Source organism: Clytia hemisphaerica, unplaced genomic scaffold, assembly GCF_902728285.1.
Source record: "Clytia hemisphaerica strain Z4C2 unplaced genomic scaffold, Clytia hemisphaerica genome assembly, whole genome shotgun sequence".
NCBI lineage: Eukaryota > Metazoa > Cnidaria > Hydrozoa > Leptothecata > Clytiidae > Clytia > Clytia hemisphaerica.
The window spans coordinates 58,487-130,575 of NW_027104443.1; the positions used below are offsets into that span (position 1 = coordinate 58,487).

The window sequence follows — 72,089 nt, forward strand, 5'->3', positions numbered from 1 at the left end:
TCAGATTCGGAAGCCAGCGCTCTATCCGTTGAGCCATCGCCGCACAGCAAAACCACGCAATTTATAACATATTATACCGAACTGGCAAAAGACGGGGGTAATATTATTATAATATGGGTAACAGTACCCCTTTTTTAAACCTGACTGAAATTCGAGCCGTTACTAGTAACCCTGCGGGGCCCAAGGCGCCGAGTATGCACCCGGCACAGTGACAAGCCGTTACTAGCAACCCTGACCCTACCTAACCCCCGGAAAAGTGACTATCAGCGATCCGTGGATAAAAAAATAAAATTAAAAAATGAAAGTGACTATTGGCCATCCGATATAAGAGCATCCTTCAAAATTGTACGTCTTATATTTATTATTTTTCTTTTTGAAAAAAAAAACGACCACAATATTTATGCATGGTGAGTGTGACCGAGGAAAGGTAGAAAAACAAATTAAATTTAGCGAGTTTGTCCACCGTATCATTTTTTTTCCGATGACACCAACACCGCCACCGCCGCCGCGAAAGGCTATCGTAATACTTTCGCTAGGCGAAATTAACAAAAGGAAAATTTTAACAAGTTTAAGGTCTATCTACACTGTTATAAAATATTGAATTATTCGAGTCTTATTAGCAGAGGGTCTTAATAAGAGAAGAGCAGTGGGTGGATTTTTTTCTCTTAACACTTAGCGGGGGGGGGCGTTTATTCGGGAGACAAGAGTACAGGTCTTAACCACAGATATCTGTAACAGACCAAAATGATGACTTGGACTACTTCTTTATACCAGAAATGAGACATGTAAATGCGTTCTAGCTCAACCAAAGTTGTGTATAAGATTATATTCTATAGCAAAGAAGACAAAAAAGTGATTTTTGATAAAGTTATCTACAAAATATTACGAGACCTGATAATAACAATATTGAAAATTAGAAAAATGAAATAAAAAAGTCTAGATGCTAGTTACCAATCTGGTACCCAGAGCCTCTTGTACCACTTTGATTTTACTGATGGACGTGATACAATCAATGAAGTGGGATGAGCTGGAGTTTTTACAGGATACTTCACTAATTGGTCATTTGAAGTGATAGAGATGACGCGTTCTTTAAAAAAGTAATAAGATTCTTTTATTACATCTTAACGACCAACCAAATCAAATAAGAGCTTGTAAAAACTCCAGCTTGTCCCTTTGATTTTACTGATGAACGTGATACAATCAATGAAGTATAAGCCCGAAGGGCTAAAATCGAATCTTCTTGGTAGGATTTTAAGCTTACCAAATCCTACCAAAGTTGTGCGGCCTAGTGCGGTTAGAATCATAAAAAAAGTAAGCTAAGGGACTGGTTACAAGTTTGAGAAGGGTTCTAAGATACAGAAATTAATAGAATCAATGACAGTACGTTTTTAAACATTATACATACATAATTCTTGATTTTACCCAGCCGGCACACAACGTCAAAACAACGTCCATTTGACATTCATAACGTCCAAATAACGTTATTTGAACGTTAAAGCAACGTTGTGTGCCAGCTGGGTAAAAGAGTAGAGTTGCAAACTAACATGTATGAAGAACTAGGCTAGCTATTTATGAATTCTGGAGAAAGAAATGCTTCCTCATGCTTCTTTTAAACTCCAGCAGAAGGAAATCCGTCCAAAAGAAGAAAGAGTTTCGAATAACGTTACGGCAGGCTGATAGATACAATACACAGGTTTCGAATTAAATTTTTGCTTAGCTTTAGCTTTGATCCCATGTAAATTTGCACGAAAAATATCAAGTAAACAGAACGAAAATTGGCCGTGTATCAAGCAATTTTAGCTCATTTTTCCATTTTGACAGACTTCATGGGTCATTATGAAAACAAAAAACATTAAAATAAAAAGTCAATCGTTTAATCATATTTCTTTTATTGAATTTAAAATAGAAAAACATATTTTGAATGAACACCTGGCTTTCAAAAGAGAAGAAAGGAAAGCTATCAACCTTTTATAAGGCATTTCCCCTTATCGCTCCTTTTATTTACTTGATTTTTTCTCTCGCGCCAGATTTAATTCGAAACCCGTGTATTCAAAATGTCTCTGTGAGCGCAAGTTTGTCGAAAAGTGAATGTGCATAAAAAAAGATAAATTACCAAAAACAAAAAGAGACTTATTAAAAAATATAACAAAAACGATTAAAGTTTATTCTGAAATTCTATGAAAAAACGGTCACAGCTAAAATTGCACCTCTTGAAGAATTGCAAAGGTTAGAAAGCGAAAAAAGGCGACAATGGAGTTGACTAAATGAAAAATTCTTCTCCGTTTGGCGTGACATGGAGTTTAGTAAAGTCTAATCAGTCTGATCCGAGCTATATGATAGGCAGGAATTAGAAAGGAATATTTGACTATACTCATTGCATTAAATTCGTAACATTGCAAATTATGATTGGCAAGGATTATAAGTACCCTAGCTAGATGATAGACAGGACAAAATTCAAATTCAAATTTTAGTGGGGGTATAGCGGACAAAAAAATGCCCGCGCGACTACGGTCGTAAAGGTCTATTGCGGAGGATTGTCAACACGCTTGGCTTACAACAGATGATTGTCATCTCTTCAATACACTTGAGACAGTTCAGAGAAAAAATAAAATAAATAAAAGTTTAAATTGGATGAAAAAAAGTACAATTAAAGACCATTCCTTTTAATTGTAAATCCCTTGAGTGTGGTAGCAAAAAAAAAATGAGGACACATCTTTGACTTTTGTTTTGATTTTGACCTATCACACATCTTGGTGATTAAAATTAGGGCCGACTAAAATTAGGGCCGACTAAAATTAGGGCCGACTAAAAATTTAGAAATGGCCAAAATTTAATCATTAGTCGGCCCTTAGTGACTAAATTTTGACGAGGTGACTAAAATTAGGGCCAACTAATAATTAAGGCCGACTAATAGTTAAGGCCGAGAAGGTATATATTTTTCGACCAGAAAGCATTTTGTATTTGAAATGATGATAGTTCTGCTTTAAGAAGCATCGATGTCTTGAGATTCGCTTCCTCTCTTGAACTGATGAACTCGTTGTTTCTGAAAAAATGAACGAAATAAAAATGATATAACCATACCATAGAGTTATAAAAGCCAAAAGGGCTAGATGTCGTGCTTTAAGCCAGCACATGCAAACAAAATTGAATATCGGAAAAAAATATTGTTGCTATTGTTTTCGAAAACCCGCGAAGCTTCTGATTGGTCAAGCGCTGAAATTCTGTTGTAATGTCGCGTGACTAACCACGGCACACTTTTCAGCAAAAGTATGCCATCTAGCCCCCCTTCGGGCTTTATAAATCTATGAACCATACTCCCGAATTTCCCTAAAGTCCCGAACAGTAGGGGGACGTCTGAATGAAATTATAAGCTAAAAACAGGCAATTTAGAGCAGTTCAGCTTGTGATAGCTGAAAATATTTGCAAAAATAAAAAAAGGGTGGGGGTCCGAAAATGTTTCAAAATTAATAACCGGTTAAGGACGTTTATTCGGGACCTTAAAGTAAATCTAATAAGGCTACATACACATGATGGGCTTTTCCAGAAATAGTCCGTGCACCCTCTGATATCGGACATCCAGGGGGTAGGTCCTTATAAGAGGGAGAGAAAATGACTGGATATCCAAGAGGTACAGGACAAAATGTCTGGATATCCTTAACCCTTCTATTCACTTGGACATCCAGGATATTAAGGAGGTCTTTATTTTTAAGCCTGGCACCAATGGGGCTGTGGAAATCGAAAATAGTTATCCTCAACAGGGAAGGGTACGGAAAACTTCTGGAAAAGCCCGTTCGGTGATCGTTCCTTTTTAACACATTGGGCTCTTCCAGAAAATGTCCGTAGATCGGGGTTGGAAGATATATTGTCCGGGGGTAGCGAAAAATCATCAAAATTTGCCTTGTCCGGGGGGTAAATTTGCTCCGTCCTGAGGTTATTTGGGTTGTCCGGGAGGTAAAACCCGCTGTCCGGGGGGCAAAAAGTCACTTTGTCCGGGGGGTAAATCACTGAAAATTGTTATATCCTCCACCCCCCATATTCAAATTTCTTATGTAAAAGCCCATTACATATACCTTATAGACATGGTTGTAAGCTTCTCTGATGAGCGGATAAGGGAAATAAATATCCAATTCTTGTTGAGTCATGTACGAAGATTCTTTCACGATCTACGAATAGAAAAAGAACTTTAAAATTATTTACAATCCAATAATAACGGTTGAATCAAGTCGAAATTTTTCACTAAGCGTCGTAAAAAAATGATTAAAGCCAGATGTTCAGCCAGAAGTAGACTCGTAAAGCCAATCTATACATGTATTGTGTGCTTATCTTGCTGGATCTTGTAAAAATAGTGTAAAAATATTTTTTCCCGCCAGAATTTTGTGCTGATATAAGCATGAAATGTCTTTATTTTCCTCGTTCTGACCGATCTTGCTCCACATCCGTATAAATTCAATATCAAAAAGCTTGTAAATAAAAATTGATGAGTAAGCAAACAATATCACTCTTATTTAAAAATAAAACCTTTAAATTCAAAGCATTCTTGATGAACTGAATTATGCAATTTTAGAAAGTACTTTCTTTAAACGGATTAAATTTCGCGAGTTTAAATTTCGCGATTTGGCGGTTACAGTGCTATTCGCGAAATCAAATCCATGCGAAATTTTCCGAAATCCTGAATCGCGAAAATAAATCCCAAAAAAATTTCGCGAATTAATGACCTTGCGAAAGTCAATCCGATTAAAGTAGACAATCTAAATGAAGTCTAAAACTTACCAAATCAAGCAGGATGTAAGCAGAGCCTCTCTGTTTGGGAATCATATCTTTGCTGACATTTGATTGGTCAGTACTCAATTTCAACAATCCGGTTGCTGCGATCTGTTGATAGGTAAGAAGGGTGATCAACTATTAGGTGGTCTTTATTGGGCCATTCTGTTTTATATCTACATGGGATCGTACGAATTTTCCCAAAGGGGTCTAAAGGCCGGTCTCCACTTGCGCGCGCTGCGATCGCACCTTTTGGCTTCAATCCTTTTTCCTTGGAAAAAAGATTACGTCATTAAAATGCAGCGCGCGCTCGAAAAAAAAGTTAAACACATTTCAACTTTTTTCAACCGTTACGTCATATCGCGCCAATGGAGTTGCTTCATTTTTCTTTTGACCAATAGCTTGGGCGCTCTGCTCGAAAAAGTGCGATTGAAGCGCGCGCAAGTGGAGACCGGCCTTAAGGAAAGTTTTTTATTTTCCCTTCCAGATAGAATATTGATTCGAGCTCGTCCGACCACACTTTAATGTATGAAGAAGAATTTTTCCTTTTTTTTGCGAATTTTTTCTATTTTCCAAGAATTTCTTTTGGCGTGCGACCCCTGTATGGATATTAAATGGAGCAGTCCATTGTTTTTTTTTGTTGTTTTTTTGTCGATAGTTACGTTGAGTCTTTTTTTTACTCTTTTTATTTGGAATATTGAAATATTGTTACTCTGATAGTTATATCAACCCCACAGAACAAAAAATCTGCGTCCAGGTAGCCATTCCATATGATTAGACGGAAACGTCTATTGGATGGATTCCTGGCCTGCATCCCCTCCCCTAATTTATACAAACTTAAATATGTAAATTTTTAATGATATGCAGGCGAATAAATAAGTTTTGAATTGAATTGAATTTGAATTGAGTTTTATTAAGGGTTTTTGTTCCTAGCTTAATGATGAAATGTACTTTAAAGCAGAAGGATAAGGATACCCAGCTAGCACACAACGTTGTTTCAACGTTTATTTAACGTTCACAACGTCCATTTAACGTTAGATGAACGGTGAAACAACGTTGTGTGCCAGCTGGGTATTTTAACCAAAATTTGGAAACAATTTTAAGGCAAGTTGCATGCGCCAAAGTTTTCTCCGAAGAAAAGTTTGCCGGACTAAGTTTTGCCTGACTAAGATTCTACATTCAGGTAGTTTAAAAAAAAGTAAATTAAATCTAATTAAAGGTTTTATTTTTACATAAGTGTTCCCGTTTTATATCAGACACACATTTGATATCAGGACTGTCTTTTGTTATATTATGCTGATAAGCGAAAAATGTTTTTCTTTTCCTTTTTTAGCTTAATCTTGCTCCACATCTGTGTCAATTCAATGTGAAAAAGCTTGGAAATTAAAATTGACGAGTAAGCAAACGATATCACTCTTATTTAAAAACAAAACCTTTAAGGTGGCATACAAAACGATTACGTCCTCATGAATAAACTTACCTGAAGAAAGATTTGAATCTTCTCTTGAACGCTCTCTCCTGTGATCGTGAACAGTGCTTGCGGTAACAAGTTCAGAGTGTAGGCTAGACAATGAATGTTGTTCTCATGGGCTGTAGCGAAAAAAAATTGATGTTTTATTGACAGTAGATAGATATGATATGAGCCCTCCAAATACATTCAGGATGGGTCCTACCCACGAAGGAGTAGGAATCACGGCGCTGACAGACACTGCGACTTGACAAACGCGAGCTGCTAAGCCATGTCGTATACCATGACACTCGAACGACACTGGGAGAGCGATGCTCATGCGAGGCCGAACCTTATGAGTGCCACGGCACGTTACAATGTCTGTCTAATCTACCCACACTCTTGTATCAGAGTAATTCCCCTAACATGGCATGGGTTGACCCGGGTGAAGGTATATTCAATTGCCAAGTGAATTGTAGAGATACGGTGGGTATCGAACTCGGGCCTCCCAGGCGGGAGTCAAGGCTGATAACCAATACACCACTACACCACTACGCCTTATTGGCAGTTGCGATAAAAAAGATTCAGCTGACCCTCTCTAATTCGATTCTCAAGGGGAACTAGAATTATTTCGTATGCAAGAAATTCCAATTACAGAAAGAATTTATACAAATTTAAAGAGGGTAACAATATTCTAATTCGAATTAGGCAAAGTTTGGAATGATAATGAGATAGCTACGAGGTGCCTACAAATGGAGGGATTTTTATAGAGCGCCTACAACATCTAAGATAGTGGGCAGATTATAAAGTAACATTCGAGCTCAGAGTCATAATCTTTAAAAGTAATGGCGGAAATCGAGAGCACCCAAAACGCACAATATAGTAGGTGGATTATAAACTCAGGGCACAGAGTTGTATTTGGAGGAGTCTTTAAACGCGATAGCGAAGATTAAAAGCGCCCAAAACGCCCAAGATAGTGGGCGGACGGTAAACTTACCTTCGAGTACAGAGTTATATTCGGAGGAGTCTTTAAACGCAATAGCGAAGATTAAAAGCGCCAAAAACGCCCAAGATAGTGGGCGGACGGTAAACTTACCTTCGAGTACAGAGTTATATTCGGAGGAGTCTTTAAAAGCGATGGCGGAAATCGAGAGCGCCCAAAACGACAACAACAAAGTCCAGATCATGCCGTCTTCTTCATTCTTCTCACGACTGTTCCGTAATGCGTGGTAGAGTTCCGCATCGAATTCACATTCTATTCCGGCTGCTTGTGCCATCTCGTGTGTTAGCTACGGAAAGAGAAATGTGGAAAAATGAAGGTAATTTCATGGTTGAACTTGATATGATAGAAAATCCTCTCTTGGCTTGTTATGTGAAGAAACCACCGATCTCTAACTACTTGACTGGATCTTCCCAATTAAAGGAAACGTGTCCAGTGTTGGACTGTCCCGTAGTCTTGTTTGCAATTCCAGGTTGTCAGCAACGCGATCCGAATGTTTTGAAATTTAAACGTAAATATAAGGTAAATTAGACAACAATATGGCGGACTAGTTGACCATAAAACTGGGCACAAGTCCACGAAAATCTGTGGGTAGTTGTCAAGTGAATATGATAGATATCTGTCAAGTGTAGATAGCAACTAGGTATCCGTTGCGTAAATTAACTGACGAACGAACGAACGAACGAACGAACGAACGAACGAACGAACGAACGAACGAACGAACGAACGAACGAACGAACGAACGAACGAACGAACGAACGAACGAACGAACGAACGAACACAAAGCGAACGAGGGAGCGAATATAAGAACGAACGGACGGATGGACGAACGAATGAACGAACGAACGAACGAACGAACGAGAACAATATAAAATACCGTTGATTCATTCCTTGTATTGTTTCCTTTGAAATCCTTCAAGACGTGCATCAAGTATGGAACTCGCTTTGGAAGTGTCTGATAAATTAAAACAAAAATATTCGATAGAATAGTTCCATTTATACTGAGACGGAAAAATCGTCTGAGACGAGTAGTTTGTAAAATTGGATCTGTGGAGGAGATCCTATTTATTGAAAAATGAATGGAAAGTACATTTTTTAAATTGCTTCTCACAGACAAATTTATCGTCTCAGTATAAATAGAACTAATGAATATAGCGAGAGTTACGAGAGTTACGAGTGTTAGTTGATAGAGGATTGTTAATGAAAGGGTTAAAATTGATTTACTGAAATCGGAGAAATCTTCGATCTGATTTCACATTTTCATGAACTTTTGTCCTTTTCGGGAATATAAAACTCGCCCCCGATATTTCGTATTTACATGACAACTTGGCGCGAAATATCAAATCTCGCAAAAATTTACCCGATCAAAGCATAATGGTCTTCTATACTTGAAAGTCCAAACTGCAAATTTTAGGGTTTTCTTATATAAAATTCTGATAAACTATGTAGCACCAAATAACAAAATTCAAAATGTGCACTTTGATGGACATATCACCATTTTAAAGCGAGAACAGATACGAGAGGAGTCGGAAAAAATTATACAAGGAATTGGAAAATAAGGAAAAATGGTCTCTTCGGAAACTTGGGATGAGCTGGAGTTTTTACAAGATACTTCGCTAATTGGTCATTTGAAGTGATAGAGATGACGCGTTCTTTAGAAAAAGTAACAAAATTGTTTTATTACTGGTTAAAGACCAACCAAATCAAAAAAGAGCTTGTAAAAACTCCAGGAAACTTACATCTTTCAAACCAGTGGATATGAGCATCCGGAAAAGCAAGAGAATTCCGATGTTCGTCGACCGTGTGATTAACTCATCAAATGCTTTGAACGAAGAAAAAAAATATGAAAAGAAATATGAAGATGAAAGAGAGAACTATTCAAGGCGTTCATTAGCCGTTACCGAATTTATGTATTCGAGATAAATCGAGGGGGACGGTATAAAGCAAAGTTGACATGGGGCCGAAATCACCGTCCACTTTGCTCGACGACGGTAAAAACAACACCTTTCTTTTTTCCAGTGAAAGATATTTGATTGTTTGTAAATTGATAGATCTTGAGGATAGGTAAAAACACCTAAATATCGTCGTCTTTTTAGGTGAGCAAAGGTGATATAGAGCCGTACATCGACTATCAACTTTGTTTTGTATCATCTCACTTACCGTAGCCCTCGATATCCTCCATGTTATGTTTTCTACGGCAAGATTGAGGTTTCTGCCGGTAGTGGCAAACCTTAAAGAATTTCTCTTTTAGTAATAGGCCAACCTTCAGGATCAGTAGCATCTTTCGCAGAAGGTCACCACATATGATTGGTTCGAAAGTAGATAGGATTTTGAGTTAAGGGGGGGGGGGGCTGCGAATTAGGCCTGGCAAAGTCTTTATGGCCAAAAAAACTGACGTTGTAGGCAAAACATCTAACCCCAAAAATACACGCAAGATTTACGATGTTTTAAACAATTTTCTTTAGCTTAAAGTTAATAAGTACTGAAAAAACCGGGGTGTTTCAATACATAACATCATGGATACCATGAATTTAGAGTGGTTAATTGCTTCACCATGGTTGCTCACAATACCCCCTCCTCACTTTTTAATCGTTCAAATCTGCAAAACCTACCCAGACGGCACACAACGTCAAAACAACGTCCATTTGACATTCATAACGTACAAATAACGTTATTTGAACGTTAAAACAACGTTGTGTGCCAGCTGGATACCCAGTCCTTTTATAAGACCTAAACTCTTGCAAATTTCGGCTACATGTTTTTTTCTTTATTAAGCATTGCACTTATAAGCTTAACTAGGCTCAGATATGGCAAAAATTAAAGCATATGCTAAACATTACCTTGAGATTTCTCTTTCAGAACTTGTTTCTTTTTTGCTGAAATTTTACGGATTTTCGAAATTTCCCTTAAAATTTTGCTTAGGATATAAGCATCCCTAACAATCCCTAAAAGTATTTTTCAGCTTTGTAAATCTCTCGATCTAAGCATTTCCGAGCCAGCTGTTGGATTTTTGTATGCTTGTTAAAAAAACATGTATCTATGAACTGAACGAAAAACTATTTGGGGATTTGAGCTGGAAAGTTTCTGGCGCCTTCACAACTCAGTCATCGCTCCTTATTGCGAAAAGGATCAAATTTTACTTACTTTTGATTCTCTTGAGAACATCAAATACATCGAAATTCAGGGGGTGCTCGCAAACGTACCCTAAAACGTCTTTATTGACCAAAATCATTTTCTATAAGGAGAATAGATAGTGATGTAATCTTTTTCCGTTTTTCCATCGGACAGCGACGACGTTCGAGTAAACGAGGGTCGACTGCAAACAACGTTCCATAGAATGTGAGAGTGTAAAGGCTCGGGGAAACGAGAAGTTCTTTTCGAGTTGGTGCAATGCAACATGCTCCATCCCATCAACGCAAGAAAAAAAGTGCGGACAAAAAGTGAGGGAAATACCCAAAAGATTTTATGCCTGAGACTAGGGTTGTCACAGGTTTGCCAAGTTCAAAATTCCAGACTTTTAGTCTAAAAAGCCATGTTTTTCAGATTTTTTACTTGAAAATATCAGAGAATTTCCAGATATTTTGACAAAAAACCCAATATTTTCCAGACATTTTATCCATTATTAGGAAGGTTTTCAGTCTTTCCTTAACGTCATTTGAAAGGCCAGATTGAGGAATACAACGCAATGAAAAATTCAAGAATGAACACGATTTAAAGATTTGGTTGCGAGCGTAAAGGGCTACATACACTACACAATATATTGTCGGGCAATATATTGATGATATATTGCTGAATGTCGACAATATATTGAAAAGGTGTCCGCAATATATTGTCAGCTCAATTTGCAATATTCCAACAATAAAGGGGGATTGTTTACAGAAAGAAAATTCCTTTTTATAATAGAGTACCAGTTGTTTACTTCGTACATTACGGTCCGCAAACCATATTGTTGAATATTGTTCGTCAATATATTGTGTAGTCTAAGTAGCCCTTAACGAGCAGAAATTTTTAGGAATTTCAAATGCCAGGGTAAAAGTTTCCTATTACCGGAAAGTTTACATTCAGGACTATTTCCTTCAAATACTATTATTTTCCAGACATGTCTGCCAATAGCGCTCCGCAAAACATACGTCATAATTATTACTTTTCACTTTTTTTGACATTTGTACGAGTTGCAATCCCACAATTCAACGCGGCTCAATTATAGATACGTGCAAGCTGTTATATATCTTTTGTCAAACGATGCAATTGACGTGCAAAAGAGATTAGCACAAAGGTTGACGGGATTGGAACTCGTACAAACACATCGAGAGTAATGATTATGTCAAAAATAAAATCTATTTTTAGATTCAGCGCGGTGCGCTATTCCAGACTTTTCTAGACGGGTATGCCAATTCCAGACGTTTTCCAGACTTTCCAGACTTTCCAGACTTTCCAGACATTTCTGGAGGACGCGGCAACCCTGGGGACAATGGAGCAAAATTGATTCGAGAAAGCGTTTCAGGTTGGTGGGATGGAGCATGTTGCATTGCACCAACGCGAAAAAAAACTTCTCGAGTCCCCGAGCCTTAAGCTTTTTTCACATGTACGTAAAATTTCTCTTAAAGACCTAGAAGAGTGGGGAATTTCCCTAAGCTTACATAGTGTTTTAAGGCCTTATGTAGAGTTGCTTACGTTCAAAAAGTTTTGAACTGAAGGAAAAGTCACGTAAGACCCTCTTAATCAACAAAAACTGTACATAATGTCGGGGAAATTCTCAAAAGACACCCTTACGAACGATTTTCCTGAAGTAAAATTTTACGTGCATTTGAAAAAAGCTTAAAGGCTTTAATATAATTTTTTTACTGAAAACTAATTTGCGGGAGACAAAGAAAAACCCACTGGTCGTGTAAACCCACCTTTAATTCTTCGACTTCACCGATGATCCTTGATACGAGCTTCCTTGAGAAATGTCGAACGCCATACGCCCCGAGTAATTCCGCCAACGCCCTCATTTCTAAGGGGGAAAAGAATGGCGATAGAAAGGATGTGAATTCTAGAAAAAATGGCTTATCGACTCTCCCGATTTTATCGATTATCGCAGTCAATCGATAAAATATCAATCTATATTGGACGATGAAAAGGATCTGAGGCCGTCTATGTATAAGGTGTTGTTTTTGTATATTTCTTAAACATCTAGTTGCTTGTATAAGTTTGTTGTTTGTGACGTTGTATTGTTTCCAAGGATAAACCAATGGGCGTGGTAAGCGTTTTTACGGCAGTAAAATAATATCAATCGATTGGTTATCGATTTGCCAATAATCGATTGGTCATCGATTAATAAATATCATCGATTGTGTCGAGTGGGAGAGTCTGGACAGTTAAAAGCGGTCGTTTGATGATAAAACATTTTCAAATTCCCATTGGGAATTAAATTTCGCGGTTCACAACCCAAGGTATTATATAGATTTGATCCTCGCGAAATTTTATTCCATTAAAGTAAACTTTAAACGTGATGTATACTGACCTACAAGATCTGTGTATTCTTCGACGCGCGGATATCCTGCCTTGGAACGCGTGATCAATGAAAGCCGCGCGGGCGAATAAACGGCACCGCCATTCAGGAACAAGCGTTTGAGGAGAATGTCGTTGTACCTGCATGGAAAGAAAGCATATTTTGTTAGACTTTTTTGCGCACTGCTCTTGTTTTGAATATTGAATTTTTCCAAATTACACACCTGTGTCACAGACCCACTGGGAGCCGTACCCCCCCCCCACTGGAAAATTTGGGAGAAATTTCGTCCCAGGTGTGACGATTTTTTAAACTAGGAACAATAGAATTTCTATCCCCATCGGGAATTAGATAGAAATGTTTATCCCAACTGAGGAAAAAAGTTCCAGTGGGGCTGTGAGACAGGGGTGTCAAATAACGTCGCATGCGAAATGAGTTTTCAATGAAACTATGGAAAGTTTTGAAACCTAAGCCAACCAGCTGTGTTTTGAACATTCCTTTTTTAAATCCCCATTGATAAACTTCTCTTGTTTTAAATTTCTATTATGTTTAATCCTATTAAAAAGCAGATTCCCGGTGGGGGTCATTGGTGACTGTGTCTATAGACAAAGGATAAGACCTAAAAGCCTGGATCTGTCAATTGGCGATACTCCACTTACCAGAAAGTATAGGTGCTTGTGAGAGTCGGTCCACCAGAGTTGTCACAGTTTTGCGTTTGTTGCAGTAGTGTTGCATTGAAAATACGACCCATATCAAGGTTGACGAACTCCTCCAAACGATGTAAAGAGGTGATGTATGATTTGATGTCTTTGATCAACGCTGATGGTTTGGCAATCTCGTGCGTCGCTTCGTAATTGGAGTTCACGGAAGTCTGTCGAATCACGGACGCCTTTGCCATTGGAGCCAGTTTTGAATTCATAATCAATTAAGTTTTCATTTGGAGTCGTGGGACCTTTAATACAATGGAGTTTCTATAACTCGAACACGCACCGGGAATGTAACTTTGTTTCAGTTATGGAAATTTATAGATATGGAGTAAGGTTTAAAAGGAATTGTCGATAAAGGGGGGGGGGGTGCCGCCCTTTAAGCCATTGTTACACTGATCAATGTATTTAGAATAACCCATTTAACTATGGTTACGAAAATCTTCACCCATTGAGAAGGAGGATTTACTTTATAAAAATATGTAGTCACCTGTTTTCAGAACCCTGTATAAATTGAGGCTTTTATCCAGAACAAACTTTACCCCCAAACTGTTTTGAGATAAAAATTAATTTTTTCGAAGTAATCGATCACCCCTGATAACCTACTTTATTAGTAAAGACCCCCTGAATAGCCACTCCTTAAAAGATGCTCAAAGCCCTGGATAGCTTCTCTTATAAAGATGCTAATCCCATGGATATAGTATTTTTTACTTGAAACGACACTTTACCCCCTGGACATCCGAATCCCTTGTAGATGTTTAACCCCTGGATAGCCATTGGGAACAAAATCGTAAACCTCCCTGGATATCACATATCCCTCAACAGGGGGCCAACGGAACTATTTCTGGAAAAAGCCAATATTGGTACATACCTGTTGATGGTCTTGCTGAAGAATTCTTCCAGATGTGAAACGAGATATTCACGTGGCGAAAAGACATGCTCCCAAACCACCAGGTCTTTGCAATGTGTAATGGCCGTCAATAAATCGATCTAAAGGTTACGAAGGAAAATTTTGTTTATCTGGCATTTGTCGTAGAAATTTTTATCCGACACGCTAAAGCTCAGAAGTTCGAGAAAACTTTAAACATCTGGAAATTTGAGATAGCGGAAATTCGCCAGACTGCGTCCAGGATTTTGCAGCGGTAGACCTGGACCCCAGCCCTCGTTTTCGGATTTTCGGGTCCAACTACAATATTGCGGTACATGAAAAGCCGACTCAACTCATAACAAGCTTTAGCGACTTCGCGAATGATCAGAAGACTTCATTACACTTTTCCGTAAATTGGCCTTCCAGGGTAGTCCCCTAGTGAGAGAGGTTGACGTCCAGGGCCTAGTCTAGATATAGAATAGGAAATTGGGTGGTCTGGTTTTTTGGATGAAAAATCAGGGTTGGTCAAAAAAAATCGGTTGAAAAATCAGGGTCAATAAATTCAGGTGGAAAAATCTAGGGTGGCAAAGTAAAATTGGGAAAGGGGTAAAATCCAAGGGGGGTCTTGAAAAATAATTGGGGAAAAAATCCAGGGGGGTCATCTTTTAAAAAACGATTCTCTCCAACATAGGGGTACACATTTTTTTTCTGGAATAGCCCATTGAGTTTCAAGCCGAAGGCTATAGCCGAATATCTTCAATTTTTCTCAAGTAAGAAAAAGAGAAACCTTGAAACCCTTGAAAACTTTCTTTGTTTTCGCAGTTTGACACTTTTTTAAACTGTAACTGTAAATGTTTACTTTCAATGTACCCCTGTTTCTTAATTTTTCTTTTTTAAGAATTTTGGAAATTTTTTTTTCGTCCGATTGCTCAAATCTAAAGTTTTAGTCTATAAAAGCCTTATTTGGGGGTATTAATGGGTGCAATTTCCAACCCTTGGCAATTAGGTGCTCCTCGTTCATTAAAATTTGACGATTTTTCCACCCCCCCCCATTCATTTATTAGGCCCCTGAGAGTAGGCTTCTAAACACCCTCAAACGAAGTATGTTCGCTTCACGTGTATCTGACGTTTATGATTTCGTGGTACACTCTGTGCGCATTGTCTGTTTGATAAAAAGATTCCCGTACGGAGATCTCTGCGATGAAGTATGATTTATCAATAGCAAAACTCTTCTCGTCGTCTCCTCTCTCTCATCCACACTCTATCACAGCAGTCGATTTGAAATATCAGAAGATACAATGCCAACAGACCCTCTACATAGATATTGGGCCTGTGTACAGACTAGTAACAGCGATATTTAAATAATTAAGTCTGCCACCGCAGTCGGAGGCGACCCGAAGGCTCCTCTTTCGATAGCTATCTACCCGAAGGTAGGGGAGGGCGCCACTCTTTTTCTCTAGATTGCTCCACTTACCCTTGATCCTCTCAATTGTTGGGCATCAAGCAGAGAGGCATCAAGTACCATTTTGAGAATCTTTTGTATAACCCAGCTGGGGCTTTAACCCACAACCTTGTGAACCGTAGCCCGATGCTCTACCACTGCACTACGGTCGCTTATTTGAATAACTTTTACCTGTCCATGGTATTTGGTATCAATAGGTTTTTGCGCTTCCACTGTTTTTCGCCTCGATTCTTCACCAGGCTTGGGCGGAACAGGGCGTGGGCGGTCCTTTTTTGATTTCGATTCTTCAAGAATTTTGTGGAAATTGACAGCGGTACCTGGATCCAGCTGAAGTAAAAGAAAATATCAATTTGTGAGCTGGGTCTCGCAATGGTTTGCATTTTTACTCGGAAGAGACTACAATTGTAATTTAGGCCTTTTTAAGGCAGATTTCCATCTCAGTTTCAAGGTTTTGTGTTCATGATACGGTTGACTCTCTCTAATTCGATCTTAAAGGGACACAAAATTTTCTTCCAATCAGAGAAAAATTCGAATTATAGAGAGTATCCCAGTTGGCACACAACGTTGTTTCAACGTTCATCTAATGTTATATGGACGTTGTGAACGTTAGATAAACGTTGAAACAACGTTGTGTGCCAGCTGGGATTTTAAACCACTTTGTAGCTTAGGGGACCATTATTTCAGTTCGAATACAGTACAGAAAGATTCGAATAAAAGAAGTTCGAGTAAAAGACACTGCACTGTATACACCCGTTGGTAAAGGTTACCTTATCAGCCCTTTTTACACCGGCCCTTATTGGCGTTATTCTTGGGCTCGTGGCGTAATAAGGGCCGGCGTAAAAGGGGCCGGCGTTAAATTAGTGTCATAAGATTAATTTCAAGGACCTCCACGTAGGTCCCAATTAACGTACTTGTCTAGTGAGCCTCAAATGTTCTTCGCAAAGTTGACTGATGTAATGCGTAGCCTTGAAAGCAATCGTCTCCAGAAACGAATTGACGGCCGACAAACTACGATCTCCTATCGGGTGTCGCTGAAAATGAAAGTGAAAGAGTCATATATCTACTAGACTAGAGCCTCCAGTCCTTTTGAGGCTATAATCTTAAAAGAGTATTTTACACCATATTCATATTCTCTCGCAAATAATTCACCTCAGAAACTTCGAAAATAAATAGCATTGGGCTCTTCCAGAAAATGTCCGTACATGGGGGTGGAGGATATATTATTGTCCGGGGGTAGCGAAAAATCATAAAAATTTACCTTGTCTGGGGGTAAATATGCTTTGTCCGGGGGAGGGGTTCAACTGATGCTTGTCCGGGGGTTAAAACCCGTTGTCCGGGGGGTGTAAATCACTGAAAATAGTTATATATCCTCCACCCCCCCATATTCAAATTTTTTTCTGGAAAAGCCAATTTAGGTAGTCAAGAACCGATTGATTGATTTTTCAAATTAAAATTTTGAATCTCAAATCATGGTTAAAAGGTTTATGATATTTTTAGAATTGAACTACATGTTTTCTTATAAAAACAAACTATATAAGAACATAAGGCTTCGATGACCAAAATATTAGGAACGAACTAAGAACATTTTAAGGCTTTGCAGACTCTAAAGCACCCAATTTCTTAGGGTCAAGATGAACATTTTACAAGAATTTTTGTCATTGGATTGGTCGTTTACTGTTCAAACAAAAACTTTTATTGTATTTTTCTAAAGAACGCGTCATCTCTATTGTTTTGAATAACGAATTATGTGAGCATCTTGTAAAAACTTCATCACAACTGATTTCTTAGGAACAAAATAAGAACATTTTAGGCTTAAAACTCGAAAAAGTCAAGAACACCGGCGGCTTCTAAAATTTTTTATGTTCTTATAAAAAGAAAGGAGTGTAAATATTTGTTACCTCTTCTGGACAAAGCTCGTGTGTACAATTCAAGAAATGGGTGCATGTCATTGGATAAGCAATGGCGTATCTGTGAAAACAAACATGACAATATCGATACTACTAAGTAAGTAAGTCTGCGAACGCAGTCGGAGGAGACCCGAAGGCTCCTTTTTCGATAGCTATCTACCCGAATGTAGGGGGGCGGGGCGCCAGTCTTTCTCCCTGGATTGCTCCACTTACCCTTGATCATTCTCTTAATTGGCGAGCATCAAGCAGAGAGGCATCAAGTACCATTTTGGAAATCTTTTGTATGACCCGGCTGGGGGTTGAACCCACAACCTTGCGCACAGTAGCTGGATGCTCTACCACTGCACTACGGCCTATACTACTAGCGACCGTAGTACAGTGGTAGAGCATCCGGCTACGGTTCGCAAGGTTGTGGGTTCAACCCCCAGCCGGGTCATACCAAAGATTCCCAAAATGGTACTTGATGCCTCTCTGCTTGATGCTCAGCAACTAAGCGAAGGATCAAGGGTAAGTGGAGAAATCCAGGGAGAAAGAGTGGCGCCCTCCCCTACCTTCGGGTAGATAGCTATCGAAAGAGGAGCCTTCGGGTCGCCTCCGACTGCGGTCGCAGACTTACTTACTTATACTACTACTACGTTTTTCTTGATCTCCATTCAAACAAAAGTGAGAACTTTAAAGGACATCGTTTAACTTATCTCCTAGCATTTGCTTACATAGACGATGCTATAGTCCGTGTAATATATTATTATGATATTACGATATAACATTGTTGTATATTTTATAAAACGTAATGTTGCGCGGCGGAAAATGGAGTCTGTGTTTGTACACATAAGACATTGAGCCCATCCGACTATTTTTCGCCCGCGCGGACAAAATTTCCGCCTGATTTGGGGTAGCTCTCGGACGGGAATTCGATAAATGAAGAGTATCTCCTTTTGAAAACATATCAGAGGGGAAGTGTGCAGCCTAATGGGCCATTCCATTTTATATCCATACAGAAGGTTGACGAACATTTCCAAGGGGTAATCGGAGAGGAATTTCCAGGAAGTATTTTTTCATTTTTCCAGGGGGGGGGGGTAAAAGGTTGTTCCGAAATTTCCAGGGGGTAAAATACTGATTTCAGTTCGTCCACCCTCAATTGGACATGAATTTTTCCAAGGTTTCTTTTAAAAGTTATGTCATTTTCCAAGGGGTATCCACACATTTTTAAGAATCTCTCTTTGCCTTGAATAGGTTCGTCCACCCCCCAGCCCAATATGAGATAATGTTAATAATAGTTCTTACTTCATCATCTGCGAGTTCTCTAAACAGCCCAAGAAATTTTGCTCGAAGAAACTTGGATAGAAGCTGAAAAAATGAAAGAGAAACATAAATAAACACTTAAAAGTCGCATACTTATCAAAGAAGATCTTTTCATACGACTTTCAAACTTGGATTTATGCTTTGAAATTTACGTCTTCAAGGAGCTTCCGAAAACTTAAAGTGACGTCAAGAAATATAACGTTCAGAGCCCTTTTGTGAAAAATATAAGATACGCTTGCATTAAGTTCCAGACGGCGAACTCCTTGAACAGTTTTAGATAAGGAAAAGATTGCTCCGTGTAAAGTTGTTGTCTGTCCCATCAAAAGCCGAATCACGCCGATAAGAGGGGATAGGTTTTAGCCAATGGTATGGTTTGTTTACTCGATATTTTGGTGACTTTTTATACGAAACGGCTAACCGGAAAGGTGTATTGAAATGTGTTACTACAGTGGGAGTCACACTCTGGCCTCCCAGACGAGAGTAGTCGCGCGGCTGAGGTCGAAAAACGTTTCATTTCGTGATACATCTTTTAGATTCCAAAAAAAAAAACGGAAACTCGCGAATTAGTATGTGTAGATTACAAAATCAAAAAGTTTCCACGATATTATCGTGCAAGTAACGAGTAATTGGCGATTTTTTGTGTTTCCAGGCAAAATTGCAAGGCCTGGAAATTCATGATTTTTGGGGGGTCTTCAAGTTAAAAAAAGACCTATATCACATGATAGAGCTCTTCAAACTGAGCAAAAAAGTGTATTACACCAAAGTCCCAACTTCTCTAGATCAAACTTTATTGGCCTATTTGTGGCAAAAAACTGATGGAAAACAGGGAATTTCCCCACAATCTGCATTAATTTATGCAAAATTAAACACCTTTTTGACCACAAATAGGGTGTATTGAAACATGGTACTACAGTGAGAATCGCACTCCCTCGCCTCCCAGACGAGAGTGAAGAGCAATGAACCACCCCACCACGCTAATCCACAACGTTTATTATACCCTACCATAAAATGGAAAGATCTGCGACATCATTGACGACTTCTTCTTGTTCATCCACAAGTTTGGTGTGCAAAATGATTGTATTCATCAACACTGCTAATTCCCGATTCTCTTTCAGCTCCGGTACTGATCCTCTGATACTTGTATAAGCCTGGAAAAACAAAAAGCAAATTGGTTATCTTAAAATGTTTTTTTTACAAGCACTGCACTTATCAAGCTTTACCTGAGCCTACGAAAAATGCATTTTGGCTTGGATTTTACGGATTTTTTGGAATTGTCTTTAAATTTTGCATCCTTTTTCAGCCTTGTCAAGCCCTCAAGTTTTTACCTAAGCATCCCCAAGCCTGTTTTCGAATTTTAGTACGCTTATAAAAAATCATATAACATATTAAATCATTGTTATGTTTAGTATCTGAAATCAAATCCATTCTAAGAGTTTGTTCCCCTGTGACTTAGCTACGTGGTCGATTTGCACGGGGCTCGAACCCCCAACCTTGCGGTCAGCAGGCAAGAACGTTACCACTCAACCACGCCCACAACTTACAGTGTAAAAAAAAAACTAAATTGAATTTTTCAGTAGTGTACCACCATTGTTCTCCTTTCCTTACCTGAAGTCGCATCCAATCTAAACGTACTCCACGGAGATCTGGAACTTCACCCGCTTCAACTAAAGATCGAACGAATTAGCATTATTAAGACTATGGTCACACGTAACGGTTCCGTTTCGCTACGAGGCAGAATTAAACCATTCATTCACCCGCTTCAACTAAAGATCGAACGAATGAACATTATTAAGACTATGGTCACACGTAACGGTTCCGTTTCGCTACGAGGCAGAATTAAACCATTCATTCACCCGCTTCACAACTAAAGATCGAACGAATGAACATTATTAAGACTATGGTCACACGTAATGGTTCCGTTTCGCTACGAGGCAGAATTAAACCATTCATTCACCCGCTTCAACTAAAGATCGAACGAATTAACATTATTAAGACTATGGTCACACGTAACGGTTCCGTTTCGCTACGAGGCAGAATTAAACCATTCATTCACCCGCTTCAACTAAAGATCGAACGAATTAACATTATTAAGACTATGGTCACACGTAATGGTTCCGTTTCGCTACGAGGCAGAATTAAACCATTCATTCACCCGCTTCAACTAAAGATCGAACGAATTAACATTATTAAGACTATGGTCACACGTAATGGTTCCGTTTCGCTACGAGGCAGAATTAAACCATTCATTCACCCGCTTCAACTAAAGATCGAACGAATTAACATTATTAAGACTATGGTCACACGTAACGGTTCCGTTTTGCTACGAGGCAGAATTAAACCATTCTATTGGTCAGAAGTGACGCAAAACTTGAATCTAACCAATAGAATGGCTTCATTTCATTTCGGAGCGAAATGAACCGTAGCGTGTGAACGCAGTCTAAGACTTTAATTAAGAACGAAATTTTTCGATCAAAACGCTTCAGGACTCAATTGAACCGGAGAGCATTAATGAGACTGAAACCTAGCCTATACTAGACGTCACGGCTTTAGCGCTCTCGATGCATTAGCCCCGCTATTGAGTAATCCTATCATTAATTAGGGTATCAACTTCAAAAAAAATCAAATTCCCATCAAAGATTTTGGTTGGCAGGGATTACGAAACTGCCTCCAGGGTTTATATGATGATGATGAAGCTTAGTGGGGTGGACGCTCGCCTAACATTAAATAAATGTTAGATGGACGTTGCCATCTTGTGCATCTTAAGCACTGACCTTTATATCGTCCCTCACATGACTAAAGGTTCAATCTCAAAAGAAGATGGAAAAATGGAAATCTTCCTGTTTTGCCTTTGAGATTGGCCTTTTTGTCATATGAAAACATTGACTATTCCTCTAAATGAAAAAAGGGCAATCTCAATCTCAAAGATGACCATCACAGTAAAACTTTAAATTTTGTAAGGTATCAATTTTGAAATTGAACCTTTAGTCATGCGAGGGACGATATATCCCTGGACCAAGCTACTCAATACCAGCCAACAAAAAATCTTTGATCGGATTTTTTTCGAAATTGGTACCCCAACGATGTAAAAATAATAGATAACCAACTTGCCTTGATTCTCAAAAAACATCCGTGTTACGGTTGTAAAAATATTAATGACATTTTGCATCGTAAAAAGTGCAATTAAATAAAAACTTGCTTCATTTGCAACCTTCTATTGGACAGAATCGATCACGTGATGTATATTTTTCCAAAATTTGGGTTAGAAAAAGTGTATTTTCCTATAGGCAGCCTCACAGAAGGAATTTTTTTAATTAGATATTATTGTTCTATAAACATTCATCTGTTTATTTTGTATCAGGCAATCTTCATGCACTTTTCATTCGTGAGATATCGCACTTCAAATCACACATATATTTTTCAGATAACATCATTTTATGAGCGTTTATTTATCCAGATGAAGATTAAGTGGTATCAGGCCGATCCGTAGTCAATTTGTCTAAAGATTGGTACCTTTATCTTTTGAAAACAATTCCAAAATTTGCAGTAAATAACAATTCAAATTTTCTATCAATTCAGTGGATGTCAAAAAGTGTGTCAAAATCTAGCTAAAAGCATAACACGCACTGCACACAGAGCTTTTTAAAGGAGTGCTCATTTCAATAGGAAAACAATGGTTGTTCTCTTGGGAGAAGTGCCTTCTAGAGGTAGTTGGTTATCTATTATTTTTACATCGTTGGGTACCCTAATGGCGGCACTACTCAATAGCGGTGAAAATACAACAAGAGCGCTAGATGTACTTTCCTGGAATACTTTAGATGATATAGCACCGTTAGACGTCAATTTCTGACATTGCAATGGCTTCCTCTCGGGTACCAATTTCAAAAAAACTCCGATCAAAGGTGGCGTATATAGCTTGGTCCAGGGATTTATAAAGGTCAATGATCTCATAGTATAAGAAAGCCGCGGCTGGAATGATGACGCTATTGTTTTTGTCGTAAACGGATGTTCTATCTGTGTCTCCGTGGTTTATAAGAACTAAGTCGAAGGTAACAAAATCCTTAACCTTAAAATTATTCATAATATTCAATTGAAGAACAATTACTTTTCAAGTCTCAACTTTTTCTAACTATCGTCTCTTATTACCTTATTTGAAGTATATTTTTATAAATTCCAAATAAATTTTTATAAATATAGGACCAAATAACACACATTTTATTAAAAGAACTAATTTTAAAATGTTAAACTTTGAGTTTACAAGTAATGATTTTTCAGAAGAATCAGGAAGGCATTTCGAGGCACTCAATTTTCTTCAAGTTCTTAAAGCACTGACATTCTGACGTTCTAGTACTTTTAAACCAAGAGTTTTTTCTTTTACTTTGATGTTATGAATGCGTGAATTATCAAGAGATTTGCGTTTATGAGCAAAATTACGTCTAACGAGGGAGTTTGTTAAAAGTCAAACTAAATTGACAATGGAAATTGTCACTGAACCATAAAAAAATTCGTTCTTACGAAATAGATAGAACAACAGAAATTCAGATGTACTCATTCCAGCCGCGGCTTTCTTTTACTATGGTGATCTTAAGGTGTCAAAAGAAAATATCACAAAAAATTGATAAGACATTATGAGAAAGGGCAACAACTCACTCTGTTTGACACTGCAAGCTGATAAATTTTCCACGAAATCTGTCATGATTAACGATTCATCTTCCGGACAAACCGAAATTCTCTGCAAAAAAAAAGAATTTAAAATACATATATAATAAAATACGCATGTCGAAAGAGTGGCTCTTTTTCGTAGTTTCTAGCCCCCTACATTTAGAGGGGGTCTCGGATTTTGATGAAACCAAGCAAGGGGGGGTTGTTTGAATTTCTCAAGGGGGTTTGCCAGTTAAAGGGGTATTGCTACGTAATAGGGGGTTCCCTCAAATATGGGTGAAACCAGGTGAAACTTAAAATTTTCATCTCAATGAAAAAAAGATTTCGCCTGCGGCGCTAAAGGTTAATTTACTTCTGTTTTTGAAAATGAAAATTGTAAAAATGTTTGCCTGCGCCGCCATTATACCATCTCCTTTACTTTAGATTTGTAAAATTTTCGTCTATCCCGACTGTTTTCAAAGTTAAGATCAAACCTGAAAATATTGCTTATAATGTACTCCAAACTTTATTGGTCCCAATGTATAAAACGACAGGGGGCTTGACCCCTCTAGAAACTATGCTTTCACTAAAAAAGAAATTTTTCTAAGAAGTCTTAAACCCTTTCCGTACTGATGTCGGCAAATACCGACATGGGTACTTTTGATCTCGATTTGCCGATGACGGCATTTCCCGACATGAGCACTTTCCATTTGTTTTTTTCCAATACTAAACCCTGTGGTAATTCATGTCGACATATTTCGACATTTGGCTAATAGAGGTCAAACCTTCATTTTTTTCCCCATCAAAAATATTTGCAGACTTTTGTCAGGACCGTGAAGGGAATCAAAATATCAAAAGATACGCCAAACCGTTATCCTATACTAGACGTCACCCGCATTTTTTCTACGCAATTAACGTCTATTCCACTTTGCGACTTTTACGAATGTTTCGAGCCTGGTTTTTCTAGCTTGTTAGACGAAAACCGCTTTTTTATCGCGATTTAAAACAAAGAAAAAATTTGGTTTGATGGAAGGCACTGGCTAGGTTTTTCGGGCTCTTAACATTCGATTTTTTGACGTCACTGAGAAACGAGATGAAAAATCCCAGTTTTTAGTGAGGCGCTCGCTACCAAACCGTCTGATTTTTTATTTACATAAAATGTTACCTGTATAATAGTTTTCAGTAAGGCGACGTCGAATCCGGACAAATATTGGATGAAATATCTTTGGATCACCTTGGAATACTTCTTAAACAACTCTTGCAATTCCAAAACACAATACAAAAGCTTCGGTAGACGCCTGAAAGAAACAAAGTGTGACAAAGTCGGTAATACAGAGTAAACTCTCTCTATTTCGAATCTTTATAATTCGATTCTTTCTGTAATCCGAACTACAGTTAACTCTCGCTAATTCGAAATTGACCAGGAAGTCTAACTTGTTCGAATTACAGAAAGATTCGAATTATAGAGAGCATTGGACCATTCCATTTTATATCCATACAGGGGGTGGACGAACATTTCCAGAGGGTAATCCGAGAAATATTTCCAGGCAGTGTTTTTTTATTTTTCCAAGGGGGTAAAAAATCATTCTAAAATTTTAAGTGAGTAAAAGACTGATTTTAATTTGTCCACCCTCACCTTAAGTTACGAAAAAAACTTTCCCCAAGGGTATTTTCACAAAATTTGGCATTTTCCAGGAGGTATCTACACATTTTCAATAATTTATTTTTGACTTGAAATGGTTTGTCCACCCCACCCCCCCCCCCCCTATTGTATGGTTTTTTTATGTAACAGCCTTCTTACGAGACCTTCCCGTTGACAGGGACTGAGAATTACTTTAAATTACGGGAAGATTCGAATAATAAAAGTTCGAATTAGCGACAGTTCACAGTAAAACATTGGTCCCCCACATGGAAGATAGTGTTAATTCTCGCTGGAATTCCAATTTTTCCCTAAATTGAAGAAACCTTTTGGTCCCTTGAAGGTCGAAATAGAGAGAGTCAACTGTCAACCTTTGATGGCTCACTTTTTATGTCCACTTTTGCAAAGACTGGTAACGAACTTAGAAAGGAATTCTGGGAAGGAAAAGTCAGCAGACGGGAAGTGGAATCTTATGCGAAAGGACGATACCAAAAGTTTCAATAAAAACACAATCATTATGCATTTAAAAAACAGTTTTCTTACTCATCTTCGTAGTCGTCTTGAGCAATTTTCTTTCCTTTGGGTGGTGGGTGGTATTTGTGGCGTAATAACCAATAGATTTCGTCACGGGCGTGGGACATACCGAGTAAAGCCACCAAGACCTGCAGAAAAGCACAATATAATTGAAATGCTTCCAATAAAATTTCCAGGGTTTTGAGCTGCTACCGTTTTTATTTCAAAGATTGAGTTTGAATTCAGTTCGAAGAACAAAATAATCAACCCAGGGTCTGTTTTTAATAAGTTGGGAACTATTAAAACACAAAGAATTAACCTCAAAATGGGCTTTTTCTGTTAATAAGGGGCCTATGATATCAAATTTTTGTCATGATTCTCATGGCTTATGTACAAAAATTAGGATTGAGTTTCAAAATTCAAGCAAAGATTGAGTATCTGCCATCGTTATCCGGTAGCAGAAAAGACCTTCCTTATTAGTGTGCGGCTTGCCTTCCCGCTATGGTGGCTCTTATGGTGGCCGATTTTACCTTTTTTGGCGAGTTATTGAAAGGGACGAGTTTTATATGGCGAGTCAGAAAATAATAAAAATAAAAAATAGACAAAGTCAAAAAAATATGTTCTGTCTTCACTTTGACTTATTATATAACAGTAAGAAAAGACCTGGAAATTTTCCGGGTTGAAATGCTTCCTCTTTAGGAAAAATATCAGAAAGTCCAATGCAACCCAAATATTTAAAACCGAATTTTTCTTAAAGTTACCTTATTATTAGTAGAAAATTTGTCAGAAAAACTTGCCAGAAAATTCGTCACTTTCTATTGACTCATTTTTTTCCAACGTCGGCTTTTTAGAGGAACTAATGCCTAAAACCACCAAAAAACTCAGCAATTATACCGTAGAAAGAAGCTAGAGAGACTATTGGCGTGTTTCGCGAAAAAGGAACCGGGCTCCTTTTGTAGTCGGAGAAGCTAGACATGATCATTAGTTCTGTACTTTCCATTCATGTTTCAATATAGGATCTCCTCCACAGATAACATTTTACAAACTACTCGTCTCATACGATTTTTCCGTCTCAGTATGAATGGAACTATAAACCTTACCTTGGGTCCAAGGAGTCCTGGTTGATCACTTAGAATCGCTATCATTTCATCCATTGCTGTGATCAAGTATTTCCTTCGTTCACGGTGAAAATTAGCACTGCAAAGAAAGAGAAAAGTTGAATCAATGAACCAATGTTTCGTTTTTTATGAACTCCCTTGGGGTCGTCCATATTGTACGTACGTAAAGATTTTTCCAATAGACCTTTTCAACCGTAGTCGCGCGGTCAGGCGCGTGCTACTTAATTATTATTTATCCCTCTAAACTCGATCCAATCCTTTTTTGACACATTTTTCTATTGTCTATAGGCGCGAAAAAAGGACTGGGACGGTTTTAGTCTGGTAAAACGAAGAAAAAAAATGCCCGCGCGGCAATTGACGGCTACGGTCGAAAAGGTGTATATTTGACCTCTCACACTTATCTTGAATAATATCTTATTTCACTAAAATTGAAGAGGAGCTAAAATCATAAAAATATTAATTTACGCAATTTTGGCAAGAGCTGTAATAAAATAATACTCACTCGAACCAGTTTCCTGAAGTTGTATCCTTTTCGTTAGAAAAAAAAGCGCAGATTATTATACCTGGTTTGTAATGAGTGAGCCAAGCAATCTTGAACTTCTTTCGTTCGTTTGTTCTGTCTGAAAACAATCAAGAAAAAATTGTCGTTCAAAATATTCAAATAAAATTAAAAACATGTAACAACCATTGACTTCTAAGCCCGAAAGTCTATACTCGAGACTCCTGGATAGGAAATGAAACCACTTGTTTCAAATCCAGAACACCCACGCGTGGTTTTTACACAAACGTCGGATTGAAAATAGACTAGTAAAATCTATCGCTAGATTTCAAAAAATATAATCCTCAAAAACAAAGGAATCGCTAGATACAATTCGTCGTCACGATTGCAGCGCATTCTAGGTGCGTTCTGGATGAGAAATAAGTTGCTTCACTTTTTCTTGGCTGGGAAAGGTTACAGATTCTTATCTAGTCCTTCGGGCTTTAAACTCAATGGCAACAGCGATATTAGCCTGTACTAAACTCTTCTTCGCTGACTGAAAAGATAACGCTAAGTTCGGTTTGTTACGGTTAGGCAACATTCTGTGTCTCGGAATTCTGTCTTTTTACGCAAATCTCTGAATGTCTCTGTGGTGGAGCGTAGCTATTTTTTGCATTCAAACTAGCTCAATTAAAGTGACGTTACATTCAACGAATCAATGCAATGCGGTATTTTTTTTTTTTTTAAAGAGCACTCCTACGCTTTTGTTTTCTCAGATTTTGTCTCAGAAAACTGAGACAAACTGAGACATTGAATTTCGCTAACCGAAGCAGACTGACACGCGGCAAGTTAATACAAAATCAAGCAAAATAAGGCAAACTTTACCCTTTGATAGACTCGAACAAAGTTTGTAATTCTTTATGTATGTACAGCACTTCATCACGAAAGAGGGTCATACAAAACCCGTCTTGCAAACACATCTTCCAAACTTCGCCAGCATTACTGACAGCTGTGATCTGACTTGGACATAAGGTATATGCAACTGAAAAGAAAAACGATTACTATTTGTGATGTCAAAGTATTTTTATTCTTAGAAGCATTTTGCTGTCGAACTTTTCAAGGGTAGGTATAGGTAGAACTTGTCTTTGCAAACCAAAATTGTTAGAATGAGAAACATTTTCAGAACGAAATGGGCTTTTCCAGAAATAGTCCGTGCCCCCCTGTAAAGGATATCGGATATCCAGGGGGTTAACGATTTCTGTTCAAAAGTGGATATCCAGGGGGTTAAATATCTCCCTTGGAGCGGACATCCAGGGGTAAAGTGTCTTTTCAAGTAAAAAAGATTCACGGGGTAAGCATCTTTATAAAAGAGGATATCTAGGGGGTTGAGCATATTTCTAAGAGTGGATATCCAGGGGATCTTTACTAATAAAGTAGGATATCCAGGAGGTTCGATATTTCGAAAAATCAATATCCTCAACAGTGGGGGTAAAAATCTTTTCTGGGAAATCTCAATGTCAAAGTTTTTTTATTCTTAGTAGAAGCATTTTTACCCTTTCAAGGGTAGAAGTAAGTAAGTATATTCATCTGGTGGCTGTCGGCGGAGCTGGGAGTGAGGGAGTCTTTCCCCTTTTCTATTTACGCTAGACCTGAGAAATCGAATGCTGAGGTGGAGCGCCGAATCTACTCTCAGCAACTTACCACCTAGATCAGATTACCCAATCTAAGCTACTCATTCACTGAGTTGGCGGTGACCGGGAATCGAACCCACAACCCTTAGATTGTAAGGCGAATACTCTACCGACTATTCATAATATAAAAGTATAATTACTATGTTATAAAAATCTGCTCTCCGATAAAAATTTTGCACCCCTATTTTCTACGCTACCGTTAGAAGACATGTACATCCGTAATGACAATGAATTTAACAGAACGTGTCAAGTTTGTTAGAATGAAACATTTTCAGAAATAAATAATGTATACCGGCCAAAACTTAGTCAGCCCTAAGTGACTAAATTTTGGCTTAGACAGGTGACTAAATTAGGGCCGACTAAAAATTAGGGCCGACTAAAATTTGGGCCGACTAAAATTTGGGCCGACTAAAAATTTGGGCCAAATTAAAACTTTATAATTTAAGGTTTCTTTAATCCACTTTTCATATCGGTATTACCTTATACCAAATTTAGAAATGGCTCAAATTTTTAGTCGGCTCTAGTGACGAAATTTTGACGAGGTGACTAAAATTAGGGCCGACTAATAATTAAGGCCGACTAAAATTAAGGCCGACTCAGTTTTGGCCGATAAGGTAAACGATACTAACATAAGATCCACTTGGTCATGGTTTCCATTGATAAATATTCGCAAGGCACCTGAAAGTATAAAAAAAAGTCGCCGGTTACAAAATTTGATAGAACTAAAAAAAAGATAATGGATAGGTCCGGATCAACACAAGCAAGGTGCAAAGGAGCTTAAAGCCAATTAGGATTTTTGACTGAGTAACTGGATGGCCCGATTAAATAGCCTTGTGGTGTATAATAGTGCTCAATCGTTGTTTGCAATTTTGATGTTTTTCATTCAAAAATGGTGACCTTGTCAAGTGCTCCTAGTCTACTTCAATGGACTCAGCATCATCAAAAAACCACCGAAAGCCAAGCCAAAGGTAGTAGGTGCAATAATAGCAAGAGGCCTTAATCAATCAAATAATTGTTCAGAATACATATTATTTTCTTACAGTTTCGCTGAGAGCTGGACTCAACATCTGTTGTGGCATACTGGTTAAACTAAGAATCTGTGCTTGTCGCATCTAGAGACAAAAAATAATAACGGTCATAAAGGAAGCAAAATACCTTCAAACCAAGCCAAGACTAAGCCTATCCAAAACGTCACAACTTATTCTACGCAGTGAAAGTCTCTTCCGCTTTGCGAATTTTTCTGATGTCTGGAGCCAAAGTTTTCGGGCTCCGAACAATCGATTTTCTATGTCACTTTAAACTTTCGAAATTCTTGCAGTAGGGGGGAAATTGAATTTGCTTCAGAATACTTGAAAGGTTTCTTTTTTTAAGAGTCAAGTGGAACTTATTAAAAACAAAATGAAAATTCTCGGTTTTTGGTGAGGTGCTCGCTAGCCAAGATTTATAGTCGCGCGGCTGAGGTCGAAAAACGTTTCATTTCGTGATACATCTTTTAGATTCCAAATAAAAACAACGGAAACTCGCAAATTAGTATGTGTAGATTACAAAATCAAAAAGTTTCCACGATATTATCGTGCAAGTAACGAGTAATTGGCGATTTTTTGCGTTTCCAGGCAAAATTGCAAGGCCTGGAAATTCATGATTTTTGGGGGGTCTTCAAATTAAAAAAAGACCTACTGTATATCACATGATAAAACTCTTCAAACTGAGCAAGAAAGTGTATTACACCAAAGGCCCAACTTCTCTAGATCAAAATTTATTGGCCTATTTGTGGTAAAAAACTGATGGAAAACAGGGAATTTCCCCACAATCTGCATTAATTTATGCAAAATTAAACACCTTTTTGACCACAAATAGGCCCATAACTTTTGATCTAGAGAAGTTGGGACTTTGGTTATATACACTTTTTTGCTCAGTTTGAAGAGCTCTATCACGTGATATAGGTTTTTTTTTAATTTGAAGACCCTCCAAAAATCATGAATTTCCAGGCCTTGCAATTTTGCCTGGGAACGCAAAAAATCGCCATTTACTCGTTACTTGCACGACAATATCGTGGAAACTTTTTGATTTTGGAATCTACATATATACTAATTCGAGAGTTTCCATCGAAAAAAGTGGAATCTAAGAGGTGTATCACGAAAATCATTTTCTAGCCACTTTTTTCGACCTCAGCCGCGCGACTATTACACAATACTGTACTTAGCACATATTCTTAAAGTTTTGGTCAAATTATGCAAAATTTTGAGACGGAAAAGTCTCTTTATTTATGCTTCATTTAAACGAGAATCTGTCTGAAACGAAAGGATTGTTAAGTGTTTAGTTTACAGTGGTCAAAGCAAGGTCTTCCGTTTAAGACGAAAAATATTTTTATACAGCAAGTTTTTAAAACTTTGGTGAATAATGTAGAAGTTTGAGATGGAAAAGTCTCTTTATTTATACTTCACTGAGACGAAAGAACTTTTAACAGTGAGTTTATTAAAGGAGCTAACAGGCCATATTTTAGAAAGACAAGGCAGCGTCCGTTGATGGCCGTTGGTGGCACTTTTTCCAGTGTTTTTCCAAAAAAAAGGCTTTTTTACCAATATTTAAGTAATTTCAAGAGGGGCAGCGTCCGATAAACGGCCGCTTTTAAAGGGCATGAAAAATGGTCTGTCTAACCTGTTCACCACCTAAGTGACGTCTTTTGTAAAGCAAATTCAAGGAGCTTAGCGCAATTCCAACCCGTTGTGCATGCGGCGTGAATTCCTCTGATAGTTTCTTGAAAGGTACTTCATAATCTATGATCAATTGACCAAGTCGAGGGAAGTTCGATTCTCTGTGAAAAGAAATTACAACAATATTTGATGACATACAGGCAGGCTTGCAACTTCTTTTTTAATTTATGAATTAGTTTCTGGAGGATTGTTTAGAAACAATGTATTTTAACAAGCAAATGGTAGAAGATACATTCAAAATGATGTTTTTGAACCAAAACCGTTGAAGTAGTATACAAAATAACTTCTCTGACAACCTTCTTTACAAATTAATAACCTTCTGAAGTGGATTTCTCACATTTGTGACTCTTTTTTTAAGGTCGGAGGGAATGTCTAAAACCTAATGGTAGATTGAGTCGATATTTTACATAGATGACTCAGTAATCTAGGACTAGTAGACAGTCTATCGTTTTCACAATGCACTGGATGGAATATTGGAAGGAGTGGAGATTCGAAACTGCGAACCTTTGGTTTAAGGCACTGACACCTTGGCCCATCGCTCCTTATTGTGCATGTACTATCTAGCTCGTAAAGCCAAAATATTGATAAAAAAAGGAGCAGATGGAAACCGTTTCTTCAATATTAATTAGGCCACCATGCCACCAATTTATTGAATTTAAAACAAAAAATTTTAAATTGTTTTCTCTTACTATGCCTGCAATTTATACATTAGACTTTATTGGTGATATAAACAGAGGTCAAAGAACTGTTTTTAGACAGAACTTGAAATATACACAGCAAATTTAGCCCTGTTCTTCCAAATTTTGCAGAATTTTACTGAGCTTCGAGACGGAAGAGGCTGTTTACGTACTTTAATGGGATGAATTTTTGCGGGGATTAAATTTTGTAGTTGACTTCACTATTAAAGCAATTTACTGAGATGGAAATCCATTAAAAAAACTTTTAACATTGGACAAAATAAAAAATTCAAATGTTTTCTTCTTACCCGTTTTCTCGACTTAGTATTAACAACAAATTTTGAGATTGGAATAGTATGTTTTTTATACTTTGCCGAAACGGAAATTAATCTGACACTCTAGAACTTTCAAAAACATTTTCTTACCCGTGACCTTTTTGCATTTCGTGAGCATGATTGAAAAGACTGAGTACGGCTTTCCGGTCATCAACTTTCGATATCAACACAAACAAGCAGGCATATGTTGTGATCAAGTCAAAATACGCTTTCGTCAATTCGAAGTTTAAACTCTGAAATATGAAAATCAAAAAAACGTGTTCATAAAAAATGTTTAATAAGATAGCTCTTACATAATTTATATTTTTATTTCAGTGATCAAAACAAGGTTTTCATGGGATCACCCCCCCCCCCAGATGTCTGAAGTCATTGTATTACTCATGGACCCAGAATATTCAATCTTTCTTTCTTAAGCAGCTCGCAAACCCACTCTACTCATGCTTTAATGGTCAACAAATGCAAAAAAAACCTGTTTAATTTAATCCTACACGTTTCCTAGGTAGAAGAAATTTCATTGGACGAATGGCTATCTCAAATTTTCATCAGATTTTAGTGCCAGGGGGGAAGTGAAATTTTCAGGCTTGATGGGGGGAGAAAGGCGAATAGGGGGTATATTCACTCCTCTACCTAGTGGGGAGAGTAATAGGATAAATACAGACCTTCCTGGTGTGTTTGGGCATTCAGGCTTATGAGCCTGTCTTTCTAGGGATTTTGAGAGTCTTTTCTTTTGCTATAGAAGCTTGCGAATTGAGGCGAGTCTGGATCATCACTTCGCAACCCTTATACAATACGGCTAGGGGGATTTCCCAATTGGGGGGGAGCACGAATCCGTCTGAGATGAAAAAGCTTTAAAGACTGATTTATTTAACTTAATTTGAAACACATAATGAAAGCATTATATCCCAACTACACTTCCAGCCTTGTCTACTTCTTGGGGGAAATGAAGGGGTAAAACAAAGACCAATTTTCCGGGTTAAAAGAGCACTTAAAAGCTGTCTTTCGAGTTGGATGTACTGTTAAGGCGAAAATGAAAATCAAAGATTTAACAGGTAAAATAGAATCTCCCTTAAAGGTTAGACTTACAATATCAAAGTGTACAAAACTTGCATCTATCGACGTTAATAATTCACTTGCATGATCCTACAGGAAAAAGAAGAATATTTTAATTTCATATACATAACAAAAAAAAATTTATCACAAGAACAGCTAAAAAAAAATTTTAGGAGGGGTCAAAACCTTCTTTTAATATTTTGAAACCTATCAGCTATGCCCCCAGTTCTATGACTCAACACTCAACCACCCCTAGCAATAAGCAAGCCTCGAGTATATTTAAAAAAATACAGCCCCCAATCAAGCAAAAATGTTTAACCCACGCTAAGCTCAGGGGGGATGCATTCTATGATAATAATAAGTTTAGAGTGGTCTACCTTGAAGATCATGACATCAACAAAAGTGAAATAATAATTTGAGAGTCCTTTCACTACATCCATGTGCATCTGCATAACGGGTTGCATATGTGAAGCCTATGAAGGAAAAACAGACAAGAATTAGCTGGAAGTAGTAGTTAGTATATTCATCTGGTGGCTGTTGGCAGGGTCTGAGGAGTGAGAAAGTCTATCCCCTTTTCTATTTGCTCTAGACTTGGAAGGTTGAATGCTGAGGTTGCCCCTAAACTTACTCTCAGCTCCGAGTATCTTACCGCTTGGATCTAATTACCGAACCCAAATTACTCATTTGCTGAATTAGCGGTGACCGGGGATCGATCATCCACAACCCTTGGATTAAAATTGCTGAGTGCTCAGGAGTGCTGGCAATATATTGAAAAGATGACAATCAATATATTGTTAGTTCCCTTGCTCCATTTGCAATATTCCTACAATATAGGGGGATGTTTGCAGAAAGAAAATTTATTTTAATAATATAATATTGTTTGTCAATATACGGTGTAGTCTAACCTTAATAGTAGCCCTTTAGACTATTTTTTCAAATCCTTTACCTTTGAGTTTTCCATTACAGGGAATTTCCTGACGATAATCTTGAGTGCTTGTTCCAGAGATTTGTCATTCAAAAAAGATGGTCTTGACTTTGGATCTTGACATGCCTAAAATGTGAGAATGATAATCATGATGATGAATTTTTTTTTATCTTAATTTAATACTATATTTTAACATGATCATGGTTGATTTGTTAGTTGTAAGTAATAAATATACGATTAGTTTTGTCTCAACAGATAAAAAAATAGCAAAATTTGATTATTATTCCTATCATTATTAGATGAGATTGCTCTCTCTCAATACAGATTGTCAGGCACTTAAATTGCAGCAGGGACGGGATGCTGGAGATGTAAATGCCTGGTAAATTTAGGACCCTGTAAGAAAGAGAAATCGAAATCCTATTTTCATCCTGTAAATTGGAAAAATAATGACTAAAAAAGTAGATAAAAATTTTCAAAAAATTCTGATCTCCACCTAGCCTAGAAATCTAAGCTAGTTTGATTCAGTCACTTGGATAAATCTGATGGTTAAGTTGTGACTGAATAACTAGCTTAGGGACAGTAAACTCGGTATCTTATCAACTGACAACAACGACAATTCAAATTTCGCGACGAGGGATAACGTAAACTCACATAATTTGCATAATTATTCGTCGTTGACTTAATTCCGTTTCATATCAAAAATACACACAGAACATAATATCAAAACATTATTTAGAATTTTTTTATTTTGTCTTTTTTCTATCTTCTGATTGGCTCTTATTGTAAGATTAGATAAACAAACTCTCCGTCTTACAGTTTATGCGCTCCTTTTGTAAAATATAAAATGAAATTCTATTGTAAAGTGTGCCGATGGAGAGTGAAGGAAAAATTTCGAAAACGAAAGATGTCATTGTCTGTAAAATCGAGCATAAAGTCTCAAATTCATAAAACAACAAGAAGCCACAACCAGTCAAAAACCAAGAACTGTCTATCATATATCCATTACAATATAATACAATATCATGTCATGCAATCCAATCAGAATACAGAACTACAGCCAACAGCATAGGATCTGTACAAGTACTCTCTCTTATATATTGCCACATACGATAGTCAATGTTCAATCACAAATCTTTACTTTATTATTTGCCATTCTGGAAACAAGCAACTTTTGCTGTCTTTACGACGAATAGCATTCTTTTTTCTTCATCAGTTCGATTCTTCCCAAAAACAAGAGAAGCACTATCAGGTCGGGATCAGGCATCAGGTCTTGAAAACTGATACAGTATTCCAAATATATCTCTCGGCTCTCTCGTGGTAATAGTCTCACATCATAATATAATCGAAGAAAGATCTTGCATTCAATGAGTCCCACCTCTTCTACTCGTTTTCTGATAAAATAATTATAAACTTCTATCGCTCACGAAAACTCCCGATTTTTTACCACGTGACCCACTCTGACCAATCAGAAGCTCACCGAATCCTGCGTTCATATTATGAACGCGCCCTTTCCCTAAGCCAGTATTCCAAGGCAAACTTAAAATCCGTAAATATAAAAAATGTAATAAATATAATAAAAACGCTATATTGCCATAAGCCGTGTGTCCTAGCCTTGTGAATACGGGCTTAGTTAACTAGGCTAATCTCCACCCTGAAAGTTGTCTAAAATAACCAAAAGTCGGCCCTATCAGATAAAGATTTTGTCAGATTGTCAAACTGTCAGATATCTTCAAAGCCTAGAAAGGAAACCATGATCAGTTTTAGCAGCACGTTCCCATACCCAATTTTGCTTAAAAGTCTCCCAGGAACTTTCCCAACTTAATTATCATTCATAGTAGAATCCATTCATTTATTAAAAAAACAGCAATGTTATGAGTCAAGAGTCATTGTGAAAAATTTTAAAATCAGAAACTTCAAGTGAATGAAATGTATGAAATATTAAGGTATATACACTGAATGCTAAGAGTTTTGCCTTACTTTTTTGATGTTATAAATTCTTGTAAGCATTCCCAAACCTCTGTTGTTGAGAATGACAAGTTTCTCAGCCAGTTTCTGTTCTGCAGCACTTCCTCCTCGATCCATCCTGTTAGCCAATTTTGATGATGTAACTCTATGTATTTCAGATTTATTATTTTTAGCTACATAATTTCTTTTTGGTCTGAAAAACATGACACAAGCACAAGGTTTAAAATATTAATACTAATGATGGAGTATCATACAATTTTTTAACAAAAATATATATCATTGTTTCATAATACAAATAGTTGAGTTTGTTAGCACAAGGAAACCTCAGAATAGCAATTTGTATTTCATCTTCTTCTTCGTTCCAAACCACAAAGTATACTATGACCTCTTATTATACTAAGATATTCAACTGATATTAGATTGTAGTATGCTGAGTAATTGGTGTCAAAGTACGGTAAGAGCGTGACGATTTTCTCAGCGACAAAGACCTTTGAAGAGCTAATTTACTGTAGTTGTTAACTTAATTTCGAATTACCTCTAACCAAACGTGCAGGTCCTTTTCACAAATAATTTTACTTCAGTTTAAGATATTTGTTGAATTGAAATATTTCATTTCACAGAGACAAGGGGGGCGACCATCAATAAGTTTTGTTTGCGTACTTACCCATAACAATCCAAAAGTTGCCTCAATAATCAAATGAAAACAGTTCCGCTAAAAGTTAAAATTTCTGAATAATTTAAGAGACTCACCTTCTTAATAAAACATAAATCCCAAGTCAGACAAGTTAGAAAAAAATTAGAATATTTTTTTTGATATAGCTAATTACCATAGATTTGTCATGACATGGCTCCTCTTATTTCGACATGGCTATAAGCTAATTTGAAACAAAAGCTCAAACATCAACATCAAACAAATACATATTATATACCAAAATAAATTACCATAATCAATCAATAAAATTGTACTCTGCCTAATAACGCTACAGATTCGTTGTTGATGTATAAGAAATGTGAAGCATCATTTTTTCTTGAAAAGAAAACTATCACAACGAGTACTTTACTTACTAGTAAAGCATGCTTTCCACGAAGATATATAAAAATCAAAACAACTATTGGCATGCAACACTTTTAGTAGGAAGTTTCACTACTAGGTCAAAAAACATTGATTAGGCCCATGTTCAATGAATTTCATTGACTGTCATCAAGTTTTATTGACTGTTAATTGTAAATTATAGACAACAAATTGTTTGCATTGACCATCAATATTTCCTTTCTTACAGTCAATGATTTGTATTGACTGTCAATTATTTTTTTGTCAGATGTCAATGTAAGTAATGAACAGTCAATGCAAAAAATTGACTGTCGATATTGATAGTCAATATATTCTTTTGGTTTTCAAGAAAATTGATTGACAGTCAGTGTTAAGTATTTGTTGTCGATAATTTGATGTTGACAGTCAATAAAACTTGCTGACAGTCAATGAAAAGCATTGAACATGGGCCTAATCAATGTTTTTTTGACCTAGTAGTGTTTTACCCTACTGTAAACCGGAAATGATAAAAAGAACCTGGTTTCATTTTGAATTTAACGTGACCACCACGACCCAACAAGCCCTGTCATCTTGACAGCAGAAATGAAAAAAAGGGAGTTTTATGCATGTACAGTCTCAAAATTAACCAACAGGGTAGGACCAATAATCTGGGGGCCAAATATTAGGGCCAATTTTTAAGTTTAAGAAAAGCAAGTACACATTTAGTTTGGCCAATCAAGGGTCAAACCTTCACAAAGTGAGATATTTCGATTGCATGGAAACATGAATCAAAACACCAGTTTTTTTTTAGTTTTGTTTCGTTTACCCAAGCATAACATAGGGCTCAAGACTAAAACCCCCGATATGATATATTTGGCAGACTGATTAGTTTTCTTGGATTTTCAGAACAAACAAAGGATCGGGGTTTTAGTATAAGACATTTAGAATGGTTTTGTTTACGATAATTCCAAGCGTCTCATAAAAAAGATTTTCAAATAGACCTCGTGGATGATATTGAATGTCTGGGAATGACTGTGAAAAAACATGCAAACTGAAAGCAGTAATTATGACGTCACACATTCTTTCATGTGCAAGAAAATATTAAAACCCCTGTTTTGATATGCAAGGTCAAGCCCAACACGTTAGCAAAATCTGCTGTAAATCAGGGGGTTCAGATAAATGTTTTATAATAATAAATAATAATAAATAATAAAGTTTTACAGGTTTGCAGGCCACCGTGAAGACACATGGGCCTCTATAAACCGCTCGTACTTTTTACAATGATCTTTTTTAAATAAAGTTTTTTTCGCGGGCTCCCCCGGACTTTCCATTTTGTGTTGTCTCCCTTGATTTTAGCATTCATTTTTTCGGCTTCCTTACACCATTCTTTGATTATTTGTCTTTCATTTTTGGTCAAATCCTCTGTCACTCGGTAAGGAAAGCCTTTTTCTTTCGTTATTGCTTGCAACACCGTGTTCTTGTCCTCTTCGTTCGTAAATGTGACTTTGATTGGTCGGTATCTCGCTTTATCTTCTCTTTCTTTCGTAAATTTCCCGATCCGCTGCGTCTCGGTAATCTTTATATTCCTCAGATGGAGCCGCTGACCAATAATTTTGTCATGGATAAATTCTTCGTCCTCGATTTTTGTTTCTTCTTCAGTTTCATCTGTCGATTCATCAATCCAATGAAAAATTAGGTTGCGTGCTGTCGATCGAATCAGCTGCTCCTCCTGCTTTTCTTTTCGAATCGCATCTCCAATGTTTTTCTCGATGTGTTTGGATGTGATTTTAGCGTAGCTCATTGGTGGTATTTCCTCTTCTTTCTTTTCGATGATGGTTTCAATCTTCTTTTCAAGCGTGGTTATTCTGGTGTCGATAGTTTCTTTCATTTTGTTGACCATAACATTGATGTCTTGTGCTTTCAAATGGTTTATTTCTTCGTCCTGCCTTTTCATTATATTCTCACAGGCTTTGATTTCGTTTTTGAATCCTTCAATTTTTGATGTTTCATTTGAATTATACCTTTCCATTACCTGTGGTGCGATTTTGGTACAGTTTTGACACTGGAAACTTCTTGATTTGTATGACAAGCATATCTGGATCTGGTAAAGTGGCAGTTCTGTACAAAGATAATGGACTAAACGGTGGCACTTCCTGCATTGTAGGGTATCTTTTAGTGCGTTTTCTTCATTTATGATGCACTTTGACGGGCTGCAAAAGTCGTTTATTGATGGTGATTTTTGATTATTTTCTTGGATTTTTTCCGCCATCTTTGTGCATTTTTCAAACGACAACCGTTCAGTTTTGTATTTGACGTCAACGTTAAAGTGGATGTTTTGATTTGATCATTTGTCGGTTATCTATTCCCAGGAGAATAATTTACCATCAGCCGAATAAGGATTAACTCTCGCACCTTCTTGGCTAATCTTTCGAGCTTGAGTTTATGTCTAATGTATGGTAGGTAGATGAGCGAATTTAAAAATCATTTTTAGTTTTCAAGAGAAGCAAATTTAATCTTTCTTCTAGAAAATTACACTTAAATATAATGCCAATTATGCATGTAAGTTTTATATAAATATACTTTCTGTTTGCATAGGTTTTGCATATTTTCAATGCAATCTCACCACGCCGATTTGGTCGCCATAATTTTTGCGTACAATTCAAATGGCAGATGGAAAGGTGACAAAAGTCTATACTCGGCAATTCTATTAATTGAAATTAAAAAAACAGACTTTCTGATGGAGCGAATTACAGAAGCCACTGAAAAGAAGAGACAACTTTCGTTTTTATTGCAGATTTCGATATAAACATTGCATGGGCAGTCTAAGCTTAAACTCCTATATCAGGATTAGAAGCTAGGCTAGTCTTACCTCTTTTTATCTTTCTCTTTACAACAATACAATGCTGACAAGTTCACGAAACGCATTGGCAAGGAAGTAATTCTTATGAGAAAAGTTTATACCAATTCTGCAACATAAACGAAATTGGTCTCTTGCTACTGATTGCTTCCCAGCGCTCCTTTGCAGCTGTTTATCAAATTACCACCAATGAGATTGCCGCATTTCACACAGCTCTTCTTTTTGGCAATCATGGCCTCTCAGTTAGCAACTCCAGAAGATTTAATTCAAATTCTTTTCAAAACCTATCCCATCTTGTACGTAGCTAGCTTTGAAAAAGAAAAAAAATGAAAGGTCATAGGCCTCCAGAGGATAATTGGTTGTAAAGATATTCAAATTTTAGTGTTTAATTTGACAAAATATCAAAAAAAAGGTTAGGAAAATAGCTTGGAAAAATTCGAAAAATGTGTTAAAACAGAAATATTATTATTTCTTCAGTCATGCTTCTTTAACTTTGCATATCTCATATATCTTTTTTGTAGCTAAAGACCTGAAATTTGGAGGGAGAATTCTTTAAATGGTGTTATAGAATATTATTATATAAAAATATTTGTAAAATGTTCCGTTAGAGGTCCTAAATCTGACGGCGCTGCCTAATTCTGATCCCCCAAATAACGGTTATTAAAAAAATTCTATGTTTACAAAAATTCCCTCTCCAAGTTGAATGATAAACTATTGCAAGGAACTCTCGAAACAAAACATCTAACAATAATAAGATGGCTATAATGTCAAGATATCAATTAATGTAATTTAAAAAGTGAGTTGTAAAAATAATTATATTTTTTTATTCTGGATCAGTGCATTACTTTTTATGACGCGTTTTTGTATAAGAAGCAATTATTGTTATTTGGCTCAATTGGTTCAGTGTATCAAATCCGACGGGTACATAATGCATAAAACATAATGCATATTGCATAATCCATAATAGTATTGTGTAATTTACAGAACGATTTTATATTTTCTAAAGCTCTCCTTTGTAGAGGCTAAAACCCCGAAAGCCTATTTAGCAGAGTTTCTTAAGTAAGCATTCCAATCAGAGGGACTTTCCCAGACATGATATTTACTTTTCGAATCCGAACGAAAGAGAAAACATTTGAATCATAAACAGGGTTTTCCGTCAGCATAAATAATAAAAAGATGCAACAGATCAGATTGATCAGAAAGCTTTCCCCCTTCTTCTTTCTCAAACAAAGGTAAACACATAAAGATTCGAAGTTTATTTTCTTTGATCTAGCTTTTGCATGAAGCTCTTTAATTTATATTGGCTTATCTAACAAAAAGCATTCACATGGTTAATGATTTGTAAGAGGGAAAACCCGTTGAGCTTTATTAGCAATATAGATCTTGCTATAAAATTTCATTTTCAAGTAAGAAAAGTAATATAAAGAGGAGATATTTTTGTGTTTTTTTCTACACTATACTACGTTCTGTCAGTTAGTCACACTAGCGTCCCGCCAAAATGTGTCTCAAAGATTAATGCTGCAAAAGCGCTATATCGTTTACTTGAATCTCAAGTAAAAAAATGCGCCGCGAACCTTCTAAAGGGATTCATGAAAAAATAACCCGGCGCTTTTTAATGAAATTAACATTTTCAAAAACTTTGAGAAATTGCCTAAAATTTGAGCCATAGATGAAAAAATTTGACCCAAGCCAACCTTGAAAACTAATTTGAAGATCAACTTCACAAGAAAAAGATCTACGGGGGAGGCGGAACCCACCTAGATCCGCGCACCACCGGATAGGCTGTTTCCCGGAAATTTTGCCGGACCTCAAACAATGACCCATTTACATGTGCGGAATTATTTTTACTTTAGGGGTCATTCACATATCGATTCTTCCCACGACTAACGTCAAATTGACGCTAATTTGAAAACCCCCCCACCCCCACCTCTTATAACGTCAAAGTTCAAAAATTATCAAAAATCGATGAAAATTTTCTCCTTCACTTTCATCGTTGTTTCGTCGTCAGCCATCTTTAATTTTGCTACAGTACAGCTTGCTCAGGCAGATAATTTCTAAACTGTTTTCAGAAAGTTGCCGGAATTAATTATCTCCATACATAATCATAATTAACAGAAAAGCTGCATTTCACAAAAAAAGACAGACCGTGGGCGAAATTCAAGGGCCGTGCGGACCGTCTGAACAAAAGGAACTCGAGACGTAAACATCGGGCCGTTTGATTTGGTTAAAATTTCTGTAAAATAGCGAAGTGAACGAATATTTAGGTATGTAAAAGGAGGAAAAGAAATATGGAAAGTAACATTTGTCACGGAATAAACGTATTAAAAATCGATATTTCTGGTGAAATTTCTTAGCGTCAAAGACTCTAACCCACCGACCCCTTCGCGTCAATTTGACGTTAGTCGTGGGCAGTTAGTCACACTAGGAAATCTAGCTTTCAGAAAAAACAACATCAGTCATCTACAGGATACATTTCAACAACAAGGATGAGAGTTACCTGAATCAAGTTCGCAAGACAATATTAATTAAAACTTGAAAGTTGGAAACAAAATAAAACGTGCAGCAGCCAAAATCAACCAACCAAAATTTGTCATTCAATTCCCGAGACAGCGCTTCGATTTTTAAGGCCTTGTTTATACGCTAAAGTAAAAACAATTACGCACACGTAGATCTTTTTCTTTGGGAAGTTGATCTTCAAATTAGTTTTCAAGGTTGGCTTGGCTCAAATTTTTTCATCTATGGCTCAAATTTTAGGCAATTTCTCAAAGTTTTTGAAAATGTTAATTTCATTAAAAAGCGCTGGGTTATTTTTTCATGAATCCCTTTAGAAGTTTTGCGGTGCATTTTTTTGCTTGAGAGTCAAGTAAACGATATAGCGCTTTCGCAGCATTAATCTTTGATACGCATTTTGGCGGGACGCTAGTGTGGCTAACTGGTGGGAAGAATCGATATGTGAGTAACCCCTTAGCGTGTAAACAAGGCCTTAAAAATCGAAGCGCTGTCTCAGGAATTGAATGACAAATTTTGGTTGGTTGATTTTTTGGCTGCTGCACGTTTTATTTTGTTTCAAACTTTCAAGTTTTAATTAATTGTCTTGCGAACTTGATTCAGGTAACTCTCATCCTTGTTGTGCAAATACATCCTGTAGATGACTGATGTTGTTTTTTCTGAAAGCTAGATTTCCTAGTGTGACTATTAAAACTGCTCGATTGGCAAAAATTCACACTGACTCAATCAGCAAAGTGAACCTGGGGTTAAAATATCTAAGCAGAGAATTTCCCAACATAGTACTTGTCACCCAATCCATTTCAGTTCAACATGTATGATAGATCTTCTAGCCACACACCACACACACACACACAACTGACAACAAGTAAAAAATGCACATTTAACAGACTGTAATTTTTTGCAACTCTAACACTGCGCCTTTAAAAAACCAAAACATTCGATAAATCCAAGCTGTCTCGTACACTCTTCACCAAATTTGTAACTAGCGATTGATCGCCCACTTTGGTTTTGTTATCCGGGTCTGGAAGAAAAAACGTTTTTAATAAAAGATGACGCCTTTAGTGTTACGGTCTGCGCATTTCATACCAACAGATTTTCATTTAAAAGAGACGTCGTCTTCCGACGTACTGACGTGTTACGCTTCAACTGCTTAACAGTCATATTATTTAGTAGTCGGGTTTAACCTGAGAATATTATCCTCCGAATGTTGACTTTAGTATGATACTACGAGAAAAAGATAGCATAGTATCTTGGCATTTCCTATACATTTTAGCTTCAACAGTGTAACATATAATGTCATGATGTAGCTTTCTCAAGTTGTAGATGACACGGATAGTGAGTTTTTGGAATTTTTTTGGGAATGGACATTTTCTACTTTTATTCCATATTTTGTTTGCACTGTCTTATCTCTTTGGTATGGCTAAACTTGGCAACCTTTAACCTGTAGTTTTAACAGGCAAGGGGATATTTTGTTACTTGTGTACCTAAAACTATTTATTGAATGGTGAGAGCATAGCAGCAAATTATCTGCTGAAATTTTTTTTAATTCTGGCCTCAATCAAGTCCAAGAATATGATTTTTTGGGGGAGTGGCAGCAAGCCTTTACAATTAATGTTTCAGCTTTTTCTTGTGATTTTTAAACACCATAATAAATAAAGGCCTTAGAAATTTTTTCTAGATGTCCTGGAAGCTTTTGACTTGAAGAATAATTACTGAAAATAAATTTATATAATAGGATTTGTTTTGTTGTTATACAATTGTCTGTCACTTCTAAGAGATTTTAACTTTAATCACAAAATGTAGGTTTAGGTTACAGGTTTCAGGTTAAATTTGTCTACAATGGTCAACGCAGACTCGCTTTCGTCAGGGTTGTTTGGAAAAATCAAACAAAAAAGCATGATGACCTCTTTGACATCTTTATTTGATAAAAGTGTTTACAGTTAGTGTTTTGCTTGCATTATAAAAGCTACCACATTGGGCTATTCCAAAAAAAATTGTACAGGGAGTAATTGACAAACTTTTTTCACAAACCCACAAACAACAAACTATCCCCTGGAAATTAGAGGTCAACACCCCTGGAAAGTGAAATTTTGAAAAAAAGGGCCTGGAAAATGACTATTGATGTCAGTTCATTAGGAGAGAACCCCCTGGAAACGGTTGGCAGACAATATCATCCACCAGGATGCAAGTGTGAATTTTTTCAATCTGCAGACCTAGACGGGGGTTCGGTTATTATCAGTTAGGGTTAGGGTTGGAGCTCGAGAGTCACAATAGACCTTTTCGCCTTTCCATCCGCCATCTTGAATTGTATGCAAAAATAGAGGAACGAAAAAGCTGTGGTTGGATTTAGTTGGAAAGTATGCAAACATAATGCAAGTCTACACAAAGATTAAAAAGACAAAAAAGCATCTTATAAAGAAATATTATAATCATTAGAACAATAAAAGATGGAATTTTTTGATCCAAAAAGAAATAAATATTCACAGAACAACAAATGCCTTTTAGAAATTTGTTCTTAAAGACATTGCATATTCTGTTTTCATGCCATTAAAGAATTCCACCAAGACGGAGTACACACATCAAACTTTCAAAACACGCGAACTGAAAGCAGTAATTATGACGTCACACATTCAGCGGGTTCAGACAGTCAGGCACATCCTGGCAAATGAACGGGGTATTTTTCACTTGCGACCATTGGCAAATGAACGGGGTCGAAAACGAAAGTGACGTAATAGCGCAGAATACCCAGTTTAATTGAACCGGGTTGGAAATATTTTGCTTCATTTCAAAGAACTGCATAGATGAAATTTTTTTTCCATGGGTCAATTTTGTCTTCGAAGATTGAAGAAACTTTTAACGAAAAAATAAAGTTCCCAGTTTTCTTCCTTTTTTCCCTTTTTCAGTTTGAAGTTCATTTTTATTCATTTTCAAGCTTTTAGTCTGAGACTTCCTATCTCATTTACACTGGGTGACGAATACCCCATGCAAATGCTCACCCCGTTCATTTGCCAGGATGTGCCTGACTGTCAGATCAATGTTTTGATTTGATCGTCTGACGGTATTATTCCCAGGAGAATAATTTACCGTCAGCCGAATAAGGAATATTTCTGTCCTTCGCGGATGATTTTTCAGCTTGAGTTTATGTCTAATGTTATGGTTTTTTGAAGTGCTTGTTCTAAGAGATGAGCGAATTTGATTATTTCTAGTTTTCAAAAGAAGCAAATTTAATCTTTCTTCTACAAGATTACACTTTAATATAATGCCAATTATGCATGTAAGTTTTACATTAATACTTTCTTTTTGCATATGTTTTGCATACTTTCTAAGGTAATTCCACCACGGCAATTCGGCCACCATAATTTTTGCATACAATTCAATATGGCGGATGGAAAGGCGAAAAGGTCTATATATGGCAAAGGCCTTCTTAGGGGCATCGGCAGCCTAAGACCTAACTTAGGATGCGTAGGGATCCTTGTAGTAGGGGCACCGGTAGGGTTGGGAGTTTTCTTAATAAAGGTCTGTAAATTACACGCTATAAGTATTTGTGAATGATAATTTTCTTCCGTGTCTCGTTGGCGCAAGCGGTTAGGCATTGGGTTTGTAAACCAACGTTGCTTGCATTTGGTGGTTTGAGCCGGGGTCGGAGACCCATTCCGGACCGGTACGAGAAAATTTCAGAAAAGTACTTAGATAACAGTTAGAAACACTTGAGAAAGTCAGAAAATCAGGATAGAAGATAGGAAAGTAGAAAATAGGGGGAAAATAAGAGAGGATGCATCCTGGTGGATGATATTGTTTGCTAACCCCTGGAAACCTTTAATATCAAAAATGAACAAAAACCCTTGGAAAATCATTCTTGACCCCCCCCCTAGAAAAGTTTGTCAATACCCCCTGAATGAAATTTTCCATATAAGAACACAAATTCCATAAATATTAAGTATTATCAATACCAGGTATTTCAGAAAAGAGAAAACAATTTTGTCGTCTTCTATTTCAGCTAATTTCATCATACCAAATAATATAAGTCTTTAAACACCAGTAAACACTACATCTTTTCAAAAAACGGTGAGGGATTATTTGATTTTTCTTTTTTTAAAAGGAAAAAATAACTCTTACAAAAAACAATAAATATTTTGCCGCATTTCTTTACTGGAGGAATAACAAAATTTAGTATTTTTTGTCATTATTCTTCTCATAATACATTTTTCAATATAATAGTTGTTTTTGGTCAATGCTTTTAAAAACTTAAAATTCTGCTTCTAGTAAAATATTTTAATTTCAAAACTCTTAATTATTGTTTATTCAACCAGTTTAAAATTGGTCAGGATTCAAGTTACAAAATTTGTAACAAAATGATCATTTCTACGCTAATTGAATTATGAAATATGTTCAAAGCAGTCAGGACTTCCTTTCACTTTATCAATATTACGCAAACAACAGTGTGCGCTAAATTATTTTGGTTTTGTTTTCGATTTCAAGCAAAGGTCTTAGCAACAGGGCGCGTGCACACAGCAACAAGGCTGGCTAGAAAAATCTAAACATAGAATTCAAAAAAAATACCGATCATCGTATAGAGTACTAAGAAATACCCCCTTTCTATGTTTAGTTTGTTTTACCTTGGATTATAACTGAAAATATCTTCAAATAACCTTTGTCCCCCATCAGCCTGCGCGGTAATCTTTGCCTGCTTCAAATCTTAGATTATGAATAAGAGAAGTGTGCTTAGCTAAGCCGTGCTCACGGGCAATAAAATTTATGTTTACTTATCTTGTATGTTTTACTTTAGTGGTATTTATCCATAAAAAAGATTTTGACAAAATATGTCAGTTTATTGTGTCAAACTCTGACTGACTGAACCTTCTGAAATCTGTACAATCTTCTGATCCGGTGGGCCGATTTTGACATGTGTAAATTAAGTTTTTTTATACAGGAGGAATATGGCAAGAGGGTCTTCAATTTTCACTTTAAAAGTTGCTCTCTAGTGTGTTTATAACATTTTGTAAATTTTTCGAAGTCTTTCAAAGTCTTCCTCAAATTTCATGCCACAATGTCAAGCCATGATGGCTAAAAGTATCTAAAATACAATACTTCTTCATGATTTACTTCATTGCGGTTGGAAAATACAATGCAAGGTTATCTTTTACTACTGCCGTACAGTAACGTGCAAAAAAAAGAAGAACAATTTACATATTTTCAGGCATTATTCCATAAACTGAGACTGATATCAATCCATAGTTATCTTTCTTTCTTTAGAGTTTTTTTATGAATAGTGATTCACTAGATTGGGACTCACAGCGTGCGATGCTGCGCATAGGGCTAGTGTTCATTACTTTGTCAACAAATCTCTAGAACAATCTAGTTTAAGCGATAAAACAATACCAATATCTATCGTTTAAAACCAATGTTGGGACTTGTATATCTTCAATTAGAAAAATATAAAACATGTGTTTGATTTGGAACGGGAACACTTTATATGTAAAAATAAAAGCTTTCGTGTTTGACTGGTTTGGTTTATTATTTTTCTTTAGATGTATAATCAATTAGTGAATGAAAAATGTGGGGCTTGGAAATGCGAAAGAGAGATGGGAAGTGGAGGTTTTGGATCTGTCACCGCTTGGATTAACCAGGTGAGAGATTACTTTAGCCAACAAACTTTTGTCGTTCACATGACTAAAGGTTAAATCTCAAAATTAGTACTTTACAAAATTTAAAATTTTACCATGGTCTTTGAGATCTGTTGAGATTGCCCTTTTTTCAAGCCGAGGAATAGTCAATGTTTTCATATAACAAAAAGGCCAATCTCAAAGGCAGAACAGAATTGCAAGATTCCCAATTTTCCAAGACATTTATTTTGAGATTGAATCTTTAGTCATGTGGACGACGACTTGTGCTGGCCATCTTCCTAAAGTTCATAGGATTGCTTCCAGACTGGGTGTATCCCTCCTGGTATGTTTTGATACAGGGAATGCTCTAATCGTGTATAAAATTCTTGTCTCTGAGTTACGCCAAGTTTGAGTAACCTGTTTCATTTTTCTTGAAATGGTTTAGAAATCCAATGATTGCATTTTAACCTCTCCTCTAGCTATTCAAATTTTTAATGAAATTTTGATGAAATTTAAAATTATCTTTCATATAAAACTTTCAATCAAGATTATCAAGTTTCTAAGACCCAAAAACACAAAGACCCAAAAACACAAAGACAGAGGTCAGGGGGGGTATAGGTGAGATTAAGTCAATTTCAATTTGAATAACATCGTTTGTGGTTTGATCATAATAAGAAATTCAAATAATACCAAACTACAGTCAACTCAACTAATTCGAACCTCCATTATTCAAATCTTTCTGTAGTTCGAACTTAAAATATTGGTCCCCTCAGCTCAAAAGTGGTTTAAATTTCTCTCTGTAATTACAATCTTTCTCTAATGCAAATCTTTCTCTCCCTTGAAGACGAAATTAGAGAGTATCAACGGTATATCTTTAAAAGTGAACATAAATCTTTGATTGTAATTTTGTAACATCTTTTAAATTTAAGAATATTGTTTTGCTTTAAATTTTTGTAAATCAGCACCTAAATCAGGTCTTTTTGCCCGAATCAGAATTTTGGAACCTTACTGAAATGGGCAAGCGAAAAATTGCAAAAGGCTAATCTCTGCGTAATTCAATCCACTTTAAAGGTACTCTCCGAAACAGATTTCGATACTCTGCACATAGTGTTTACTCTAAAGGCAATATCCCGTTAGAGTAGAGCCTGCTATGGGTAGAAAGGAGGATTTGTTACGAGATAACTTCGAGGGACCTCTCATGGGCAAGGGAAAAATTGCAAAAGGTTATAATATCTCACTATTATTTTCACTACAGACAAATGGAGACAAGATGGTTATCAAGCAATGTAAGAGTGCTTTGAATGAACGAAATAGAGAACGGTGGTTGGAGGAGATTCACCTCATGAATACAATCAAACATAAGAATGTGGTCAGTGGTCGTAAAGTACCTGAAGAAATTGACAAGTTCATCAGAGGACCAGAAAAACTGTTGGGTTTGGAGTTCTGTGAAAGCGACTTAAGAAAGGTTCGTGTATTGGACTTTTCCAGAAAAAATTTGTAAATGGGGGGCAGGAGGATATAACAATTTTTAGTGATTTACCCCCGGACAAAGTGACTTTTGCCCCCCCCCCCCCCTGACAACGGGTTTTAAACCCCGACAGAGCAAATTTACCCCCTGGACAAGGCAAATGTTGATGATTTTTCGCTACTCCCCGGACAATATATCCTCCACCATCCATGAACGGACATTTTCTGGAAGAGCCCATTTGTGTTTTTTTTGCTATGATAATTTGTTTTTTGTGTTTTTGAGGATTTTTGTGCGAATTTAATTATTTTTGTAGAAGAAATTGACAAAAATATCGTTCTTGATGGAAAAAAATTATACTCTAATTTTTGCTCCTGCTGAAAATAATCAAATAAACAAATCCTCATTGCAAAATACTGTGCTAGTTTTTTTATCCCTGGTTGATTTTATGACTTGAAAACGATGAAATTCAAATCCCAAGCCATAAAAAACATTGGAATGTCAATCTCCATCGAGTTTCAGTCCGATATCTTTACTCCCACTACCGGGTCTGTGGATCAGTCACAGGTTAGGTCCATAAAAATCACTTGTTAAATCCCATTTCTTCCTGGTAAACTTTATCCGTGTCTCCCCAGGCTTCAAAATGGTCCATAAGGTGTATTGGCCATATATTCATTAAGCCCGAAGGACTAGATGTCGTGCTTTGGCTGAAGAGTGTGCCGAGGTTAGATAGGAAATCCTACCTAGGTCACGTGACATTACAATAGAATTTTAACGTTTGACCAATAAGAAGCTTCGCAGGTTGTCGAAAACAATAGCAGCAATATTTTTTGCGAAATTCACTTTTTTTTTGCCTGGAAGAGCTTACAGCACGACGATCTAGCTCTTCGGACTTTACAGAAATCTTTAGGTATTGACAACTAAAAATTTCTTTCATTTTCAGTTGCTCGGCAGACGTATACATTGCTGTGGGTTACGAGAACAATCCGTATTAGACGTTCTACGGGATGTGTCATGCGGTCTGCAATTTCTCCACAAACAACCTATCATCCACCGAGATTTGAAACCTGAAAACATTCTCCTTTCCCAACAAACCAATAAAACGGTATTCAAAATCACAGACCTTGGTTACGCCAAAGTGATGGATGCCAACAGTATTGCAATGTCGTTTGTTGGAACCATTCAATATCTGGTATGTTACATGTTTTTTTCTCTTTCTTTAGATACGATGGACTCAACACGACCAATCAAGGTGGAAAAGCCTCTTACTATTCTTTACAATGCCAGAGACGGACGAACTGTGAACACTATTTACCATACCAGGAATAAATATGCTTATAAACGTAAGCATTTAACGTTTATAAGCATATTTATTCCTGGTATGGTACATAGTGTTCACAGTTCGTCCGTCTCTGGCATTGCAAAGAATAGTAAGAGGCTTTTCCACCTTGATTGGTCTTGTTGAGTCCATCGTAGCTAAAGAAAAAGAGTACAATTATTTTAATACAAGACTAAATCATGGACTAAAGTTCATTCCATAAAAATTTCCAGTCCGTACATTTTAAAACATTAGCGAGATTATGTATCTGGAATTCTCTACGGCTACGGTTTAAGTGGCGAGGGAAATGGTGAGTAAGGCGAGTAAGGTAAGTAATGGCGGGTAAAAGCAAGTTCGATATTTGACGTACGGCATTATGTCGACTTTGCTTATACGGTGTTTTGGTGTTTTTCCCGTACAGAGCAAAGTAGACAACGACATGTCGCCTTTGGTGACGACCCGTACGGTTAGCCCCGCAACCATAGCCGTAGAATATCTCCGATAAATAATCTTGCTATTGATATGAGGGGGAAACGATATCATTCAAAAGTATTACCTCGTCGAAGAGGCAACTTTTGAGTTAATTTTTAAGTGTTAAGAAAATTCCAGAAACGAAGATATTTCTGGATATTTCTAATTGACAAAAAAATTTGATTCTGAGAACTTTTCTGATTTGCGCTGGTGTAACTTTTGGGAATAGACTTTAATAATCACCACCATAATATTTGGCATAAAAGGGGAATTCCCTCAAAACTTTAAAAACCGCAAGTGATTTTAAGTGTTTTAAGGTACGGTTGGAAAGTAGAGTTTTAGTTTACTCTGAGTTTTAACATGAGAGTTAGGACTTACGACTTACGACCTTTGGATCTCAGGATCTAAAAGCTCAAAAATTTTCCTATAAACGCTATATTATTTTGCTATATTTAGCGTGGAAGCCACTTTAACCCCTCCCAAATCGAAAAATCCAATGAAATAAAGTGGAAGTACCTGGAAGTACTGAAATCCTTATTCTCGCCCGAACGTTAAATTCTGAGAAATGTTAAAATACCCAAAATTGCCAATATACTTAAGCGCTGATTGTAGACGGTTCCCGTCATTGCAAACGTCGGCCTATACTAGACGTCACCCGCGTTTTTTCTACGCAATTAGCGTCTATTCCACTTTGCGACTTTTTCGAATGTTTTGAGCCCAGGTTTTCGAGCTCCAAACATTCGATTTTTTGACGTCACTTTAAACTTTTGAAGACCTTGCAATGCAGTAAGGAAAAATCGAATTTGCGTCAGAACACTTGAAAATCGTCAAAGTGGAACTCACTAAGAAGCGAGTTGAAAAATCCCGGTTTTTAATGAGGTGCTCGCTAGGTTAAGTACTTCTTTCGCTTGAAATAAATCGCTTAGTTTTAGTAAGGAAAATATTAGGCGGGGAGCGAGAAGCATGGAATATTACGCCCTTTAAATGTATTTGTCATTGGAAACGCCTACAGACCAACCATAACTTTGCTACCATTTTGCTTTATTGGCTTGACTGACATAAAATTTAAGTAAGTTTTTTTCTCACTACGGATTCTCATTCATTTTCTTCGTTTAAGTTTCAAATTGAAAGCCTGTTTTTTTATTTTAGGCTCCAGAGCTTTACGACCGGAATTCAGGCTACAAATACACAGCTGACTTTTGGAGCCTTGGAACTTTGATTTTCGAATGCATAACAGGGCACCGACCATTCGTTGTTCCGAACAAAGCTTATGATTGGCCGAAATACATGCGACAAAAGAGCGACGATCATATATGGGGCGCTTACGATGAACACACGCAGTCGATGAATTATTACCGAGACATCCCTACTCCGAATCAATTGTCGAAACCGTTAGTTGATGCGTTTTGCGAATGGTACGTCTCTAATATTTACTTCTTCTTGTGTTTCTCTGCATAATTTAGCCTGTTAGACGAAAACCGCTTTTTTATCGCGATTTAACGTCTGTTACTTTTTGCCGTGGAATCGAATGTTCTTGGACGGGAAAGTCCGTCCAAGATTTTCTCTTCGGCGCAGCTCATTTTGCCGTGACTTTTGACAAGCTGCACTCCATCGCGTGTGCTTTTTTTCGTTTTTAAGAAGTCGCTGCATTGCTTCGATCGGTAAAGTTCAAATAGATTTTCGAACTTTCGAATTTTGTAATTCGAATTTTGTGATTCGAATTTTGAAATTTTTTTGAGAGAGAACCAAAATCATTTGTTTTGAAAAGTTGATACCGAACGAAAAAGAAACAGTATCAGTGGATGGAGGAGAAAAGAAGATGGAAATCCTTTTTTTGCATCAACAGCAGCAGAGTTGTTGGGTTATTTCCATAACAGGATTGAAGAATCCCAGAGACTGTAAACATTGAGAATGAAAATTATCAAATCAGATTAGATCCTATCCTACATAGAACCATAAGTGCTGCAATCCAATGATGATTGAAGACGAACTTGTACTTTTTGTATGCTTTGGGATGGCAACGAATATCTTTTGGATATGGCATGAAACCTGGAAGAATTTATTTTGTTTATTCTTGGCCTATTCCAGTGGAAAGAAGAACTGTTTGTTTGTTATTGTTTTTATTGGCTGTTCGATGTGGTCTCTATCTGGTCGCTAGTTTGAAAATATTCCATTAATAAAATGGTGGAAAGTAAATTGACATATGATTGAAATTAAAGTGAAATTTGATTGTATTCGATTCGAAAGTTTGCTGGGAATGGAAATGAAAAACTTTCTTCACAGCTGTCTTCACCAGTGACATAGACAAGTTTTGACAATTCTGGACAATTGCCAAAACTTGACACTATTTTTATGATATTATTCTAGAATTTTTACATTTTAATGTGAAGAGTTTGGTCCTGTATAATCAGAGTTAAAACTTCTAATTAATTTTGAGATCTCGAGCAGATTTTAGATTTGAATTTCTCAACTTTGGAAACTAGATAGTAAGCCAGTAAAATGTGGAGGTTTTGCTTCGAATTGTGAGAGGAATCTACCTAAATTTTATTAGTTTTATCTAACTTTCCTATGAATTTATATTTTTAAGATGTTATAGTCATTGACATAGTTTTATTACAACTTTAGAACTTTGCTAAATTTTTTGGTAAATACATTAATGATATATTTCTATTATTTGTACCTCTTAATCCTGAAATTGCACGAGATCGACTCATTTCCATCAAATCATAGTCTTGGAATCCTCATTATTTTTTATTTTACATCCCTGTTTCAAAAACTGGCTATGGCTAGTGTTGAGAGTTTTCTTTTATTTGATTTTGGTTGCTTTTCTCTACAAGGAAGAAAACCTTTTGAAGAAGTGGGATTATCTCATTACCTTTCTAAATTAAGAGCCTGTTGACAATACCATTAATTGGAGCTGCTTGAAGACTTTTGGAAACTTTTTTGCTTCTATAGTTCTTTCGTTATAATAGGGGTGTATCAAAATAATTTCAAAAAAAAACATTTTCAGCTCACCAAACTCCATCCCGATCCCGAGGATTCTTTTGTTTTGATTTTAATGCACGGAACTCAAAAATTGAGACTAGATTGAACATCAACGCACATCCTCTCCTGCCTATTCGATTGTCCGTTCCAGTCTTTATTTTCGAGCTCCGTGTTTTCCCGCCCTTATGCACTCCGCACGGGATCGACGTCACCCTCCACCACAGTGCGATAACTTTCGACAAACGCTTCAAAGTGTAACTGACCATAAAACAAAGAAAAAATTTGGTTTGTGGGAAGGTACTGGCTATGCATAATTGGGCTTTTCCAGAAATAGTCCGTACCTGTTGGGGATATCGGATATCCAGGAGGTTAACGATTTTTGCTCAAAAGTGTATATTCAGGGGGTAAAGTGTCTTTAAGTAGAAAATACGATATCCGGGGGTAAGCATCTTTGTAAGAGAGGATATCCAGGGGGTTGAGCATATTTTTAATAGTGGATATCCAGGGGGTTCGATAGTTCGAAAAATCAATATCCTCAACAGTTGGGGTAAAAAAAATTTCTGGAAAAGCCCCTTATGAGTGCTCGATACTTGAGTAGAGCTTGTTACATAAAGATTAAGAAACAGTGTATTTCTTCTCAATACTTAAAGTGTCTTGCTTACGCATTCATCAGTTGATTAGAGTTATGAGATTAGACTGAAGTCGTTTATAATGCGTGTAATACAGTAGTATAGGCGTTATGTAATAATACGACTATTGTTACGGGATTTACTTTTAGTTTGTATAAGGCGATCGACCAATTTAATTTGTTGTTCTACGGGCAGATCGTTAGCAAAATATGGGTCGGTCGGTCGGTCGGTCGGTCGGTCGGTCGGTCGGTCGGTCGGTCGGTGAAATAAGAATAAATTTTTCATTTATCAGGGTTGGTAAAGTACTGAAAATGTTTTCCAAAATATATCTGGTTCAAAAATGAACTTTTTTTATCTTCGATGAAGATCATAATAAAATCTTAGTGTATGGAATGCTTGATTTTCTAAATTTGTTGAATTAATTTTCAGCCTTATTCAAATTTGACTCTTACAAATAACTAGTGTGTAAAATATATTGTAGTGGAAATTCAATATTATAATTTTTTTGATCTCAGCAAAAATAGGATTGGTCGGACCCGTAGAACAACAAATTAAATTGGTCTCGCCTAAAACGACTGGAAGAATCCGGTGTTCCGGCCTTGAAGATCCCCGGCTACCTAGCTACGCAGAAACTTTTGTTGCGAGAAAACAATCTATCAAGGAACAACAAACTCTCAAAACAAAATCAACTCAAATGAAATATTTTCAACACACAAATCAGCGGAAAAAAATTATAATTGTAATATTGACACTCTTCTTTTGTTTGGAGTTAATGTACAAAGGTTTCTAGACGACTAAAAGTGTTTCCTCGATTACTTTTTTGCTTTTTCTACTATGTTAGAATTAGTCGTCTAGCTTGCTAGACTATTATGAGGTACAAATCTGAATGTATTAATGCTTCTGAGTTATGAGACAAGCTATGTGGATGTATTAATGCAAGCTGTATTTCTAAATCATTTCCAGAGCTATTTTGTCTTAGTTACAACTAATATTTACATATTCACAGTCTCCGACCGTCCAGTGTTTTTTCCAGTGCCAGTGTTGAAGTATAATTAAATTAAGCTGGATAAACTGTCCTGTATTTGTTTGGTGTGTTACGATACGCAAATTCTTGACACCGCTTTATCATGCTCTGAACTGATTTACGATATGTCCGGTGTTTGGGTTAACCGGTGGTAAAATGTTTTCTCATTCGAAACCATACATTTCGCGTCCGGTGCTGAAGTCCGTTACGTCGGCAGGGTCGTACGGATTTCAATCACAGCGAAATTTGAAAAGAGGCTTTTCTTTTCGAGATGCATAAAATAATTGCAAACCTTGTTCTCAAAGACTTGTTGCTGCGATACTTCAACGACGTCAGACATGATGAATGTTTGCAAGCGTTTGCGGTTTTGTACCAATATTGAAAACAGTCTTTTAGGAAACATATTACATGCGTAAATGTCGTTTGGAGTAATTTTTTCATTTCAAAACTAGGCCTGCAATGCTGTTGATTTATCTTGAGAAGTGTGTGTTTAGAAAAGTCTAGTCCAGTAAAATATTGAAAATCTAGGCGAATTTCTCGGGTCGAGTTGAAACTAAGAGCTTAGCTTTTACCACCATAAATGTTTACAGTTACCTCTTTTTTATTCGATTATCAAGAAACTAAGATTCTGTTCGAATTAGAGAGAAAGATTCGAATTAGAGTAAGCAAATTACACTACTTTCCAGCTGTGAGGAACAATAACTTTTATTCGAATTACAGAAAGTATCGAATTGGAGAGAGTTGACATTTTATAGATCAATGATTGGAAATTGTTATCTGTGTACAGATACGACGTAATCCCCTAACTTTTCAAACCCCCTCCCTGCATCTTTTCCTTAGCCCATCAAAAGGACATCACTCCGTTACTTCAAATTTTCAAAAAATGTTTATTTCCAAAAAACGCCGATCTCGACTTTTTCCTTCGAATTTTTAATTCGGGCGGGTATTAAAAACAGGGTGGTGCAGGTCCTGACGCCCTAAGCTCAAATTTTTTTGGGACAAGTGATCTCATAGGAATACTTCTGAGACGGATTTCAGTTTCAGCGAAGTATTCAAAGAGGCTTTTCTCCGTTCCGCATACTATGCATAATTCAACAGAATCTCAAGAATATGTGCTTAGTTTGCTGTGTGAATTCCATTTCAGTCTCTACTGAGAAACAAAAACCAAGCCTTGACCACTGCAGTGATTTCATATGTAGCCATATATGACTCATGTACTTATTAATGGGTTAAAAACCTCTTGAAAACGGTTTTTCAGGGAAATTATTTACCTCCGCCGTTTGGGACACTCCGACACAACAACTAGATAACTATTGTAAAATCTTCTCTATTCGATTCGGTCTATACAGTTGACTCTCTCTAATTCGATCTTCAAGAGACCAAAATTTTATTCGAATGACAGAGAGTAATTTTAACCATTTTTTAGCTGAGGGGACTAATATTGTAGTACGAATTAGATAGTCTCGCCAAGTCGAACCTCTATAACTCGAACAACTTGTATGCTCCTTTCAGTTAACAATGCCTTATAAACCTTACTTCATAATCTCGAAATTTCCTTAACTCGAACAGATTTGTGTCTCCCGTGCGGGTTCGAGTTATGGAAAGTCCACTGTATGAGTTTTTTCTTTCCGTAGGTTGAAACTTGTGCTTCGTTTCGACGCTAAACATCGAGGTAACAAACAAATTCAAACACACGACGGCCACCAAATGTTGGAATGTTTTTACGAGATACAGCAAATCCTGCACAAGAGAATCATCAACGTTTTCGAAGTGTTGAAGTGTCAAAAACATAGTTACGTCTTGCGGCCGGGTGATACCGGATCAACGCTTAAGATGTTTCTGCTTAATGAGTTGTCCATTGAAATGGAAGATCAGCTTATTGTTTTTCCAAACCATTTCAAACTTTTGGATGATAATGCATCACTAGCTGAACAATGCTCTGATATTGTCCAGGAAGTGTTTTTATTTGATACAAGCGCAGAAGCAAAGTTCGAAATCTCATCCGCCATGTTGGATAAAGTCCGTGAGTTGCTAGGAAATCCGGAGGAAAAACGCAAGGGTTCTGAACTACGCTCATATTGGGCACAATCTTTATTTTACTGTCTATCCAAAGCTAACGACTACGCAATGTTGCTGAAAAGTCAAAAGGCGTTATTGAACAACATCCAGAAACGTTGGGAGCATTTACAACATCAAAAAGAACTGTTACAAAGAACAGCTATAAAGTTAGAAGCTACCGTCGATATGTTTAAACTGAGTTATGAATGCGACCGAACAAACCGGCCGGAAACGTACGGGAAAGCCGGACACGACTGTTTACATGAGTGGGGAATCTTGTATAATAAGATCGAGAATATTACATCTCATACGCAACTTGATGTTTTGTATGCCGTCGTTGAACAGAAGAAGGAGAAAATCAAAGCTGGATTACAATCCACCTCTCAATCTAACAGAAATCCCCTTGAAGACATGTAAGAACCTTTCTTTTTCTGTTTTAAAGTTTTCTTATAGTTATAAAATCTGAATCTAACTAAAGTCTTTTTGAAGACATCATTTTTCTGTTTCAAACGTGACTAAGACGCCGAAGGCAAATATAAAAGTGGGACCGCGTCGACCTTTCATTCTCTGTCAATCAAACAGAAATCCTTTTGAAGACATGTAAGAACCTTTCTTTTTTCGGACAGGGAAAAACGCCATACATTTACGAGATCTTTCGCTCATTTCTTTGAGCATTTTCTAGTCTAAAAAGTAGAAAAAATAACAGATTAGTCAAATAAATCAAGAAAATCAAAAATAACAAACTAATTTGCTATGCCCTCTTCCACAAAAAAAACATCACTTAAATAAGTATAAAGGTACAGATTTTTTTCTGTACGTCGATGATGTCAGGTTGGTCTTTAGAAATTAATAATGACTCTTTCTTTGGCTGAGAACCTTTCTTTTTCTGTTTTAAAACGTGAAGTTTAGTTATAAAATCTGAATCCAACTGAAGTCTTTTTGAAGGCATCATTTTTCTGTTTCAAACGAGACTAAAACGCCGAAGGTAAATATAAAAGTGGGACCGATCGACCTTTCAATCTCTGTCAATCAAACAGAAATCTTTTGGAAGTTATGTAAAAAATATTTCTAGTTAAAATTGGAATGGTAAATATGAAGAAGGATCACATAAACTTCTTAATCCAGCAGAAATCTTCTCGAAGACGTTTAATCAATACGAGGGATCACTGCTACGTTTTTCCGGAAGCATGGGCGCGGTTACCATTATGAAAATCGAAAATTAAAACACGCCCCATTTCAAACTGTCGAACGTGATAACCGCACAGGGCTCAACTTCAGTGTTTTAAAATCATTTGTAGGCCCAATTGTAAAATTTATAAAAGTAACCAATTTCAACCAAATCGCTTTTCCGTTTCAGCCTCGTTTTGGAGCTAAAACGCATGACACCACGCCCTAAAAATTCAAAACACACTCACACTGGAAAAAGCTTGATTTTAAAAATACAGTAAACTCTCGCTCGTTCGAACTTCTATTATTCGAATCTTTCTACCATTGAAATTCACGCCAATTGGGTTATCACGCCAACTGGATATTGCACTCTAATCCAAACTTGTTACCATTGCCCGTCAAAGAAAAACTCTCTCAATATACTTTCTATAGATCTATCTCCCTCTGTAATTCGAACATTTAAGATTCCCCGTTCGAGTTTCGAATTAGTGATTGTCAACTGTATATTCTCTCTGTTTTCCACATCTATCACAGAGCCAGTCAAGTGGGTGACAAATATGATCGACTTCGTGAAAAGATACGCGACATCAAGATGAAAGATTTCTTACATGACTCAACAGCCATCTCGAACATGCTTTGGAATTGTGTGGCAAAAAGAGACACGCTTTATACGGAGTTCTATCGCGGATTGAGGTACTTTTGCTTTTGATCACACTTTTGCTTTTGATCACACTTTTGATTCATTTGCTATGCAATCCAAATGTTGTAGGTTCGATCCCAACTCACCTCCAATTCAGCGAACGAGTAGCCTAGATTTGGTAATCTGATCTATGCAGTGAGTTACTTAAGTAAGTTAAGATGGGAGTAGGTGTGGCGATCCACCTCAGCAATCCATCTCCCTGGTCTAGAGCAAATGGAATTCGACGTCCACCTAACGTCTATATAACGTAAAATGAACGTGCAAAGAACGCTGTGTGCTAACTGGGAACTTGATTTTTTTGGAAATATACTCATTCTTCATCTCTATCCTTCTTTCGTTTCTTTAGGAAAGCCCTGGTCTTGGATAAAGAAATTTCACAAGCTGTCACTGAAGTTCAAAATCGCATCCACGCCATCAATAACGACATTGCCAAAGTGCAATCGGTATGTGTACTTTAATTTGCTTTACTGTTTCATATTCATCGTTAGCTTTTACCAACGGGACTCGTTTAGGCGAAAACGAATTTTGACGAGTCAATTAAACCAATTTTTTTTTTATTTTTTTTTTTGCTTCTCGTAAAAAATGCGTTTTGACGTGTGTTTTTTTTTACTCTTACAGTACCAGAAAGCAAGACAATGTATTTTGTGGAAACTATTGGCTTCAAACGCAGCGGTGAGTATTCTATCTTTTTTTTTTTCAACCATACGCAGTTTTCTTTTGTAAAAATTACTTAACTTGAAGTCAGCCTCGTGCTTCTTAAAAAATCTTTAATTTCGAGCCTTAAATATTTTAAAGATTTGAGCCTTGTTATTCTTATTCTTATAAAAAGAGTTTTAAATTTTCTTCCGTAATGTGATTTCTCTCTTGAAATTTGAACAGTTTGGTTGGTCATTTTGGTTGAACGAGGATTTCTAGTTTCTTATGTCAAAATCATTTGCTGAAAAAATCACAACATAGTTCGTTTCTAGCAACTTCACTTTAAGGTTTTTTACCATTCGTCAAGACCGTATATATTTTTCACTTTAACATCTTTTGATCATTTTTCAGATCTCATCACTTGATGGCAGTATTCCCTTCTCAAGCCTCCCCGATCTTCTGGAAGAGAGTTTGACTGTCAAAATTCCGCAAGAATCTCCGTAAGTCTCTATAGTTACTTGAAACGTGTTTTCAAGTCAAAAGCTCCAGCAGTTTAAGGAGTTCCGGCAGTTGGTCAAGGTGTATTTTACAGACCGGTCTGCAAAGTACCAAACACTCATGGGAACTGTTACTAGTCCCTTTTATTTGACAAATCAGCCTTCACGAACATTTTCCATTCAAATCGAACGTCAGTCAGTCAACACGTGATTATGTTCAAGTTTACACTCTGGTCTGTAAAATACCAACCAGACAGGTCGCCGAACTAATATTTTGCAAATCATCTTCGATTATCCATATCTACTACTGGCCAAAATTTCAAGGTCATAGCACTTGTAGCACTTGTTAATCTTGAGATTTTAACTGAATAAAAAATGAATTTCCCATCCAGAACACCCACGCATGGTCTTTACACAAAAGCCGGATTGAAAAGTAAAATATATCGCTAGATTTAAAAAAATACAGTCCTCAATAACAAAAGACCCGCAAATAACAATCCGTCGTCATGATTGCGGCGCGTTCTAGGCGCGTTCTGGATGGGAAATAAGTGGCTTAACATTTTCTTGTCTGGGAAAGGTTAGAGAGGGTCCATCAATTGTTTCTTTTTTTTTTACTTCACAGGAAACCGATTGAGATGGACATGAAATTCCGAAGTGCCATGTCAAAGTATGTTTGCGCCTTTCTGTTAGATTTTCTCAGTAATTGAGATTAATTTTCGCGCTTTCATTTTTTCGCGAAATTGTGTGAGATTGCGGGCTTGAAAAATTAAATCCACGCTAAATTTTCAAGATGAGAGTTTTAGCTACCCTTTAATTATGCTACTTGTGACAAAACTTGCCTAATCCCCGATTACAGTATTTTTACAAAGCTATTTATTTCAAACGTCTCGGATAAGCAGTGTAGAGGATCATTTTCGTATGTCTCAGGGTCCCGAGCTCTATTGAAAAATTTTGCATTATTTTCTATTTGGTTTTTTCAACAATAATCTCGATATTGAAATGAATCGTTTAAATACACGCTTTTATTTTTATAAGAACAATTTCATAAGAACACGAGACTCATTTATCGCCAAAAACTTAAGGATAATACGAGCCTCAGTAACTTTTAGTCAATAAGTGAATAAAGTATAAACACTGAAAACTCGTGGAAAAATAAGAACAGCAGAGGTTCAGCTGAAATTTATTCACTTATTAAAAGTGTGCAAGTTGAAGAAAACGTCCATTGAATTTCATAAATTTGTGTTTATTCTCATTTTTCCATTATAATTTTTTTTAGTTTGGATCAACTGATTGGTTCAGCGGTGAGTGGCTTTTATCTTAGGCTGCATGCATCCCCAAATTAGTTTTGATATATCAAAACTTATCAGAGGGGATGTGTGCAGCCTACTTTTATCTATGTTATGGTTTTGAGTTTAGCTTCTTTTTGTTCTTTATAAAAGCTCTCTGTGTTGATCTCGGTGGAGGAGGTAATAAATCCATCCTAATGTGATTCGCCACCACGCAACTATCACAATTTTTGTTACAGCCAATCCATAGATATGCGAAGCTGTTTGCTGTGTTTCCTTTTTCCCATCCGAAATGTAGACCATTTCTTTCAATTCTTATTCGACATTCGAAATAAATAAATGGTCTACATTAAGTAATGCTTTTGCAAACTCAGCATTTTTTTAAACCAATTCAGACCTTGGCCTTAATAAATATGATTCACCATTAACAAGAATCATAAAGTTTTGTCGAAGTTTATGCGAGCATACACGTTTTTTATAAGCATAGGGTAAATTTTGGTGAGCCTCATTATGTTTGACAAAATGAATTTTTTTAGCCTCGGATGTGCTTATGTCATACTTAATGTAATGGGCTCTTCCAGAAAAAAATCGAATATGGGGGGTGGAGGGTATAACATTTTTTGGAAATTTACCCCCGGGCATTGCGACTTTTAACACCCGGACAAGCATCGGTTGACCCCCCCCCTGGATATGCAGATTTTTACCCCCGGACATATCTAATATATCCTCCACCCCCCCCCCCATGTACAAAAAGCCCAATAGTGCAATTCACACATTATGTATGTTTTTTGTAATTTGGGAGATTAGTAAATTGAGACTCAGCACATGCTTAGGCAATGCTTAATTTTTTCTAAGATTTCAGCCAGGATATAAGCATTATTAAAAAACGTGTAGAATTACAATGTGAAACGTTATACCTTACTTTTCACCAATAGCGACCAAAGACGAGTCCGAAACGTTCGTTCACAATCGATTCTGCATCTCTCTCGCCCACCGAGTTCGATGTCAAGTTCCAGCAACAACATAATGACAAACGTCGCCAATCCGAACCCGTACATTTAAGTGCATCGCAATCTGATAACGGTGTCTTTAATTTTGATACGTCGCCCGCCCGTACAAATCAGCCATTCACTGATTTCAACACGCCCAGCGCCCACATTCCTCATATAAACCGCCCCTTGTTAGTTCAAACGGACAGAGTGCCGCACCTCCATCATGAAAGTACACAAAGATATCCAACCACTCATCAGCCGGTACCGAATAACCAATTTCATGGTAACCGACATCCGATATCGGTTAGCCCACATAACCGAAGAAACGATCCCAATGTTTCACTGACCGTAACTCAAGGCCAATTACCTGCGACAGCGATTCCTTCTCCACGATCGTCACCGAGACCTCACGCAGGTGCATTGCAAACCAGTCAACACGTTCAGAATTTCACTATCGGTGGCTCAGTAGTAAAAATGACCGGTAGCTCAACAGTGCCAACAAATAACCAAACCTTTGGAACGAATGATGACAAAACGAACCAATCCTTATCGCCAAGGAGGTGAAAAAAGTCAGTCTTTTTTACTCAAAAAAAAAACAAACTTGTAAATAAATTCTCAAACATAAATCAATCTAAAATCCATACCCAAGAGAGGATACGCGCTTTTTTTCATAAGAACACGAGAACCGAGGTTAAAAATTGGCCAAAACCTAAGAGCAAATTAAGAATAATCTGTGCTTAGATTTCACCAATTACTAAGACGGTACTGATTTTAACAGATTTTAAGTAAAGAAACCAAGCGTATTAAGAACATCGTAAGAACAATTAACCCTGAAAATTTAGAACAGCCCAGCCTGAGTATCCCAGGATAAGTAGCGAATTATTTGGAAGATTGTTTGTTTTTTTTCACTCACTGTCACTTCACGGTAACTGTGTTTTATGTTTTTCCTGTGTTTCCAAAAATTGAGTACTGAAATTAAAAACTCTTACTTTTTTTGTAAATAAATATTATGTATTATAATAGTAAGGTTTGCACCCTTAGGCCCTTATTAGCGAATTTTGTTCATTGACCTTTTTTCCCAGTTATCCGGTTCCAAGCATTGGGCCTGGAATTTTAATATAGCTTATCGGCCAAAAATTAGTCGGCCCTAAGTGACTAAATTTTGGCTTGGTGACTAAAATTAGGGCCGACTAATAATTAAGGCAGACTAAGTTTTGGCCGATAAGGTAGCTGACGCTCTCTAGTTAGACGTACTAATTGATATGCTCCATTTTTCGATAATATTCAAAGACATCAACGTGAGAAGCTCTCATATACAATACTTTACCATCCGATACGCTCACCCTTATTTAATAAAATCATTCTCCTTGAAAATGAAATTAGAGAGCGTCAATTTCACACCATGAAGCTTCCAAAAACGAAAAACAGAATTCAGACCAGTTTCAACCCACCCATTTGAGGAAAAGTAATGAATCATTTCTGTTTTGACGGGTTTCCACTTTACCCTCTGATGCTCAGTGTTAAAATTTCTACCGAGGCTTTTTTGTCGACAAAACTATGCATAATTCACCAACATTTCAAAGATGTTGTGTAAAATTCGTTTTCCGTCTCAGACTAAAAGCCTTGCTGTAATCTACACACTGCTCATGAAGCATCCATAAATGAGAAACACAATTGTTTTTGTTTTTTTGTACGAGTTTATCCAGTTTCAGCCTACCCATTCTTTGAGGGGAGAGGAATCAATACATGAATGTCATTACGTAATTGTTTCTGCAGAATCAGATCGGTTTTGGCAATAATGGCAAATTTCGAACTATATTTCTTAAGTTTCTTAACTTTGCCACTACTTAGTGTCATGATGACAATTTTTTTGGGAAAATAGTTTTTTTTTGGAAGATTGTAAATATGTTTTTTTATTTGATAAAGTTTGTTTATTTTTTATTAAAAGATTTAGAATATGCATTCATTTTTTTCATCAGTTTCTTTTTTGTATTTTAGTAATTATTTTAATTAATTCACACACCATAGATAATAAGAATTGTACACTTTAACGTGGTTGTCCTCTTTTTGACCTTCTTTTCAACCCAAAGATATTTAAATTGTAATAAAATTTTAAAAGATTTTAATTGTCATTTTGATTAAAGTGAAATTTTAATCAACTTTTTTCTCAAAGTTTAACTGCTCCAAATTTTTAACATTTAAAATTGAATAGCTTTTAACAAATGAAATAACTTTTTCATTATGGTTAAAAATATATAGTGATCTATTTAATTTGTCTTTGATATTATCCAAATTTCAAATAGATTTTAATTACTTAATTAAATTTGATTAGATTTTAAATATTTTTGGGTTTTTAGTGTTTGTGAACCTTCCTGAAGTCTGGAACGTTTTAGTTTGAGTTTCTGACTTTTCTTGAGATAATCTTCAAATGTTCAAATCTTTATAATTTTCAATTTTGACAATTGCAGAAAATAGTAAATATTATATAGTATATTTTAATGAACTTATGAAGTTGAAAATGCACGTTATAAGAATAGACCATATTAAAACATAAGGCTTCGATTGCCAAAATATTAAGAATATGTTAAGAACATTTTGAGGCTTTGCAGACTCGAAAACACCCGATTTGTTAGGAATATATATATAAATTATCGCAAAATGGAGAAAATAAGAACATTTTCAGAACAAGTTAAGAACATCCTATTCGTATAAAAAATGTGTTGTAGAATGTATCCCTTTTTTGTTTTTACTCTTCTATAGATCTGTTCCTATTTTGACGTCAGTTAATTGACGTCACAAAATATATTTGACGTCAAATCTTTTTTTTTTTCATTTTGAAAAGAAAAAACAAAGATACAAGAATTTTCAACAGAACATTTCAAGAATCGCAGGGAGAACACAACGACAAATCTAAAATGGCGACAATGCATCGTTACCCTACTTAAATGGATCAAGATTATGGAAACCAACAAAAGTGCCGTGTTAGGAATTCTACGGACGGGGACATTGAATGCATTAACCATCAGCCCAGGCGAGAAAGGACGCATTAAAATTAACGTTTGCGGACGACGATTCGAGATTCAACGTCAGACGGTTTTGCGATACCCGACGACACGTATAGGACGGATATTACTTGGTAGGCGTACTTCTTCACATAAAGAAACCTCAACCACTCCACTTTACGATGATCATGATCGAGAAACGGATGAATTCTATTTCGAAAGAAATCCAGCGGCGTTTGAACCAATACTCGCTTTCTATACCACCGGAACTCTGCACATCCCTCGACATCTTTGCGTAGAACTTTTTCAAGATGAATGTGACTATTGGGGAATTCCCTTTGTTCCAGACTCATGTTGTCAAGGTTACCACCAACAAGAATGGGAAATTAGTGAGACGGTTCGAAAAACTAATGATTTGTTCGAGTCACGGAGTAAAAGACCGTCAACTAATACGGAATATCTTGGTTCAGAAATTGATCTGGGTCCGGCAAGCCGGTCGGAAAAATTGAAACGAAGATTATGGGATTTATTTGAGAATAGTGATTCGTCAAGAGCAGCATCTGTAAGTTTTGAAATTCTTCTTTTACGTTAAGGGAAGAAATTTTCGCGGTTCACAGCTTATTAGTGATGATGTTTTTAATTTTTAGAATATTCGTGTTTTGTGGAATTTAATTTCGTGAATTTGTCAAAAAATCCGTTGCCAATCGAATGTAGTCACAAATTTCACAGGTTCTCGTAAATGTTTATCAGGCTATGAACATTTTCAGGTTTTAAACCCATAAAGTCGAGAACTTCCGAAAGCTTAAAAAGGTTGCGATGCTCTTTAAAAAAACGTTTGCTTTTTCCTATTTACAGATAGTCTCCATCATATCCTCCGCAATGGTCATTATCTCCACCATAACACTCTGTGTAAACACACATCCAGATGTCAAAATCGTCAACGAAGACGGTCAAACGTCAGATAACCCGAAACTTCTCGTCATTGAGATCATCTGCATCTTCTGGTTCACGTTGGAATACATCATACGAATCTACTCAAGCCCGAGTAAGAAAGTTTTCCTATGTTCGGTAATGAACACAATCGATTTATTGGCAATCTTACCATTTTATATTGGTCTCATAGTCGAAAACCTGAACGGCGGAATCAACGACCGTTTCACTGACGTACGTCGTTTCGTGCAAATCTTACGAATCTTTCGTATCGTACGTATTTTCAAAGTCGCACGTCATTCAACTGGTTTGCAAGTGCTTGGTTATACAGTTCGAAATAGTGGTTCAGAGTTAGGTCTTCTTTTCATGTTATTACTGATGGGAATGACGTTGTTCTCCTCCTTGGTTTACTATGCGGAGGAGGATGTTGAAAATACAAAGTTTGTGAGCATCATTGCAGCCTTTTGGTGGGCTATTATCACCATGACAACCGTTGGTTATGGAGATATGTACCCGGTAAGTTTTTAAGAAATTTTTCATGAATTTTGCCTCGTATGTTTTACAATGAAGTGAATACAGTCGCTCTCATGTTGTCTTCTGACCAGCCACCAGGTTCCACATGGGCCCGTAGCTCAATGGTAGAGCAAATGCCTGCGAATGGCGCGTTTGTGAGTTCGAGTCTCGCCGGATCCGTTGGTTTTCCAACGGTTCTGGTGGCTGGTCAGAAGACAACATGAGAGCGACTTGCATTGTAAAAAATTTTTCGTTATTCATATTATTTTTCACCGACTTTGGTAATTGGTTCTTTATAAGGGACGACGTACGTACTTTCTAGCTCCGGGGACTTGGACTGTATACTCTAAGCGTTTAATTCGATAATTTGCAGAATATGCTTAATGACGGTCAAGACAAATATAAAATTAAAAAAAATATCCCAATTTTGGGTTCTGAGCACTTAAAACATGTTTCGGCAACGTCCAGAGTCGATTTTTATTTCTTCGCTGAACTTTCACGTTTTCTATTTCTATTTGGTTGAGTTGCAGGAGGCTTTAGAGGCCTATTCTCGCCTATTCTAGACGCTTACTAATGATTGTCTCGTCAGCACCTTGAACTGACATGGTATGTGAGGGCGAAGGAACGTTCACTTGCCAAGTGAACTGCCGTGAGTGGGAATCAAACCCTGGCCTCCTGCACAGAAGCCAAGGTCGACTACCACTATACCACGTCCCAGAGCTTTGCATTTTTATAAGAAAAATTCAAAAGTTTCGCACATCGGTTAAGGGGCAAAGGCGCCCCAAAACCAAAATATTTTCTTCAAAATTTCATGCTACAAGATGGTAGTTACAACTGTTCCAGAAATCTCTTAGTTCCGGAGATATAGCCCGGTATAGTTAGGTCTGCAAGTGTCAGGGACTGAAAGGGTTGACATCACCGTTACAGCAAAATGATTAAAATCTCAAGTTTACATTAAAGGATGAAATTTTGGCGGGATGAAAATTTGGCGGATTTGGCGGATTTGGTATTTCAGACCTTAAAACAGGTTTTTCCTTTTTGGACAAAAATGTCCTTCTTCCACCAATCAAGTTAGCTGCCAAAATAAATTCCCTCTGAAAAAACTTTTTCGGCCATCTACCAAATTAAATTCCCGTCAAAATTTCTTCCTTTCCACACTTTTAAAGAACCAGTTAATTTTCGGCTGAAAATTGTAAGCTTAAAAGTTGCTATTATGATGTTTGAGACCTAATTTGTATCGTCAGTATCATCAACAGACTGTTCTTAATTTCTTCCTAGGTGTTCCCCAATTTCAGTTTCAATGTTCTTGTGAATTCGCTCTAATGGAAATAAGAATTTATTTATATTATCTTTGTCTCGGAAATGTTCTATGACAAAATACTTTAAACCATTGATTTCAAAGCCCCGAAGGGGCTAGATCCGAAACTCCAGGATGGGAAATGAAGCCACTTATTTCCCATCCAGAACACGTGACCCGTGTGTTTTTCGAACAAAATTTCTATATGAGGGCTTCACTTTTTCTTGCTTGAGAAAGGTTGAAGATACCTTTAAGGGGGTTAGCTTCGGGGCTTCGGACTCAATGCTTTAAATATCGTTTAACTTATCCTTTAGGTCACGACGTTCGGACAAATAATCGGCAGTATGTGTTGTGTATCAGGTATTCTTTTCATCGCTCTTCCAATTCCAACCATTGTTAGTAATTTCTCAGCATTTTATAAAGACCATCTAAACAAAGGAAAGCTTCAAAAATTATATGAAAAACTTCAAACAGAAATGGTACCACCGACGGAAAATGGTTCAAAATCTAGCGTTCTTATCGGTTCGCTTTCATCAGAATCATTGTATAACGTCACAATGTTAAAACGTGTCAGCTTGACGACTATTGAGCGACGGGATAATTATCGTAGACGTTTATCAACAGTAAGTGGACCATTAAGCGCGGCCGGCTCCAGGAAAGTTTGTCCCTTGCCGATCAACGAAAATGCGTAATTTTTAATTGATGTATTTCCCAGATGTTGTTTTTTAAATATAATTTTCATTTACGATTTCAAAGAAAATTTCGTTTATTACTTTGTGACATACAGTCAACTCTCTCTAATTCGAACTTGTGTAATTCGAATCTTTCTCTAATTCGAAAAAAGATTCTTGTTTTTTTTAAGATTTAATTAGAGAGGGTCGCAACTGTATATTTTTGGAAGTGAAAGCCGATTGGAAAGATTGCAAAAAAGGGCACCCCAAAACAAAAATATAACTTTTGCAATCTTAATACACGAAGGATTAACAATCAAATTATTATAAATAATTATCTTATTCCCTAGTGTAACTACACTATGGAATTGTGATATCATTGAATTCCTTTTTTATTACTTTTCAGAGAGGAATAGCACTGTATGTGCACAGATATCTGTAAAGCCCGAAGGGCTAGATAGGCAACTTTAAGCTTTCTCCAGCAAAAAAAAAGTGAAGCTAAAATTTGACTTTTTAAATTTCGTGCCGATGGATAGGATCTAGCATTTTAATTGTTTTCAGAGCGCGAGATCAAAAAAAGTAGGCGGCAAACGCTATTTCACATCTCTCAAACCGGTGAAATTGCATATTTTAGTCACGTGACTTTGGTAGGAAATCCTTCCAAACCTAGGCTTCACTTTTCGATAAAAGCCGCAAATCTAGCCCTTCGGGCTTTACAGATCTGTGTGTATGTGTTCGTTTATGTATGGGTATGGAAATGATTTGAGTGTAGATATGGATTTCAACTGACTAGGTATCCATGAACATATAAACGACTGGACCCCTTCTGCAACTGCCGACAAAATTCAGTAGAAACAACACAGCATTTTTTGATGCATTGCTCTGCATTACTCTAACGACAGACTTGTGATGTTTGACAGCCTTCTTCAACTTGACATAACCTTGTTTCCATTTAATCCCAAAACATTGTGTAGAATACTTCTTTATGGCGACCCCGATTTTAGCATTGTCCAAAATCATGATATATTGAGCATATAAGGCTTCAGTATAGTTCGTATAAAAAACCCTGGTCTGGAAGCCTTTTGTTTCTTTCCATTGTTGGACCTACCTCCGGGTACCCGGGTGGAGGTCCTTTAAATTAACCCATGTCTGTTCGCCCGTCCGTTCGTTCGTCTGTTGCCAGCTTTTCTCAGGATTGGCTCATTAGTTTTTTCTGATTTTGGCATAAAGATGCAAAATGGCAATGCCCAAAATGTGACGGAGCCCGATTTTCGAATGCCGGAAAAACTGTTTTTTTTGGCATTTTCTCGAGATTTTATCATTAGTTTTTTCTGATTTTTTGCTCAAAGATGCGTATTAACAATGCCCAAAACATGGCCGAGTCCAATTTAAAAAAAAAAATTTTCGGTCGAAAATGCCGGAAATATGCCGGAAATCGCCGTTTTTCTGGATTTTCATTGGATTTTTTTCTTATAATTGGTTGTTTTCGAGATCGGTTGTTTTTTCATTCAAAAACATTATTAATAGCAATGCCCACCATCAAGCCGGAACAACCTATTTTCGCCGGAAAGACTGTATTTCTTGAATTTCTCGAGCTATACTTTATATTTTTTTATGAAATTTTGCACACTGATGCAAGATGACAATACCTAAAATGTGACGGAGCCCGATTTTCGAAAAACATTTTTTTCCGGCTGAAAATGCCAGAAATATGCCGGTAAAACCAGTTTTTTGACATTTTCTCGAATTTTCATCCTTAGTTTTT

The 72,089-nt window shown here is 36.8% G+C and overlaps 3 protein-coding genes across 3 annotated transcripts; 2 read left to right on the forward strand and 1 right to left on the reverse strand.

Annotated features, from left to right (window-relative positions):
* Positions 1-2,918: 2,918 nt before the first annotated feature.
* Positions 2,919-36,878, reverse strand: LOC136820998 (nck-associated protein 1 homolog). Its single transcript, XM_067077232.1, has 33 exons — positions 36,698-36,878; positions 34,742-34,846; positions 34,173-34,268; positions 33,829-33,885; positions 32,836-32,978; positions 31,678-31,834; positions 30,060-30,131; positions 29,649-29,697; positions 28,214-28,370; positions 27,414-27,470; positions 26,833-26,929; positions 25,763-25,881; positions 24,746-24,878; positions 23,590-23,671; positions 20,548-20,606; positions 19,945-20,090; positions 18,925-18,987; positions 17,632-17,701; positions 16,645-16,764; positions 15,905-16,060; positions 14,275-14,393; positions 13,946-13,952; positions 13,359-13,588; positions 12,715-12,842; positions 12,107-12,204; positions 10,353-10,443; positions 8,948-9,030; positions 8,086-8,163; positions 7,305-7,497; positions 6,242-6,351; positions 4,771-4,872; positions 4,071-4,163; positions 2,919-3,043 (listed from the first exon to the last, which is right to left on the reverse strand). The coding sequence occupies exons 1-33, from the start codon at positions 36,800-36,802 to the stop codon at positions 2,984-2,986; spliced, it is 3,435 nt and encodes a 1,144-aa protein (XP_066933333.1). The 5' UTR covers positions 36,803-36,878; the 3' UTR covers positions 2,919-2,983.
* An 11,731-nt stretch (positions 36,879-48,609) lies between these two features.
* Positions 48,610-64,561, forward strand: LOC136820985 (inhibitor of nuclear factor kappa-B kinase subunit beta-like). Its single transcript, XM_067077219.1, has 12 exons — positions 48,610-48,707; positions 49,939-50,148; positions 51,092-51,340; positions 53,087-53,352; positions 58,210-59,046; positions 60,335-60,493; positions 60,847-60,943; positions 61,119-61,172; positions 61,548-61,636; positions 62,256-62,300; positions 62,910-62,934; positions 63,855-64,561. Exons 1-12 carry the CDS (start codon positions 48,663-48,665, stop codon positions 64,473-64,475), a joined length of 2,697 nt encoding a protein of 898 aa, XP_066933320.1. The 5' UTR covers positions 48,610-48,662; the 3' UTR covers positions 64,476-64,561.
* A 2,181-nt stretch (positions 64,562-66,742) lies between these two features.
* LOC136821005 (potassium voltage-gated channel subfamily B member 1-like) lies at positions 66,743-70,405 on the forward strand. The gene is made up of 3 exons (XM_067077238.1): positions 66,743-67,475; positions 67,769-68,359; positions 69,968-70,405. Exons 1-3 carry the CDS (start codon positions 66,870-66,872, stop codon positions 70,343-70,345), a joined length of 1,575 nt encoding a protein of 524 aa, XP_066933339.1. The 5' UTR covers positions 66,743-66,869; the 3' UTR covers positions 70,346-70,405.
* Positions 70,406-72,089: the final 1,684 nt, after the last annotated feature.

Coding starts and splice junctions, on each gene's coding strand:
- LOC136820998 (XM_067077232.1), bottom strand. CDS start 36,802: ATGGATCGAGGAGGAAGTGCTGCAGAACAGAAACTGGCTGAGAAACTT. Junction 20,607..23,589: donor AGCTTGCAGTGTCAAACAGA/GTGAGTTGTTGC, acceptor TTCGATCTTTAG/TTGAAGCGGGTGAAGTTCCA. Junction 20,091..20,547: donor TAGATTGGATGCGACTTCAG/GTAAGGAAAGGA, acceptor TTGTTTTTCCAG/GCTTATACAAGTATCAGAGG.
- LOC136821005 (XM_067077238.1), top strand. CDS start 66,870: ATGGAAACCAACAAAAGTGCCGTGTTAGGAATTCTACGGACGGGGACA. Junction 67,476..67,768: donor ATTCGTCAAGAGCAGCATCT/GTAAGTTTTGAA, acceptor TCCTATTTACAG/ATAGTCTCCATCATATCCTC. Junction 68,360..69,967: donor GTTATGGAGATATGTACCCG/GTAAGTTTTTAA, acceptor CTTATCCTTTAG/GTCACGACGTTCGGACAAAT.
- LOC136820985 (XM_067077219.1), top strand. CDS start 48,663: ATGGGAAGTGGAGGTTTTGGATCTGTCACCGCTTGGATTAACCAG. Junction 60,944..61,118: donor ACATTGCCAAAGTGCAATCG/GTATGTGTACTT, acceptor TTACTCTTACAG/TACCAGAAAGCAAGACAATG. Junction 61,173..61,547: donor TATTGGCTTCAAACGCAGCG/GTGAGTATTCTA, acceptor ATCATTTTTCAG/ATCTCATCACTTGATGGCAG.